This window comes from Cibotium barometz, chromosome 1 (genome assembly GCF_041138505.1).
Source record: "Cibotium barometz isolate CiBa-2024 chromosome 1, ASM4113850v1, whole genome shotgun sequence".
NCBI classification, from domain to species: domain Eukaryota; kingdom Viridiplantae; phylum Streptophyta; class Polypodiopsida; order Cyatheales; family Cibotiaceae; genus Cibotium; species Cibotium barometz.
The window spans coordinates 41,898,371-41,970,459 of NC_141046.1; the positions used below are offsets into that span (position 1 = coordinate 41,898,371).

Sequence of the window (72,089 nt, forward strand, 5' to 3'; positions counted from 1 at the left end):
AATTGTTTTAGCCTAGAGAGAGAAAATTATTCTAGAGAGAGAATATTCAGATTATGAATATTTTTGGATAGAAAAATAACTCATCTTATTAAAATAAGTTCCCCTGAAACAGAAATTCAAAAAGAATTTTCCAATGTGCAATTGGAATTAATTGGAAATAGGTATAAAGAACCTTAGTCTAAGGGCCTAGATTTTCAGAAATCTTTAGACTATGGTCCAATTAAGGTTTCTATGGGCCAATAGCATCAATCCATGTGTAGGAAGGAGATAAATCCAAATTGTAAAAGAAGATACCCAAAATTGAGTAAATGTTCACATAAGATGAAGAGTTGAAAATGTACAAGTTTTATTAGTAAATAAACACATATGTAAGGAAGGGAAGTTCTTTAAAGGAGGTGCATATTTCACATAAGATGAAGAGTTGAAAATGTACAAGGTTTATTAGTAAATAAACACATATGTAAGGAAGGGAAGTTCTTTAAAGGAGGTGCATATTTCACATAAGATGAAGAGTTGAAAATGTACAAGGTTTATTAGTAAAAAAAACTATGAGCAATATTAAAAATATGAGATATTTTGGGAATAATGATTTTATTATGACACATATGTAAGGAAGGGGAGTCCCTTAAATGCTCACATAAGATGAAGAGTTGAAAATGTACAAGGTTTATTAGTAAAAAACTATGAGCAATATTAAAATGATTCCATTATGACACATATGTAAGGAAGGGGAGTTTTTTTAAAGGAGGTGCATATTTCACATAAGATGAAGAGTTGAAAATGTACAAGGTTTATTAATAAAAAACTATGAGCAATATTAAAATGATTCCATTATGACACATATGTAAGGAAGGGGAGTTCTTTAAAGGAGGTGCATATTTCACATGCTTGAATGAGTTTAAAACTCATAAAAATTGAGATATTTTATCTCTCCTCTCTCCTAATTCAAGTCTAGTTCCAAAAAGTTAGCTTAAGTGACCTAAAAATGGTCAAAAAGTGACCAAACTGACTTGGAAAATTCTAGAATCAGTTTGTTTGGTTAGGAGCTCAAATTTTCCTATAAATAGAAGCCTCCCCTTGTTGAAAAAAATATAGTCTCTTATGCTTTGTTACTCTACTCCACCTAAGCCAAAACATATAGTGTCTTATGCCTTGTTACTCTACTCCACCTAAGCCAAAATATAGAGTGTCTTATGCATTGTTACTCTACTCTACCTAAGCCAAGAACTGTGAATTCTTTAATAATTCACTAGTTTTTGATACTTCTCTCTTTCTTCAATCCCCATTGGTGGCTCCATCAACACACTAAACCAATTGATTGGTTGGGGGCCTCTACCGTGAATAAAGAATCAAGCAAATTATAAGGTAAGTATATTGAATTTTGATCTTTCTATAATTACTCAATGATTCTCTCTTCTCAACCCCTCTCAAGCTTGAGAAGTTTAATTGGTATGGTTTTTTAAATGCTATTGAAGTTAATTGGTGAATAGTAGTGAAGAGTTACATAATTTAATAAATGCTATAGAAGTTAATTTCCATTTATGCTTAAATTCTAATGGTTTTTATGTAACTTCTCTCTCTCACTCAAGAAATGGTCATACTCATGACCCATTCTCAATCCAAATGAAGCTTTTCATAAAGCCTTTCCTTAATCCAAGATTAAGCTATGCTTGAGGCCAAATTAATGGCTTTTTGCTATGCTTTTAGTTTATGCACATTGATGATTCAATCCATTATGGATTGATGACCCAATTAGAGACCATTCTAATTGTTTTCTTAATGATCCAATTAGAGACCATTATGGATTGATGATCCAATTAGAGACCATTCTAATTATTTCTTTAATAATGAGCTTTATCCCTTAGAAAAAAAAATTGAGATTTATTAGTCATAGTAGCGGAGCTATGGCAAAATTTTTATAGAAATCACGCATAAAATAAATTCATTCAAAGCATAAAAAGAGGACTTCCTACCATATCCTAGGAACTATCATCCTAGATTAATTAAAAGAATATTATTATGCATGGAGATATGGATGTTTGCATGTAGATGTAGAGGTATGGATGTGAGTGTGAATGTGGAGGTGGATGTATGCATGTAGATGTAGATGTATAGATGTAGATGTAGATGTGGAGGTGGGTGGATGCATGTAGATGTAGATGTATAGGTGTAGGTGAGAATGGAGATGTGGATGTATACATGTAGATGTAGATGTATAGGTGTAGGTGAGAATGGAGATGTGGATGTATACATGTAGATGTAGATGTATAGATGTAGATGTGAATAGAGATGTGGATGTATACATGTAGATGTAGATGTATAGATGTAGATGTGGATGTGGAGGTGGGTGGATGCATGAAGATGTAGATGTATAGATGTAGATGAGAATGGAGATGTGGATGTATATATGTAGATGTAGATGTATAGATGTAGATGTGAATAGAGATGTGGATGTATACATGTAGATGTAGATGTATAGATGTAGATGGGAATGGAGATGTGGATGTATACGTAGATGTAGATGTGAATGGAGATGTGGATGTATGCATGTAGATGTAGGTGTATAGACGTAGATGTGGATGTAGAGGTGGATGTATGCATGTAGATGTAGATGTATAGATGTGAATGGGAATGTGGAGTGGATGTATGCATGTAGATGTAGATGTATGGAGGTGAATGTGAATGTGGATGTGGATGTATGCATAGGGATGTAGATGTATGCATGTAGATGTGAATGTACGCATATAGTTGTGGATGTATGGATGTGAATATACGATTGTGATGTGAGAGAATCTGAAGTGATGAGATGGAAATGAGGTGATGGGATGAGTATACATATAAATGGAATATGGAGTAAGTAATGTAGATTGAGGAGGGATAATGTGGAAAAATGAAAGTTAAAATAGAAATTGTATTGTAAACTGTTTGTAAATGCTGTTTGTAAATGCTGTTTGTAAATGATTGTTTTATGTCAAGAATGCTGGGGGGAGCATTTTGACCGTCTTGTGATTAAGGTCGTGATGAGAAAGTTGCAACTGCTGACGGGGAGTCAATGAAGGACGTCTCGCGTAGCAAGGTCGGCCGAGGTCTTGACCAGCCTCGGTGCGATTAAAATGGTGAGCTTCCGGTACGGTGGATGAGGGGCCAAGGAAGCGGCCTATGCGTGAAGCGCTAGGTTACCTGCGAAGGATCCTAGAGGGTGCTGACCATACGGTGCTCGGGCTCTGGGTCGCCTAGGATACCCACGCGTGCGTCGAGGAAGATATTGGAACAGAGTTGGAGTTGTTTTCTGAAATCGAGCATGGATCTGGTTGATTGACCTTGCTGGTCTTCAATGGATGAGTCCATGGCTCCTTATATGGATCTGTTGGTTGATCTTGCTAATCTTCAATGAGAGTCCATCTTGTTAAGTGATTATATTGCCAAGTATTATGGGATAGGAACTATCGAAACGGCTCCTGAGCGTTCTAGTTGCCAATGATGCCATAGATACTCTGATGAAGGAATGATGGGAATTAAGAATCAATTGGATAAATTGGAAGATGGTGATCAATGGTACTATGGTTTTATTAAAGGATTGTTTTAAACTGGTTGAATCTGGTTGAAAAAGGCAATTTCATATTGGGTGTGTGAGTGGTGTGACTAGTTTTATTTTGCATGAACATCCGGCTAGGGGGCCTTGGAACTCTTTTCCTTGGTACCCGGGACAAAACCTAACCAAATTTTTAATTGGATCCCATCACTACAGTGGTTGGGCGGTTGGCTAACCCATGGGATTGGATGGGGTTAGGCTGGACTGATGGATCCGTAAATCGAGACTCAAACTTTTGTTTTTACGATAGAAAAAAATAAATAAATCCCGGACAGAAACTGTTCTATGGATAGGAATCAACGGCTGTGCCTCTTGAATGGGGAAAAAAGCGTTGATCCCAATGATCCAAGTGCAAGTTTCTTCCTTGAACTGACTAAGTATCTTATAGATGTAATCGGATCATCTCGATCAGAAATGATCTTGACTACGTTAGAGTAAAAAGTTATCTTGGTGGAATCGCCCGTGCTTTCCGGTAAAGGAAGTTTTTCCGGGTTCGGTTTTGGAACAACCGACGGATTAGTCTCTTATCCGGATATCCGTAGGCGAGGCCCCAAGTGTGGGACCCCTGTCCCGCGCGAGAAGCGCTACTTCCGCTGCCAGTACCCCGAATCCGTTGCTCGGTGGGAACAGGGATCTTACAATTGTCGAGGAATTTGAGCAAGATAAGAGGATTTAGGCATTGAAGTGCTAGAACCTATGCTCAAAGGAGACTCATGTGAAGTTGTCTTAGGTACACAAGTTGATGGTGGAATTGTGTAACAAGGAGAATTTGGGACAAGTGGTGTTTCAACACATGTTTTGGGAAGATCAACACAAGAAGATTTGTAGGTGCTATCACAACCACCTATCCTATCTTGAAGTGGTTGTGTTGATTTCCTTTGCACCCACTGATATGGAAAACCAAGGGTGGCTTTTGGAATCTTTCTGATACACTCTTTTACCCCTAGCAAACCATGGCATTTGGGAAGCCAAAGTGCTGTTGCACCCTGATAATAGCCTTGTGCTCTAAGAACATGCTTTGGGACCCAACGAGTAACAATCTGAGGTTTAGGCTTGGAAAAGATGTGCTTTTTAGGAGGCTTAGCAACTAGGCTAGATGGTACAAGTTTGTATGAATCTTTTGGTAGCCAAATTGATAATTCCTTCTTGCCTGGCCTTCTTTGAGCAGTGACTAGAGTAGTTGGAACATGCCAGCCATGGCCCCCACTTGAGGACTCATCGATTATCCACATCATTTGTGTTGGAGCTTCAAGAGCAGATTTTGAAAGTGGGTTGTGTAGGGTAGAAACACCACCCTTTTGACATGATAAAGCTCGTGGAGTAGCAGATCCCAAGAGGCAGTTAGAACCAATTTGCAATTTGTATTGTCTATTCTTCCAATCTAATGAACAATTGGTAGCACTTAACCATGATCGACCGAGAACTGCCTCTACCACTGCCTTGGACTTACTTGCCACATAAAAGGGAACTGACATCTGGTGATCCTGAATGGACATCATAATGACACATTTTTCCTCTATAGGGTTATCTTCACCTGAGAAGCTTCGTAAGTCAATAGGAATGTGCACAAGTGTTGGTTGTCCCAAGGCTATCCATGTGTCAAACGAGAGAACATTATAGTCTGCACCAGAGTCAATTAAGGCAGAGACAAAGTAGGTAGTCTCATAAAGATGAAGACACACTTGAATATTGAATGGATCGACATATGGTTCATCAGTAGCCAACTGTAAGGCCAACATAGAAGCTTTGCGACGCTCTTTGGCTTTTGCAACTCTAGCTTTAGCCTCTTCTTGAGCCTGACGTTTAAGTAGGTCATGTGCTTCTTTCCGTGTTTGTGTAGCATGCATTTGTTGAAGCATGGCTTCAATTAATGGTTCATTGTATTTCTTGAGACGACTTCCATTAATGAAATTAGGCATTTGCTCACCTTCTAGTGTCTCTAAACGCACTGCACCACTTGGAGTAAGCTCATTAATCACAAACGGTCCTAGGCCACGTTTCTTGAGCTTTTGCTTATGCTTCCTAAGTGTGTACAAGAGCATAAGGTCCCCTTTTTTGAATCGGCCAGTTGTTACATTTCTATCATACCATTGCTTTTGTCTCCTCTTCTCGGCATACATCCCCATTACCGCCAATAAGCGGGTTTCATCAAGCTTTTCCAATTCATCAACGCGTTGTGAAAGCTCATGACCAGTCCAGTCCAATTGTTTAGCAACTCGTAGAGTAGGTACAAGAAATTCAATGGGAAGAATTGCATCTAGCCCAAAAGCAAGCTCAAATCGGGTTGTGCCCATAGATGTTTTATAGGCTGTCCTATATGCCCAAAGAACTGAGTGCAACTTTTGCTCCCAATCAGTCCTATGTCCCTCAACAATCTTTGTGAGTGGTGCTGTGCAGAGAATCTTGTTAGTACTCTCAGCTTGTCCATCGCGGTCTGGGGATGATAGGGTGCAGAACGCTTGTGAATTACCATAAATTCTTGAAGCAAAAACTCTATGACCTCATTCACAAAGTGCACACCTTGATCACTAACGATTTCAATGGGTAAGCCATAGCGTGTAAACACGTACTCATACAAGAACTTGGCTGTGGTTCTGGCATCATTTTTAACTGTAGTCTTTGCCTCTACCCATTTGGCCAAATAGTCAGTAGCGATTATAATATATTCGGCATGCGTGTGACGAGATGGAGGTTTAATGGGGCCGACAAAATCAATACCCCATTTTGCAAAAGCACGTGTGCTTAACATAGGCCGCAATGGCATATTGTCCCCGGAAAGCCAAAAGGTTTCGGGAAAACGGAAAGCCAAAGGTTTTCCGAAAGATGAAAAGCCAAAAATTTTCAGAGAAGTTTTCCCTCAAATCCCAAATTTTTCAGTAATTTCCAGGCTTTTTCCAAGCTTTTTTTTGAAATAAATTCAAAAAGCTTTTTTTTAAATAAAAAACTCATTTTTTAAAAAAATGAAAAAAAAAGCTTTATTGGGTTATTACCCATTTGATTTTTTTAAGGGGGGGGCGATTTTTTTCGCCCGGCTGCAGCGCAGCCCCCCCCCCGGTCGCCTGCGCGTGGAAAGCCTGAGAGATCTGAGATTCTCTCTTCTCCCCTCTCTCCTCCCTTTCCTCTCCATTTCCATCTCTCCTCCAATCTCTTCTCTCTCTCTCTCTCTTAATCAGAGAGATTAGCTTGAGATTAACTTAATCTTTGATTAAGATTTTTAATTAAACTCATAATCATAATTAGACATTAATTATGATTAATGTTTAATTTAAAAATTCCTTTTTAAGAGAAATTTCACGGAAAAATGAAGGAAATATCAGATTTGAGAGGTGGAGAGGACCCCACGCACACGGGAGAGCAATTTATGCATCAACACGCTGTCCCCTACTGAATTTCAGTAGCAAATTGACAGAAATTTGATCGCATTCCCGCGGAAAAAACCCGCAAAAAAATGTATAAAAATACATTTTAAATCATAAAAATGCTCAAAAAATTCCTAAAAAATTAGGAAAAATTTTCAAAAAATTCTAGAAATTCAGGGAATCCATTCTACAAAAATATCCACCATAAACTTTATGGCATTTTTGTAAAAAATTCCATTAATGCTCGATTTTAACCATAAAAAAAATAAGAAAAAATAGCATTAACTCACGGTATTCCCCCGCAACGTCGATTCGTCCATTGAATTGTAGTTACACACGTTCCAATCACCATATCGATGATCCACGTGCAATTTATCAACACAAATCAATGACATAATATTTTTATTAGTAAATATTAAAATTTACTAAAAAAAATCAACAATTAAATAGAGATTGCTCTGATACCACTGTTAAAACCCTAAGATCTCTCTAGATAATTGTTATGCATAAACATGCATAAATCAAGCATAAACTCAACCACCCAACCACCCCCGAGCCCAAGGGATGCACACATGAATCATAAATGAAATACATCATACCTCTACCTTGATGTCCCATACCATCAAGAGGTATAACACAATCCAATAGCATATAGCTATAGTGTGAAATGGTAGGTGAGTAGATATGGACCTCTACACAAGAGACCATAGCATAAGCCTCCAAGCCTCCAAGCTTCCAAGCCCCCAAGCCCCCTTGAGTGTGCCCCATGTCCCTATTATATAAGAGGGCCCTCAAGTGACTCTTGACTTTCCATTTCTCATGTGTGACCCTTGGATGCCTGACCCTAACCTTAACCCTTAAGGTTAGTCCTAACCCATGCTCCACTAGAGCTTGTTCCCATGCTCCCATGCTCACAAGCCTAATGTGGGTTAGCCTCCTAGTATATGCACACATAATGTACATATAACACTATGCCTATGTAATAGGGCATAGGAAACTCTTTCCTATGAATTTACCTCTTCCAATTTCTCCATGTATATTGAGAGAGAGTGTTGGGTTTCTGTCTTATGCTTGTGTTTCACTACAACACATTTGGAGCACAACAAGATTTTTTAGCAGCGTTTTTGTAGCGTTTTTGGAAGGAAAATATCGGGGTTCTCACGATGCTGAGCAACAATTTGTCGTTGCTCCACAATGCTTTTAGCAACAAAAAAGCGTTACCTAGCTGTGAAAAATCACTGCTCAGCAGCGTCTATAGTAGTGAAAAAATACTGCTATACTGTAAAAATATCCCACTTTTTGTCGCTTCATTTGCCGCCATGTAGTTTTATCTTTTGAATATAATAAACTTGTACTACAACTTTTTTTACAGTTTTATGCCTTATCTATTACTTCTACCTCTCCTACCCTATCCTCCTCAAGCTCAAGCAAGGTATGTCTACTCTTTTCCTTTATCTCCTATGCAAACAAGCTTTCCATGAAAGCTTAAGCTTTCTTGTGAGTATTTTCTTTCTCTTTCCTTTATTTTAAGTTTTTCTTTCTTCTTCTTCCCTTCTTATTGAAGCTTAACCATTACGAGTATTTTCCCTTCTTCTTTTTCCCTAATTAAGAGCTCTCCATTAAAGCTTCATATGGTAAGAGATCTTGATTTTTCTTAATACTTTATTTCTTAACTTGGTTTTCAACACATACAAGCCTCACAAGAGATCTCTTTCTTGTATGTTTCTTCTTGCATGCTTTTACATGTTTATAGGGTTTGTAAGTTTTAGGGATTTGTAGGTTTTCAACACATACAAGCCTCACAAGAGATCTCTTTCTTGTATGTTTCTTCTTGCATGCTTTTACATGTTTATAGGGTTTGTAAGTTTTAGGAATTTTAAGATTAGGGTTTGTAATTAATACTTTTTTTCCTTAATTTGGTTTGATTTAGTAGGTTTTCAACACATATAAGTCTCACAAGGTAAGATATCTCTTTCTTGTATGTTTCTTCTCTTATGCTTTTACATGTTATAGGGTTTGTTATTTTTTCCATGCTCTATGGATAGCGTTTAGAGAGATATGATTCTCTCAAGAGATGGGCATGAGACTTATGCATTAGCCATATGCATAAGACCGTATACATAAGCTTTATGCCGGTAGCTTCCAATTTATTCCGATAGCTACCAATGCATGATGGTATCTTCCAATGCGTGCCGGTAGCTATATAGGCATGCCGGTAGCTACCTATACATGCCAGTAGCTTCCTAGGCATGCCGGTAGCTACCTAGGCATGCCGACAGCTTCCAATGCATGGTGGTAGCTACCTAGGCATGTCGATAGCCTTAGGCTATATGCATAAGGCCATATGCATAAGACTAATGCATTGGAGTATGCATAAGAGTTTTAAGTATTTATGTTTTTTCTTGGATAGATGGCAAATAACTTGCGGTGCAATGTTACACGTGAAGGAGGAGTCGATATCCCAGTAATATTTGTAAATACATAGTAGACTCAAATTGTATCTTGTCTTTTAATTAAAGAAGGTTATCTTAAATAACAACATAATCATAATTTTCATTTATTTGTATGTCTATAGCTCGAAGCAGTGGACCACTCCCCTATGCAAGATGAATATGATTTTGCATTACAAAATGGGGTTTGGAAGCTTTATTTGAAAGGGTGCAAGATGAAGGATATATTGTTATTACTGGAGGACATGCTTGGCAAGCATGATAAGTAAGTACATTCCTAAACCCTAAACCTCTTTGTTTTTGCAAAACTGATTTTCACTTATGTTAGTTTTATTGTGTTTTTGGATCATGTTACTAGAAACGGTGGTGCAAATGTCCAAGAAAGAAGCAATGGAAATGTGAGAAGTGAAGGGGGTGAAGCTACAAGGAACAATAATAATCGCAATGCATGAGATGTAGACCCTCTCAATGTAGTCCCTAGCTCCATAGATTTTCATTACCCTTTGTCTTGTATATGAGCTTTTTGGAATCATACACTTATGTAATTCTGCCAAGTATTATAATTGAATTTTGACATTCCTAAAACCATGAATTGCGATTTTTGTCCTTTTTTTTGTAGTTATCAAGTTTTACATTACACTTGTCCATGCCGATGAGTAGGACATGAAGTTGTGTTAGTTTTATTGTATCTACATTAGAAAAAAAGAGCTAGGGCATGGGGAGTCCTGTGCAGACTCCCCAATCTGCCCCAAAATTTTTTTACTATGCAGTACATTCGTTGCTCACAGCAGTGTGAATAGCAATGATATTTTGCTGCTGCATAACAAAATATAATTTGCTGAGCAACGAACCCGTTCAGCAAAAATTGTAGCTTTTTTAGCAGCGAAAAGGGCCCCACATCTCCATACCCTTCTAGTTATAAAAACGCTGCTATTTATGTTGCTAAACTCTCATTCTGTTGTAGTGTTTAGTTTCATTTATTTTAAGGCTTATCTTCTATAGAATAATTGAATTAAGTGATATTAACTAGGAAGAATAAGCTAGGTATTTCATTCTTCTCTCTAAATCATGCTAGGACATAGATTTTGTTCAGATAAGCTTATGTAAATTGTTAATAGGATGTTTATATAATCTTTTCTACCTCCCCAATCAGGGTTTATGTTACTTTCTTAAAATTGTAATAGGACATGGGATGTGCATATATTCTCATGATTTCCTTGCTTTCCAAATAATTGCATAATATAAAAGAGAGAGCGAGAATGATGTCATTTTCTTGTTTCTTGTTTAAAGGTAGATATTTTTTTTAAGTACATGTATATGCAATTTTATTCCCATATTACATAGAACTAAGTGTAAGTGTAGGATTATCAAGGAAGGGGTAAGCAATTACATGAAAGGAAAACATAATCATTAAGGTTACGACAGAGTCTACATAAATTGTAAAAGAAACTAAAAAAAATTTAGACTAAGGAAATGGTTAGTAAAAATTATATTATTAATATATGAGAAGCTCTAATGAGGTACTAGTAGGGATCTTTGTATACTCTCTTAGTTAAGGTTAAAATACCTTCTTATATATAATTATATAATGACTATAGACCAATCATTATGATGTCTTAAGTTGTTTCCTTTTATTGTCATGTGATTAGAATAAAGTAGCTCCTTTAATGACCACCTTGGGTATTTTAAGTGATAAAATAAGAATTCTCTATGCTATATAATGTTGATTATCTTCATGTATAAGTGATCTTCTATCTTACTTTTAGTGTGTATAAGAACCCCAATGCATTCATTGATTAAAGTAACTTTTAAAGCAAGAATTATAGTAAATGGATTGTGATGAAAGTAAGTCCAATCGGATATTGGGATGAGGGTTGTGATAGTGCTCACAATTGTAATGGTTTTAGTTGTATAATTAGAGGGAGACTGACCAACCCTAACTCGGGTCCTCTCACTAGGGCATGGGTGAGGCCAGGGGAAGCAGCCTAAGTGATGCATCAAGCTCTTTAGTGAGAGGCCCTTAGGTAAAGTGACCTTTAGTGTCATGCTCCGTGGCTAGGTCGACCCCTAACCCCAAGTGCCATGGAGTAAAAAGGGATCAAGAGGGAAGTGTGGTGTCCGAAGCTTTCCTTGGCTTTAAATGATCTATTGTTTAGATTTATTTGTAGATGTTGGCATAGGCATGATGTACCGATTATAGCATGTAAAACTACATTGCAAATCCATTAAGTTGTATCTAATTTACCTTATATTACATTTTTTGTTTGTTGGAAATAGAAAGAAAGTTCTTTTTAACTACAACAAAAATTCCAAAGTTTAAGAGCTTTGACCCCCGTTAGGCTCAGAAATGAAATTTTGAGACCCAAGGAGGAGGCCACCCAAGTATGCCAAGTGGCCCCACAGGACTATGGGCAAGTTGGTTGGGGCCTTATAGCCTGAGGTTGCTATGTAATTGTGCATGGATTCATCATTAGTTAGCTTCCTAGAGTGATCAAAATGGGTATATCCTTGGTAAACATTTAATCGCCAATGATATTGAAAGGAGTTATTCATCATCACCTAAGTTGTTGATCGGATGAATTGGAACAATAGTAACTATGATGGCAAGGATCTATATGAGATTAGGAGATAATTAACATGGGATTAAGGCTTTTTTAATAGGCTAAAAACTTGTTCAAAAAGAGACCTCAAAATTAGTGCGAGTAAAAAGAAGACTCTTTCTATTATAAAAATTGAAAAGATGCAGGGGAGAAGAGACCTTGAGCTATTGCAAGCACACACAAACTCACACAAACCTTAGAAGAGAACACACAAGGTGAGAAGCTGAAAATTCTTCTTCTTATTTCACACAACAAAAGAGGTCTACAAAGAAGATAAAGATACTAACACACATAATAGAGTATATATAGGTGGTCCATTATGTGAACATGCTGAGTGGAGTTGGTAGGTGTGGACTAGTTACTGTAGTCCAGTTGTAAAATCTTTGGCGAAGATACGTCGGTGCCAGCTACCAAACCCGCTAGTGATGTAAATGTTAAACGGTCATGCCTCGTGAGTGTAAGCTCATGTTGATCTTGACATCTCAACACTCCCCCTCAAGCTCAACTCCAGCTCATGAACTCCAAGCATATCTCAAAATCTGCGTAGCTTCTCAGCTCCCAAGGCCTTCGTGAAGATATCAACAAGACCTGATCCTATATGCCGACGTAGGCCAAGTCGATGTCACTTGCCAAGGCTCTCTCCCTGATGAGGTGGTAATGTACCCCAACGTGTTTCTTCTGCGCATGGAAATTTGGGTTCCTGGCTAACTGTATACTGCCAAGACTCTCTCCCTCATGAGGTGGTAATGTACCTCAACGTGTTTCTTATGCGCATGGAAATTTGGGTTCCTGGCTAACTGTATACTGCTAAGATTGTCATAATATATGATAACCTTTCTCTCCACATGCAACCCCAAATCAGTAGAGTAGCTTGTGTAACCAAGCTAGCTCACACGCTGCCATCGTAGCTCCTCTGTACTCTACAAGGCAATTGTGGGCTGCTTCTTGCTGCTCCATGTCACAGCAGCAGCACTTCCCAATGAAAACATAAATCCACTAGTAGATCTATTGTCTGAGATGCTACCTGCCCAATCTGTATCTGTCTGCCCATATAGCTCCAATGTTATACTTTCTACATAAAACAATGCATAATCAACAGCGGCCTTCAAATACCAAAGTGTGCGTTGCACACTATCAAGATGTGGTTTGTGTAGAACCTACATAAACTAGCTCTCTAAGCCAACAGTGTAACTCAAATCTAGCCTCTTGAATGTGACATAGATCAAACTCCCCATAATCTTCCTATACATAGTGGGATCCTCCAACTCATAACCTGTATCCACACTATTTTGATCTAATGGCACCGAGATTGACTTGCACAATCAAACATCCCATACTTGGACAACATGTCCAATACATACTGTCTCTATGATAGCCAAATACCATCAGGTATGTGAATGACCTCAATTCCCAAAAAGCAGTATAGATCTCCCAAATCCTTCATCTCAAACTTCCTTTTAAGAAGAATTTTCACATACTTGGACAACATGTCCAATACATACTGTCTCTGTGATAGCCAAATACCATCAGGTATGTGAATGACCTCAATTCCCAAAAAGCAGTATAGATCTCCCAAATCCTTCATCTCAAACTTCCTTTTAAGAAGAATTTTCACATGCTCAATCTCATCCAAGTTGAACCCCCAACAATAAGATCATCTACGTAGATGGTGATTCACAATACCCTTATCACTCTTGCGCACATACAAAGAGTGATTTGCATTTGCCATATGAAAATCAATAGTGACAAGATACTTAGCAATCTTGTCATGCCATGCTTGTGGAGCTTGCTTCAGCCCATACAAAGCCTTACGAAGCTTACATACATACTCCGGGTGACCTGATACACTTCTTGCAAGTCACCATGCAAGAACACATTTTTTACATCCATTTGATGTAAAAACCAGAGACGGGTACTCAGATCGAGACAAGAACTCAGATCGAGATTGGGGCTCAAACAAATGAAGTAGAGCAGCCTTTAGCTACTACAACCACTGCAATCACAACTCTCATAGTTGCCATCCCAACATCTAGTACATTCCTGCTCACATTTCTATCATATGAAAATACATGCTTTGTTTGCTTACCAAATTGACATGCTTCACAAACTTTTTGCATACCTTTAACAACCCTGTCACAATTTCTTTAGTCTGCATAGACTTCATTCTTTGCACATTTACATGCCCAATTCTCTTATGCCAAATGTCCGTATCTGCAACAACTCTTGAACCATTTGCAAACATTGTAGCACTCACTTCAGGCATATTTACATTCAATGTAAACATTCTACCCACTCTATTGCCTTTTGCAACCAACCTACACTTATCTTTAAAGTCTTCTACATAACAGCCCCCATCAGGGTTAAACCGGACCTACAAACCTTGCTTAATCACCTCGCCAATTGAAACAAGATTCTTTATAATGTTCGAAACATGAAGTATATCTGCAAGGTACGTCACCGTACCATCCTGCATAAACGATGGCACATCTCCAACATGGGCAATCGGATGAGCAGTGTCATCCCCTGTTTCAACAAAACTTAGTCTTTCAAGACTCTTCATTTCCTTTAACCACTCACCATGACTTGTCATGTGGTTTGAAGCACCTAAATTAACATACCACACATCATCCTTATATGCTACTACATCATTTCTAGACAAAGCATTAACTACATGTTGCATAACAAACCTCTTGTTATTGTCATTAGTTTTTTTAGAGGATACATAGTTATTTTGCTGCACTTTTCTATTTCTCATGTCACTGTACTTCTGTAAGGTTCCTCCTCGGCCATAAAAGATGTATAAGCTCTCCTCTCAATCCCTTGTAATCATCCCCTATTCCCCAGAATGCAAGAAAATAGTATTTTCCTTTGTTGTTTTGGTCTAGAGAGAAAATATTCTAGAGAGAGATAATACAGTTTTGAGTTATTTTTTGATATAAAGTTATCTCTTTTATTTAAGATGAATTCCTTTGAAATAGAAGTTCAAAAAGAATTTTACAATGTGCATTAGAAATTAATTGAATATGTGTATAAGAGACCTTAGCCTAAGGGTCCACATTTTTAGAAATTTTTGATTAAGGTCCAAATAAGTTGGAAGTCCAAATAAGTTGGAAGTCTCTAGAACCCAGTTGGACTTGGTAAGTGGCCACCCTCACCTTTAAATAGACCCTCATTCCTTTGTATTTTCATCTTTGTGTATTTACATGCCAGTATTATCTTCATTTTAGTGTAATTTTATTATCCCTCTATTTTGCCTCTACCTTGGGAAGCTTTGGAGCTTCACAAGTCTCCATCCTCCCTTGGAGATTACCCTCCCCATCTTGGTGGCCAAGTTTCCTTGTGGCCTTCACTTGTTTTTAAAAGAATCAAGCCAAAAACCAAGGGTAAGCCTTAATCCATGGTGTTTTTTCTATCTTTCTCACAATGGTTATCTTCTTCCCAACCTCTCTAATGTTTGGGAAGCTTCTTAATCAATGGTTTTTTCTTGAAATCAAGCCTTTTAGTGGTTCATAATGTTTGATTGGATTAATGCTAATCTTTTATGCTTAAATTTAATATTTTTGATTAATAAATCTCTCTTTTTGAAAGATTAATCATCTTTTTGAAAGATCATCTTTTTGAATGGGTCCTTGTTAGAAGGATGGATCTTAGTGCTAATCTCATTATCTTAATCAAAACTCTAGGCTTTTGACAAGCTAGAGAAGAAGATTAACAATTTTTATGATTTTAATTTAGATAAAAATGATAAACTTGTTTATGATTAAGAAAAATCATATTAATTCATTTTAAGATTGAAAAAGAGTTATGCTAACATTTTTGTAAGTACTTTCATATAGGAATGATAAATGGACATTTTTAAGATTAATAAAGAGATTTAATTATAATGATGCTTAAATAATTATGTTTATAGTTATGCTATGTATGCATACTAAATTTTTATGTTTAAAAGAGGAATTCCCACCACATTTCATACCTATGAGTATTTATTTAAAAGTAGAATTTTGAGAATTCTCAGAAAATGTAGCGAAGCAATTGTGAGACCCTCGCCCCCTCCGAGGGCGCTGGCGGGGCGGAAGCAGCATCAGCCTCTTGTGCAGGGCAGGGATCCACACTCGGGGTCTCGCCCACAGATGTCCTGACAAGAGACTAGCCTGGCGGTTCCTCTGAAATCGAGCCCGGAAAAACTTCCCTCGCCTGGAAGGCACGGGCGATTCCGCCAAGAAAATCATCTAACGGGAGAATTGATCTAACGAGTCAAAGTCTTACTATCCAAAGTGATTCGACCGAACCCGAAGTCACATGGTCAGATCAAAGAAGAGACTTGCACTTGGTCCATAGAATCATTGCTTTTTTCCTCCTTGAACGAGGCACAGCCCGCCGCTGATTTCCTCCCATAGAACAAGGGTCTTCCTAGGACTTAATCTAACTAACGTAACTAATCGTAACTTATTTGTATCGCAGGAATCCCCCGATCCAGCCTAACCCCAACCGGCCCATGGGTTATTATAACAGATTCGACTATCTTTAAAACAATCTTTCAATGAAAATCATAATATTATTAATCATAATCCTCCAAAATATTAGTCCATTGGATTACAAAACATATCATCTGGACTCTTCGTAAGACTAGCTAGTCAACCAACGAGATCCAATGTCAAAATTCGATTCACAAAAGTCATTCTTTTCCGTCCATCCGAATCTTCCTTGACGTACGCATGGGTGTCCTAGAAACCGCGAGCCTATCCATTACCTGGTCAGAACCCTCTAGGATCCTACTTAGGTGTCCTAGCACTTCACTCAGGGATAGCCTCGTCGGTCCTCACCCATCGTACCGAAAGTGCACCATTTCAACCATACCGAGGCTGGTCAAGACCTCGGCCAGGCTACCCACGAGCGACGTCCCTCGACGACTCCCTGCTAGCTCTTTGCAACAATGAGCCTCTTCTTAGTTAAACACATACCAAATGCTTCCTCCAGCATTCTGGCGTAAAACAGTCCTTTAAAAGAAAATAGAGGTTCTATGCAAGGAAAATTCCCAGTTTGAGATTGGTTCCACAAAACCCTTTTTCCTTAATCCATATTTTCATAATAAGAATCATTGATCTCTCCATCAGGGTAATCCACCCATCATTTGACTGGATGTCCAACTAGATTCTTGGTGATTTTGGTCAAGGGAAAACTAGGTTAATTCAACGGTAGTCTATTCTTTGTATCAAGAACTGGAATTGGTCTCACAAAGTTTTTGCTTGATTTAGATCGAGAGATGGACAAGTGGTTTACTGGCTGTCCCTCTCAGAGTCGTGGTCTAACTAAAATTATTCGATTTCTAACTTTGATTCCAAGAATTTTCTTCAGATAAACATCTCCTGAACTTCTAACCACCATAAGAAAATTCCAACTTTATGAATTTCATTCCTTCTCAACCATAATAGAGTAAGAAATGGTTTAATATGAGAATATCAGATTTTTATGAAAATACTCTTCTTCCATTTACTCTAATTTTGGGTTAATATCAATTTGGTGAATTATCCACATAAAATATCTAAAGATATTCCTTCTACCAATTTAATTTATCATCCCTAATTCTCTAGGTGGAATTATGATGAAAATTCCTCTTTTTCTCATTTAATGATTGAATTCCAAATGTCATGGGAATTCCTCTTTTATCATTTAAAATTTCTCATGCATAAAATAAAATTATCTAAAATTCCTCTTTAAATTAAATAAAAATATCCATTAATTTAAATATGCCAAGAACTCCATTTTTACTATTTAAATGGTAGTTGACAGATTAACGAAGGTTTCCCACATCTGATTCCAGTAAAAGAAACCTACTTTGCAGTGGATGTTGCCAGAGTCTTCCTCAAGGAGATTTTCAGGCTGCATGGCTTACCGAAAAGAATAGTGAGCGACAGAGACTCTAAGTTCACATCAAGGTTCTGCACTGCATTCTTCGAAGTAGTGGGAACTTCCTTAGATCTCAATATAGCTTATCATCCAAAGACAGATGGCTTGACTGAAAGAGTAAACCAAGTAATTGAAGATATTCTTCGGTCATGCTATGGCAGAGAACCAAAGAAGTGGCTAAGCTACTTATATCTAGTGGAATTTTCTTACAATGTCTCTTATCACCGAAGTATCGAGATGAGCCCATTCAAAGCTCTGTATGGACAAGAGTACCTCACACCATTAACTTGCTCCGACCCATTGATCGGGGTTGAGATGTCTAGAGAGATGCTTGATGACATGGAGCAGCAAATGCAGGCAATCCGCAAAGATATTAAGGCTGCCCAGGGCACACAAAAGTAGTATGCTGACAAGAAAAGAACAGACAGAGAGTTTGAAGAAGCAGATATGGTCTTCATTCGTGTACGACCCAAGACAAGCTCTTTATCTCTAGGGAAGTACAAAAAGCTATCTCCAAGATACTGTGGGCCATACATCATTACTAAGAAAGTAGGAGATCTAGCTTATTAACGTCTTCTGCCTCCCCATCTCAAAGTACATAATGTATTCCATGTCAGTTTACTTAAAAAGTATGTACCCACCAGCCCGAGTCATGTGCTGGATGATGAACAATTGACTTCTTAGACTCAAGGCTAGATGGAACTCCAACCCAAAGAAATCCTTGATGTTTGGGAGAAGGCTCTTAGGAACAAAGTCCTTAGAGAGTTTCTGGTCAAGTGGTAGTTCTATCCTTTAGAGAATACCACTTCGGAGAAAGAAGAAGAACTCGTAAAGGACTACCCCCACTTTGCAAGATGAGGACATCTCACGTTTTTCAAATGGGAGAGGATATAAGGTTCCTCCTCAGCCCTACAAGATGTATAATCTCTCCTCTCAGTCCCGTGTAATCATCCCCTACTCCAAAATGCAAGAAAATAGTATTTTCCTTTGTTTTGGTCTAGAGAGAGGTAATACAGTTTTGAGATATTTTTAGATGTAAAGTTATCCCTTTTATTTAAAATGAATTCCCTTAAAATAGAAGTTCAAAAAGAATTTCCCAATGTGTATTAGAAATTAATTGAATATGTGTATAAGAGACCTTAGCCTAAGGGTCCACATTTTTAAATTTTTTTGATTAAGGTCCAAATAAGGTTCTAAATGCCCAATAAAATTAATCAAAGTGTTTCGATAAGAAAAACTCAAATAATAAAAGAAAATCCCCCCAAAAATGAGTTAATGCTCACATAAGATGAAGAGTTGACCAAGCACTGGGTTTATTAGTTAAAAAATGAGGTTTATTAGTAAAAAATAAAATTTTGCCACCTCAGTAAGGAGGGAGAGGGCTCATGAAGGAGGCACCTATTTCACATCATTATCTTGCATTTTTAATTCAAAAAAATTTGAGATATTTTCTCTCCTCTCTCCTCCTGCAAATTGGATCAAAAAGTGAGCCAAATGGGTACAAATCTTGTCCAAATTGGGTCAAACGAAAGCTAGAAGTCTCTAAAACCCAATTGGACTTGGTTAGTGGCCTCCCTCACCTTTAAATAGACCCTCATTCCTTTGTATTTTCATCTTTGTGTATTTGCATGCTAGTATTATCTTCATTTTAGTGTAATTTTATTATCCCTCTATTTTGCCTCTACTTTGGGAAGCTTTGGAGCTTCACAAATCTCCATCCTCCCTTGGAGATTACCCTCCCCATCATGGTGGCCAACTTTCCTTGTGGCCTTCACTTGTTTTTAAAAGAATCAAGCCAAAAACCAAGGGTAAGCCTTAATCCATAGTGTTTTTTCTATCTTTCTCAATGCTGATCTTCTTTCCAACCTCTCTAATGCTTGGGAAGCTTCTTAATCAATGGTTTTTTCTTGAAATCAAGCTTTTTAGTGATTCATAATGTTTGATTGGATTAATGCTAATCTTTTATGCTTAAATTTAATATTTTTGATTAGTAAATCTCTCTTTTTGAAAGGTTATTCATCTTTTTGGATGGATCCTTGTTAGAAGGATGGATCTTAGTGCTAATCTCATTATCTTAATCAAAACTCTAGGCTTGACAAGCTAGAGAAGAAGATTAATTATTTTTTTATGATTTTAATCTAGATAAAAATGATCATTAATTTTTTTAAACTTGTTTATGATTAAGAAAAATCATATTAATTCATCTTAAGATTGAAAAAGAGTTATGCTAACATTTTTGTAAGTATTTTCATATAGGAATGATAAATGGATATTTTTAAGATTAATCAAGAGGTTTAATTATAATGATGCTTATAATTATGTTATGTATGCATAGTAAATTTTTTTGTTTAAAAGAGGAATTCCCACCACATTTCATAACTATGAGTATTTATTTAAAAGTAGAATTTTGAGAATTCTCAAAAAAATGCAGCGAAGCTATGGCAAAATTTTAAAAAAATGAATTTAATTTTATGCATAATTTTGTTAATACAGAAAGAGGAATTCCCATCGTATTCTAGGCATAAACATTTTTATGCTAAAAGAATGATTTTTGTTACATTTATGAAAAATACTTCTATAGTATTTATGCATAATTGTTTAAATAGAGAAAAGAGGTATTTTTGTTATATTTATCTTTACATATGTACATGCACAAAAAATTTTAGATACAAAAAGAGGAATTTTCATGATATATTATGTACAAACATTTTAAATATAAAAAGAGCAATTTTGGTCATAATTCAAAATAGGTATATTCATATACATGGATAGTTTTTTAAGAGGAATTCTCATTGTACTTTAATTAGGAAAATGCCTAAAGTAATTTCGGTGTTAAATGAGAAGGTTTCACCATAATTCTACATAGAAATTTAGGGCATGTTGATGCCGAGTTTCAATTGGAGAAAAGAATAATTCTATGAGAATAATTCAATAAAATGATGTATGCATATTCACAAATGGATCATTCGAAAAAGAATTATCTTTATAAAATTCCATTATTCATGAATAGAGCTATTTATAATTCTATTATGTCCAAGAAAGAATGAATTCTCATAATTTTGGATTTTTCCTTATGAATGGAAATCACAGTTAATTTATCAAGAAAAAGCAAAGAATTATCTTTAGAGAATATCTTTAGGATTAAATTCGAATAATTTAGGGTTAGACTACGATCGCGTGAGAAAGGTGGGATAGTAAGATGCTTTGCTTACCCATCTCTCGAATCAAAAATTAAGCAAAACCTTGTGGCCATTTCCATTTCTTCAGTATGAAGAATGGATTACTGGTGATTTAGAGAAGTTTTCCTTAGACCCGAAATCATCAAGAAATAAGTCAAAAATTCTGAACTGTTTTTGTTTTGTGAAGTCTGTTGATCTTCACCCAAATTCTTCTCTTCAATGATTAGCATTGACACCAAATCTGTGAAGTTGGGAATGCTATCCCGAGTTTGAATAAACATCTTGAATGCCTTGTATTGTGTCCCAAGACCACATAGACACACTTCCACCTTATTATCATCATCATCAACAGAAATACCAATTGATGTAAGGGATTCCACAATGCCCTGTCACACATTCACTTCACTCCTGCACATCTCCAAATGCAGTAGATACCCATCCCTTCTCCACTTTCACCAAAACCTGGTTTACCAATTTTATCTCCCTTTGTTGATGCCTAAACTCTTCCTTCAACTCTCCCAGCTCCTTCCATCCCACCTGAGACTAGTCCCAGCAATCAGCCAACCTTCTCGATCCTCTATTATTCAATTTCTTGGCTATTCTAATATCCAGATGGGCCAGAGGAGGAGGAGTAAACTTGTGGGTCCACCATAGTCCAAGACTGAACAGAGAGTTCCAAGTGGTTTTGGTACAACCATCCCATTTCACCAGCCCCAAAACTTCCTTCCAATTAGCACATAAGAACTTACAGACAGGGGAACTTGCAATTTTCAAGGGAGCATAAGATAGAAGCTTATCTTTCCAGTCTATTACCATCCACCTGCCTTTGAGTTCCACATTAGAATCTTCAATAGATCTCTTACGAACCTGGTCCACGTCTCTTCTTCATGAAGGCACTTAGGTAGGCTCATGACTGTCCTTGCTTTAGCATGGGTGGGCAAATGTAGAATCCCAATGCCTCCCACTCTCTTAGTATTGAGAGATGTAATCGCGGTGTTGTGTGTATATGGGAAAGCACCCTATAGGTGCAAGATATTGTGGTAAGATAAGAATGCCACATGTGATATTGTATGGTGTGTGAGTGTTGACCAAAAAAGTGGAAAAGGGAGTGCCACATGGATGATGATGTGTAAAGTGGGATAAGGCTAGAAGGCCTATATCATTATATGGTTCATTGTGAATGCAATAGAGAACTTGTGTTGAGTGTGCAATCTCTCTCTCTCTCTCTCTAGTCACATGGAGTTTTAGTGTGGTATAATCCACCTTAATCTTATACTTAATCTTGTTTTTATCACCAAGATCAATCCCATATTAGGGATTTTAACATGGTATCAGAGCTTGGGTGGGTTCTTGGTTATGGTGGTGAAGATTTATGTATAGTTTTCTTGCTTATGAGGTTATTTGATTAAGCATTATTTTTATTTTATTTTGAAAAAAATAGCACACTCTTTGTCATTAGTATTGCATTTGGAGAGAGATTATATTTTGGTGACAGGAGAGAGTCTTGAAGCAGCCATGGAAGCTAAAAATGGAGATTTCAACAAGTATGGAGGCTAAGGAGTCTTCGGTGTCAACAAGGAAGCTGCTAAGGAGATTTGTGGAGGTAATTTGTGAAGTTTTGCCTTAATGTTTTTGGTTATTGAGCATGGGAGAATGCTCTAGTAGAGGCGCATGCTTGTCAAAATGATGGAAATTGAGATGGTGGACTCAATGGAGTTCACATCTGTGTGCATCAAGAATATGATGCACTTGTGGATGTTGCTCAAGGAGATGAGCAAAGTGATGATGGGTTGATTTTGCAGCTCATGTTGGAGCTTGACTCTTAGCAAAGGAGAACATCAAGAAGATTGAGCATATATGAATGCTTTCACTTGGTAGAAAGTATGATGGTTGATGAGTGCTTCAAGGAGGGAAGCACAACTATGAAGCCTCAAGGAAGGGTACATTTTGGGAATTGTAGTAGAGAGAAAGTCATTTGAAAGCTCAATGATGGAACTTCATCAAGAGGGTGCAATTAGGAACTTGATGTTGAAGTCTTACAGGAGGCTATTTGAACCTCAGATTGGAGGCTAGAGGAAAGGAAGGTGTTCAAAGTAGCAGTCATGAGAAGCTTAGGTACAAAGCCAATGAGCCAATAACAGTTGCACGGTAGCATGAAGAACTAGGAAGTAATTGGTTAATGCATAGGAGAGCAAGCCTGCCAAAATAACCATGAGAGCTGTGTAAATTTTTAAAAAGCAAGTTATACCCTCAGCGGTTCAGCAACCATGGAAGCGTAGCACCATCAAGGCTAAGTTATGGTTTAAAGAGACCACCATTGACTCTCCAGATCGGTAGCCAACAATCGATCGTGTCCGTAAAGCGAGCAACACACATCGCTTCAAATCATTAAGGAAGTGTAGCGAAAGTACTATAAAACAACTGAGACTCGAGATCTGTAGTGCATGGTGTTGAAAGTATGAGAGAACGATTGTAGAGCACAATGAGAACAGCAAGCAACGCGACGAACAAAAGGTAGAAAATCTTGTTTGTAGCAAAGAAGTTCAAGGAAAAGAATTACGTAGACGACAACAGAAGGGAGCAGAAGCACAACCAAAAGAAGAAGAGATCTAGTGGGTGGATAAGGGCCACCCACCATGGTCCATACACAGCAAGAGGTGACAAGTTCAACGCACTAAATGTTCTGTTCTGTGCAGCTACACACTCACGTAGGGAATCACCACTTTGTGTGTGTGGGGTCCCTAAGATGATAAGGCTTGATTCTAAGCATTGTGGTGTTACAAAAAATAAACAAGGGTTGTTCCTATGCAATTGGTTTTGAGGCCTTAAAAAGGGATGTTTTGGGCACCATGCATGATGTCCGTATGATGGGTGAAGGAAACTTAAGATTTGTGGTGCCCATGTGTAGGTATGAGATAGATCGAGTAGAGTCCATGGTTTTTGTCCATGGGGGACACAATTTGTTTACCAGAAGAGTCATATTTTATACATGTAATTTCTTTCTATCCCTACCGCCTTGTAAGAATAGGCAAATATCGCCTTTGCTAAAGTAGTGGTGAATTTTTGACCAGTTGGATTTTGCGGGTGCCCTACTCTTGCTTGCACGCATAAAAAGCATTGTATTTTCTCTCACCCATATCTATGCGGGTCCCCTGCCCGAGACCATGGGTGTTTGAAATCATTTGTAAATGTGGTGTGCGTTGAGTTATGCACGCATAGGTGTCGCACTTTATGGGTTGGTTCCCACCCGAACAAGCTTCTTTCATGAGCATTACTACTAAACACCCAGCCATTTGAAAATACAACCAGTCGTGAGTTGTAGTTTTGAGAGACCAAAAAAATCCTTTAAAAACAATCCAAATCTAGCACCAAAAGAATCTTTGACGTGCCCAATAAAGTAGAACTTTAAAAAGAAACTTTTTTGCTTAAGACATACTTGCAAGTGATTCATTCGCTAAATTAAAAATTTACCAAATTTTCCACTATTTGATGTCTAAGTACAAGCCTATCAACTACAAAATCTTAGAATATTTCAAATAAAAAAACATGACACAAAAGTTACATTAGAGACTCACAACAAAGAGCTTTACTTTGAATACAAAATTATTGCTATCGTTACTAGAAAGCAAAATATAACTACTTTTACCGCACAACTTCAATATCATGATTAAATTAATCTTCATTGATTAAAAAACAAGTCTAATTATGAGACAATTCCTATAAATGCTTCAATAGTGACAAAATTTGACCAATTTTTTGAACCAATCTCAAAACGCAAGCTCCTCAAAAAGATTTGTGATGCTAGTTTTGAATACAAACAAACGTTGTTCAAAACACTCTCAAAACCTAGAAATCCTTAAACACCCCCAATGAGGATTTAAATACCAAAAATTGTTTGAAACTACAAGTGTCTAAATCTATTCTAGCACAGGAAATTCCTCCTCTTCATGACTAACTTCTTCATCAGTATGCTCACGTCCTACAATGAGTGGTGTTGACTCCGTAAAGAGGAATATCAATATCCACAGTATGTGGATCTTCATAAGGCTCAAGATCTGCAAACTGCATTTCATCATCAGGTCCAAAGGGAGGCTGAGGTTCTCTAGACGCATCCACCACTCTTGGGTTTGTTGCCATGTTTTTCATTCCAACCTCTTGAAACTCCTCTGACAATTCTTTCATTGCAGTGACTTGTTGTTGAATAAAACGAACTTCAACTAGATCTAGCTCTCAACAGCAACAACATTCCTTCCTTTTTTAAGAGCACTAATAGTGGTTGTTCCTAAGAAAAAAAGAATCAACATGGTAAAGCTCACTTAAATGAGCAATATAAAATATGTAAAAAGTTAAGGTTGCATGATTACCTGTCCTCGCAAAAAGATCCATGATTCACTCTCCTTTTAAAGATCCCTAAGCTTTCGACACAGGCCTGGTCTATCAAAAATATTTGTTCGGTTAGGTTTCGAACCAAAATTAAAATTTTCTTTACTGTTCAAACCCGCAGGAGACCAGAAACCAATGGTAGGTAGCAAACTCGGTAGCAAAAGAAAGTTTGTCAAGCTTATAGCCTTTTAATATGTTAGGCTTTGTCCTATACAAAAGAAAAAGTTAGGCTTTAACTTAAGCTTTTATAACTTGCAAAAGAATCCTTGAAATTTAACATACCATATGCATAGCTGATGGACCATTTGATTATCAAACGAATGCTTTCTCTGCAGAGCAGAGATTTGATCATAAGCATGAAAAATTACCAGTGCCCATTATTCAGTCGTTTTGTGACCTTCTTGAAAGCGTCGATGACTCTTTTATATACACTTACACCGTACTTTACTTCGTCGTGTATTGAGTGTGGTGCCTTAAATCCATACGGAGCATCAGCAATGTTGTCTAAAGTAAAATGTTGTGGAGTCAAACAATTCCATGTTCTCTTTTTTGCCTTTATGAACAAAATATTGAACTGGTTCTGCAAACACAACATCATCAAAAATGAAAAGATTTGCCTCTTGAATGGTCTCCAAAGTTTGTGCCTCTTCTAATCTCTTCCGCTCTGCCCTTGCACGACTCAAATGTTGCTCAAACTCTTGAGGAATGCTCTTTATGGGAGCACGAGGTGCTCGAGACTTGTTAAAATGAAAATAAGTAAACATTAAATGTATTCTAGAATACACGTCATTGACTGGATTACAAAAATCAAAATCAAAATTTTAAAATATTTGATCTAAATTTTTACAAAACCTTCAAAAACACTCAAATTAAAAAAAATCTATTCAAATATGTAGTTTACTTACCGTATTTTTGAAAAGATAAATGAAATGCTCTAAGGAGCTTGGCTGACTAGTGATGGGATGAAACATTTAAACCTCGTTTCCAATCCTTGCAATTAAGTTTTTCAATCATGATTCTTTGCATGTACAAGAAAGTCTTTTGCCTATTTCAAAAAAACACAAAATGAAAAAACAACTTTAGATGAAATAAAATAAGTATATTTAAAAAGAAGAATTAGCAACGTACTGTTCTAATTCCTTTGCCATTTCATCGAGTGTCAAAGAACCTCCTTTCACTCGTGCCAAGATGGGTATGATAATATTTTTCTCGCATATTCCTTGCATTGCTCGCCAATTTGTGATACGCATTTCTTCAGGAATTGGCTTCAAAGTGTCCTCATTCCATGTTCCTTTCCCCTTTTGACTTCCAGGTGGGAGCTTTACTTTTTGCCCTTTGATTTTACCTTCCTCCCAAAGCTTGAAAATGTCTTCTTGTAGATCCCATATCTCTCCATCATGAAAGGCCAACTAAAAGAAATTGCCATGACTTCGAACATTTGTTTTTCTAGAGCGTCCAGCTTTGCTTGACTTCTTTGTGAGACAAGGCCAACTTGCTCACAAAGCTTGATTTTGAAAGCTTCATCAACTTTATGACCTTGCTGAATATGATTGATCCACTCGTGAAAAAATCTTATCTTTTGTAAAGACATGGATAGTCGCATCTCGGAATCAATGTTGTGATCAAGGGCAAGTAGCTTTGCATCATCATCACTTAACCCAGCATAGACCCATGCTAGGACTGTCTTATAGCTCTCTACATGAGGATACTCAGCAAATAACTATTTTTTAGCAATGAGAGAGTGAGTTCCCCCCAAGACAAAGTATTTGTATTGATTGATTTTTGATCTCTGAATAAGAAGGGGTAAAATATTTGTTGTTGGTTTCTCCTTCATCATCATTACTTTAAGATTACTCACATGTCTAGGGACAATGGTTCGAACTTCTAGTGGTCTCTTATTTGAAACAGGATCCAATGGAGGATGTTCTATGTTAGACACTAGTAAAATTAAGGGTCTCTCATCAACCATATGAAACCTTTTGGCTTTATTTCTTATGGCATCAAGACCAGAAGATTCTGAAGGATCAGACTTTGGAGCTCCAGGTCCAGAAAGCAAAGTATCACTCACATCTTGAGATTTTGACCCGTAAGTCTCTTCAAGAACTTCAACATCTTCCTCTGAGTCATCTATGTCTGTACCTTCATTCTCTTCATAATCAGAATCATCAGTGGAGTGGTTGGTATTGTACAAATTGTCATGATGCTCTTGAAATGCTTCAGAAAAAGACTACATTAAAAAAAAAAGAAAAAATCATTCTAAGTAGAAGAGGATTTGAAGACTTGATAGAGTGAACTTAAAAGTAAGAACCAAAGCGTGACTTATGCAAAAGTAAGAACACTATAACCATCTCTCTGTATACTAGAATACATGGTAAACTCATTAAACCAGACATAAAAAGTAAGCCAAACTTCCTTCTTGCTAAAATTCATTCGAACTAAATAATAAAAACTTCTTGTATACTAGAATGCATTCTAGCATATGCTAGAGTAGACAAACTTCTTGTATACTAGAATACATGCAAACTAGACTTGACTAGACCTCTAAGTGTTTCAAGACATGAGCTAGAAAGACAAGAATTAAATAGACTAAAAAACAAAGAATAGTTCTCAATGTATTCTAGAATACACAAAGACAAGAAGTTTTATGAACTACCCGTACACTAGAATACATACAAACTAGACTAGACAAACTTCATGTATATTAGAATACATGCAAATGAGAGTTGACTAGACCTCTACGTATTCCAATATATGAGCTGGAAAGACATGACTCAAACAAACTTGAAAAAGAATAACAGTTCTCTACATAGTCCAGAATACACAAAGATAAGAATTTTTTTTAACATTAATGAAAAAAAGGTCAAGAGAAAGACATCCATACCCGTTTGCGAGTAATCATTGCATCTTTAAACTCTTGCTAGGTAGAAACAGGATTCATCTCTTCAAGCTGAAAATCTGCAGAGAAAACTCTAACTGCAAGAAACTTCCCAGTGTTGTTGTCTACCAGATGATGAATGATCCCACGAGATATACTTTCTTTGACTTCAAAAATGCGACCATAAGTTAAATACTTTGTATTTTCAGAGTAGTCTCCTTTTTCTTCACAGCAATAGAAAAGAAAGGTGTGTTTGGCTTAACGATTGTCTTGTGCTTACCTACCATGCCAAAGTGAATTGTCCAAGCAAATCCTTCTCGTGCTTTACCTCTTGCACTACTCCAAAGAGTTGTAGCTTCGATGCTTGAAGACTTTTTCTACTGATGTTGAGTTAAACGTGTGCTTCCTTGAGATGATGGAGGAAGTCCATGAGTAGCTAAAATCATTATGCTTGATGGTGGTTGATCTTGTAACTCTGGAAACTAGTGAGCTGCTAAAAGTTGTCTTCTTGGCTCACTTGGACGCCTATCAGGGTTTGGAAGAGCCACAGTCACTCGAGGTGCCTGAAAGCGAGGACTAATTGGAGCAGGTTGAGATCGGGGAGGTGTCAAGACTCCTGAACGTGCTGAGCCACCCACAAGGACAGATGCAGTTGCTTGATTACTTTTCTTTTTCTTCTTAGAAGTTCGAGCATCACGTAATGGTGAGGCCATCTTAATCCTAAACAAGACAATAAAAAATTATTATCTCATTGCTAAGATAAACAAACAGAGACAAAATCATATTTCTCAAACAAATAGTTGACCAATTAGGCAATTGAAAGATCTTTAAAAAGGTGAAGAGTTGGGAGGATATTAGGGTTCCATTCCATGATAGGGTGGCTATCTGCAATGTGGTGTTAAATGTTTACATTATGTTTCTCTGCCCTGTACTGGATTTTAAAAAATGTCACTAGAAGAAGATTGTAGCCCCTGTTAGGGACTTCCTATGGAGAAATGGGGAGAATGATAGAAAAACTTCAACCTTGTTAGCTTGGGAAAAGAAGAGTCTACCTCCTAAGTGTTAAAATCCCTAATATGGGATTGATCATGGTGATAGACACAAGATTAAGCATAAGATTAAGGTGGATTATACTACACTAAATCTCCATGACGACTAAAGAGAGAGAGAGAGAGAGAGAGAAAGAGAGAGAGAGAGAGAGAGAGAGAGAGAGAGAGATTTCACACTCCACAAGTTCTCTATTACATTCACAATGAACCATACAATGATATAGACCTTCTAGTCTTATCCCACTTTACACATCATCATCCATGTGGCACTCCCTTTTGCACTCTTTTTGGTCAACACTCACACACCATACAATATCACATGTGGTATTCTTATCTTACCACAATATCTTGCACCTCTAGGGTTCTTTCCCACACACACACAACACCATGATTACATCTCTCAACACCCCCTCTTAATCGAGGTGTTCCACAACTCACCCATCACCCATATCAATGTATCATTGCACAACCACAATTGCTATCTCTTAACACTCCGCCCCCCCCTCAATGCAAAATTGGAGTGTTATCCAATGAACATGTGTGCGTGTGTCTACCATCTTAGACACCAAAGTCCATTTTGAGCCCACTTACTCGAACGAAACCACTAAGTCCGATTTGAAGCTTGAAAGCAAGCAATTGTTGTTTGCAAGCAATTGCTGCAAACAACATCTGGCTACACCAACCGACTCTGGCTACATTAAGTAATTGCTGATGAAAGAAATTTGTTAGCAAGCTATGCCATATGCTTAGCTCCACCGTGTTTTGCTTAGTTCTACCAAACTCAGCTCAACTCCACCGTGCCCTGCTCAGCTCTGCCCAGTTCAGCTCAGCTCCGTCGCACCCTGCTCAGCTCCACCCAACTCAGCCAGGTCTTCAAAAACATAACTTTAGGTTTGAAGCTCCATTGGAGGGCAAGTCTTTGAATACTCTTTGAATTAGTCTTTAAATTATTATTGGTATGACTAGCTCTTGTCAGATTTTAGAAGATTCTAAAGAAATTATACACATTTCATCTGACTTAAAAGCTTCAGTAAATCAGCCAGCTAAGTCACAGAAAATCAAAATTTATAAAAGAAAGCTTAAGCCTAGGAAAAGAGTTATTTCCCAAGAAAGAAAACTTTGGATTAAAGAATCAAAATCAAGGCTAGATGGAAAACCATAGTATTTTGCCTATACCAAATACATTGGTTTAGGTGATTTCCTTACAACAAACATTGTGCATTTGTATGGAACTGGAATGGATAACTAATCCTTTTTTTCATCCTCCTCTAACTCAATTTCTTTGTACAATGCATTAGATACTACTTGAAGAGAGTCTCTCAAGTAAGACCTTGCCACCATCATGTCTAAAACCTCACAGTTAGAGAAATTTACTAGGGAAAATTTTCATACTTGGCAGACTAGGCACAAGTTTATCCTTCAAAAGAAAGATTTATGGAAAGTAATTATTACATCTAAAAATGATAAACCTACCACAAGGAAAGAAAAAGCACAATGGGAAATCTGAGACACTAAGGCACTAGTAGCTATTTTAGCACTTGGGCTTGGTGATCAATATTTGCATCATATTTCAAACATAGACTCAGCTAACGTAGCATGGGAAACTCTTGATAGACTCTTTGGTGCTAGTGGAAAGAATTCTAAGAACTTACAAATCTTTAGGCTCACTATGAAGACTGGAGACTCATTTCCTAAACATCTTAATAAAATGAAAAGTCTCCTTGCACAACTAGCAGATATCAAGGAACCTGTCTCAATGATGAAGATACAATAGCTTTATTACTAAATGGTATGCCTGAAGAATATGATAATATTGTAACTACACTTCTTAATGTTCTGGATCTAAAAATTCAAGATGGGGAGTCCTCTCTTATGGGGGAATATAAAAAGAAACAACTCTGACATGATGCTTATGAAGAGAAGCTGGTGGATAATGCATATCTCTCCAAAGGCAGGTTTGAGTCATCAAAGCAAACTCCATGGACTTTCAAGGACAAGAAGAAAGGATACAGTTTTTTTGGAAATGAAAATCATCCTGAAGATAAATGCTTTTTTAAAAAGAAAGCACAAAATTCCTACTTTATCCGACAACAACCATGAAGAAGATGAAAGACTTGCTGAAGTAGAAGGAGCCTCACATGAGGCAAAATTTGTCGTTGAAGAGACAGTTGGGCATTTTAAATGCTCAAGTTTTACAAACCCCAACTCTCCCAAACATAATTTGTGAACCCTCAAGCTTGTAAACTTTTTAGAACTTACCTAGGACAACTAGCATTGTTCTTAGGCCTATAAGACCCACGGGGCATGGCCATGTAAACATAACTAGTCAAGCCATGTACAGGAAGTTTACTAAGAGTCATCAAAGCTAGGGGAGATCAATCATTGACATGGATATGTCTGAAGGGGAAATTGTTGGAGAAATATCATTGAAATCCAAAGTCGTATTTAAATGGTTCAGGAAATACTTTAGGTGAGAGTAACCTTAGACAAAAACCTTAGAAGGTAAGCCTAGAGGAAATTATGGAATAATCAAAGGAGATAGAATAAGCACTCCGAGAAAATAGAGGAGGTAGAGAGAATCTAGGAAGAGAGAATCATGGGGATGAAGTCTTCAACAAATTAAATTAGCAACAACTAATCACTTGTATTCAAAAGCCTATTTAAATGGCTCATAGATTAATGAAATCATGTCGTATTTTTTTTATTATGTGAAGATGAGCAGCGTGTTTAATCCCCCATAGTATTTATAGTATCTGCTTGTTTTTTTATTATGTGAAGATGAGCAGCGTGTTTAATCCCCCATAGTATTTATAGTATTTATAGTATCTGCTTGTTTTACACAACTATCAGTAAGGCTTGCCTTAGGGTGTCATTATCCGTCTTCAAAAAAAGCAGTGAGTCATCTGTAAAGCATTGTATAACCAGTTGCTCCCCACCCCTCAATTTTAACCCAGTTATCCCCCCCTTGTCAGATGCATCTTCCAAAGCCACAATAAGAGGATGGGAAGAGATAACAAATAATAGAGGAGCTAGGGGGCATCCTTGCCTCTCACAGATCTTCTAATTTCAAAACCCCCACCTAATCTCCCATTTAACAGCAACCTAGACTATCCAGCCACTATAAGAGTATATATACAAGTAGCCATCCCGTTTCCAAACCCTAGCTTTTTCCATGACCTTGGCCACAAAGGACCAACGAATCCTGTCATAGGCTTTCTCCAAATGAAGCTGAAGCATAATGCATTTTTGATCTGTCTTCTAGGCCACTTCTCTACCCAGCATGGCAACAAAGATGTTATCTTAGATAGATCTCCCTTTAATAAAACCACATTGTTTTTTGGAATTACCTCCTGTAGAATTGGAGTGATCCTCAAAGCAACAACTTTGGCCACCAGTAGCAATGACATTGCTACTTGATGCATTTAATTTGAAATGTGGTTGTGCATTCTCGTGTCACCCTTTTTTCTATTACTATAAAATACTGCATGCCCTTCCATGATGAAGAGGATGATGTATTTTATGTTTCTTTTAAGGGACATGTGACAAAGGACATTTGATGTCAGAAAAAGATGGGACTTTCAACTTTTTTATGATGCAAGTTTTGTATTAATGAAAGAGGAAAAAAAAAAGAGAGAAAAATGCAAGGGTTGCCAAAAGAGAAGAGAACATCAATGATTAAACCACCACCTGTACAATGTTTCTAGAGAGGATTACACCTAATGTAGGGTTACATTTCAAGGACTTTCAACTTTGATATATTTTTTTAAAAGGGTGGGGAGATAAGCTGGTGGATAACTCTGTCACATGTGCCAGTTTAATAGTGGCCCGTGCTTCCCACCCGGTAACTAAAGGATTACTATCAAATTGTAGCAATCAAAAACAAAATTTAGTGCGGCTTATGTTTCGTGTAAGGGCCATGTGACAAATGTCCTGTCATGTGTTATGTTTCTTGTAAGGGCCATGTGACAAATCACCTGTCATGTGGCAGAAATTTTATCGTGACTAGTAGTTACTGCAGGCCATAGAACGTAAAGGTGGCTCCTCGTCGTCACAAGGAACTTGGAAGGCGTGCAATTGGATCGCATTAAGGACAGGAAGGAGAGACAAGGAAGGCGTGCAATTTGACGCGGGTTATGTTTCTTGTAAGGGCCGTGTGACCAATGACCTGTCATGTCTCCAGAGTAGTACTACTGCATAATTTTGTTGAACTTCTCGTGAGTCGCGACTAGTACTGCAGGCCACAAAACGCACGTCGCAAAGGTGGCACGGAAGGCGTAGCAGGTCGCATTTAAGGAAGGAGAAGAGTATTTGGAGTCTGCTATAATATTACTATAAAAGGCGGGAGAGGAATCCGTTCTTGACAACAGTCTTGAGAGTAAAATGGCTTGGAATCCATCATCTCAGGTATTTTTTGGCCTGCCTCTGCCTGCTGCAAACTTCTAATACACAACATATTAAGATCTAAAATTAAGTTTTCTAGATTACATTCTATTGCGGTAGCCGTCGTAGCGTAGTTAGATAAATTAGTTTTTCCTTTCTTTCTGCCTATCATTAATATATATATATTTTTATTATGAAATTCCAAACTTGATTGATTTATTTTTCTTTTCTTTTGAGCATGGACAGTTGATGCTGCTGGCTCTCCCCATGATGATGCTGCTGCTGCTGCTCGCGTCCATCATCCCCGTCCAGGCCCAGGAGGACGAGGGCACTTGCAGATGCCTTGCCACCACGGTCGTGCCTATTTGCGCCAGCGTATTCAACCGCTGCACTGAAGGCTATGCTCCCCAGTGCATCACGCGCCCAGAACGGATTTTCCCCCCTAATTGTGGTTTGTGCCCTAGTATTCATTTACCTGCCCCAACCTTACTTAGTTATAATTTAACGTTTGGTCGATCGTATCAGTAGTAATATGACATGTGAGCTGTGTCTTTCTGCAGATTGCAGGTGCCAGCCAAGTGCAGAAGAGGCCACTCTCGGCGACGTCGGTCCTCGCAAATATATTCGTGAGGTTGGGATGTAATCAATCAATCAAAATGCATCTTTTGCATTGACTTTGCAACGTGTGCGATCGCCAGCATGGCCTCCTCCTGTGAGCTTATATAAGAACCTAGTGTTCTAAGGCTTTTTGGGCCATCAATAATAATAATAAGCAACTTTTAAGTAATATCTTGTTTTGATATTTCATTTGTTTGCTGCATCATGTGGCATGTATTTTTGCAACACATATCAATTTTTGCAACACATCACTTTCTGCCGTTTGAGCTCCAATATCAAAGAACCCTCCTCCTTCAGCAGCACCACTCGACTTCAGTTTATACAACGCTATGACTTCAACCTTAACACAACACAACACAAGGAAGCACACAATTAGCTCTAAACTACGCTCAAATACACTATTTTCTTCTAATTATCCTTAAAAATAAGACAAATCAACAATAATTTTCTTCTACTTATTCTCGAAATAAGTTAATTTAACACTTAACTCTAACTTATGCTTCCATTGCTATCACGTTAAAAAAAAAAGGACCTAAAAAGAGGAAGGCAGAGTGTACATACAAAGGTCTTCGTATAGATGTGGAATGTAATAAATGTTGTACACTAGCCCATCACACAACCAAGGGCTACAACCAAGGGCTAGCTCGTGTGGAGGTCCAGGGGGGTGAGGAGGACATGCAAGTAGAGATAAACACAACTAAACCGTTTCCCTTTGATTATCTTTCATTTTTGGCCTTTGTTATCTTCCATTTTTGCATGAAGTTATTTTCTTCTTTTGTCTTATGTGTCATTCAAACAACAGCTATACATTTTGGTATTTTATTCATGTGTTTGTTTTTGTATATGTCACAATGTGAGTGAATGGTATGATATATCACGATAGATTATTAAAATCACTACAAGCCATTGGGGGATCTAGCGAGGGGGTTTAAATTATCTAGCGTCGCTTATACGATGATGAATACGTCGCTTAAGCGATATATTATCGCTTAAGCGACGTCTAAAGTTTTTTTTTTTAAAAACTCGTCGCCTATACGACGTTTTGGGAGCTGTCGTTTAAGCGAACATCTAAAACGACTGTTTTAGCGAATACTGATATGCGTCGCTTAAGAGACGGCTAAAAATTTATATCCCCGGCCCAGCCGAGAGAGATTTGTTTATTCGACCTATGAAAATAGTTGTGGCCAGGCAACTTCAAAACCATCCAAGCTGCTGTGAATAGCATCCCCAAAACCAACAAAAAGCGTATCATCATCTACATCAAGGCAGGTATCTACAGGTGAGTGAATTATATACAATGCATTTTCCTTCTAGCCGACTGGTTTTTCCTTCTAGCCGATTGGTCCTCCTTTTTGCGCTTACTGCTGCCCATGTCCTCTGGTTCAGCCGACCACCTCAGTGAGCAGCTAACAACCTTGTGTGCAGCCAGCAACCCTTTTCCTGCAGCTGATAGCCATCTGACCTTCAGCTTGCTCTCCACGCCTGTCTCCACCAGTCTACACTGCCTAAAGTGCTCTGTGCCTGGACATGTGGACACACCATGTGTACCTATGTGATTATCATGTGATGACTGACATGTGGACAAGACTGGAAGTCTATATATGTAACAATTTGTTCATGGAATGATAACTAAATTTCCCATCTTCTTGTCAATACGCTTCTACCATTCCAACCTCCTTGAATCCCCACCATGTTTATAGTTCCTTCAGTCATTAGTAGTGAGTAACTCAATGCTAACACTACTAACTACTAATGCTTCTATCTAGTATCTACTAGTAAATACTACTTAATAATTCTACTATAACTACAACTGTTGTAACAAAATACTACTAACCACTAGTAATAAGATGCTAGATACTATTAGTTGCAAGTCCTACTAGATACTAGTACTATGAGACACTGTTAGTACTAGCAATAGTAATTGGATACTACTAACTAGTAGTACAAGTTTCTAGATATTGCTATCTAGATACTACTAGTATTGGTAATTAGATATTACTAGTTGGAAACAACAACAATGCTACTAACTAGATCTACATACTAAGTGGTAGACCTAGACACTAACTACTAAAACTAGAGACCAGATTCTAGCCAGTAGATCTATTGTTCTAATGATCCACTATTCTAACTGCTAGAACAATTAGATACTAACTATATACATACTTGTTTTTTTTTGGAAAAAATGTAGTGTTGACTATATTACTTTGAAGACGAGAATACAAGAAGGCAGCCGGCGGGCTGCTGTCACAAAATGGATGCAGCCCGAGAGAAACCCAAAAACAGATATACAAGCCTCTCAAGGTGTAATCAGCTATGTGTGGACAAACAGCCACAGCGGGGGCGAATATCGCCACTAAAGACTCTGAGCGGAGTGCTGGAAGAAGAGCTCCTGATGATCCAGTCATCGCGAAGGAAACGATGTCTCTTTTCCTTCCCTGCCCGATCCCACTGACCCTCGAGTGTGTGAATGATCGTGCTCCAGGTGTCAGCAAAGATCTGAGTCACAGATGGTGCATGGTCTCCTAGAATTTGTGAACATCGGGAGGTCCAAACGATCTCCCAAACTGGGTGTTGGGTCATCGCACCTCCATTTGTCTCTATCAGTTGCCACGGAAAGCTCTCCATGTATGCCCATGTACCCTGGGTAATGAGGAAAACTGGGTCTTGTGGTGGCGAAGACTCGTAGGCCAGGTGATGCCCCACCTCTGTGTTGCATCAACAGAAGGCCCCCTGGTGATCGGTCCTAGCTCAGGTGCAGCCCGCGCTAGGATCCCCATTGCACCCTTCCACACTGGCTAGGTGTGTGTACAACCCCAAAGGCAGTGCTTCAGGGACTCCTCATTCTTGCTGACCTATTTGGCACTGCCCGTCCTATCCCATCTGAAGCAGCCAACTCCCCACCGGTAGCCCCTTATGGGCCACCATCTAGAGGAAGTAGGATATCTTCCTTGGCTGCCAGCTAGCCCAAAGGGTCTTCCAAAAAGCGCAAAGAAAAACCTGTGAGACCCCCTGAGCATACCATCTGTGTGCCTGGGTGGGTGGCCGACACTTCAGAGCCCCAAGTACACGCCTGCCAATGCACGCACTAGGAAAAGAAAGGAACTGACCTCTCCGACAAGTTGAGTGGTGACCAATGCCACTCCCCTGGATCCCACTCCACCTCTACGACCCTCCCATATCCAAAGTCTCCAGTCCTAGGCCTACTCCACAAGGGGGTCTATATGCCATTCTTTCATGTGCAGCCCTACAACTCGAGTGCATTGCCAGGAGAGAAGGGGGTCAATCAAAGCACCATCCCTTTGAAGACGGCTACCATCTGTGTGAGGACTGAGAAGAAAAGTATTGAGAGTCGGAGACCTGACCAGCAACTACCAGTGGAATGCCTCTTGGAGTAAGCTGTCTCAACCACCTCTCGTCGCCCAAAAAATACTGACTGGTGACAGAGGCAATCATCCATCCTGTAGGGATGGTGGCATCTATCTCCGCTCTCCGAGCCTGGGTCCCCCGTGTCGTACCTGCTGTTGCTGCTAGCTCCATTGTGTCCAGCTGACTGAAGATGTCCCTCCAAACCCTGAGCGAGTGCGCTAGTCCACGTGCCCAGTTTGCCCATGGAATATGGGACCGCTCTCCAAGCTGTTGTCCTGTACCATCTGTCACCAAGCTACTCCAGATCAATGGCTGTCGGTTGATCTCCTCTTGGCAACTAGGGGGTATCTGTGAGAGGCTGTGCTGCAACCTCCTCTAGACTGTGAGGAGACTGCAGAGGAAAGGGGAGCGAGGCTAAGTCAGTGGGGCTACCGTGAAGATCCACCTGGTAGAGAGTTGCCAATCTCCTCCTCTTCGGGGGGTGCAGGTGACCTGCTGAAGCAAGAGTTTCCATGTCTGCCCTCCTAGGGTCAGTCCACAGATGACCAGCTTGCCTAGCAGAGCTTGACTCTAAAGCTCTGGGTCGATGATGCCAAGACCACCCTCTACCTGTGGGAGAATAACTATCTACCAGGCTACCTTGGCTCTGGTGGCATTGGAGCCATCTAAGCCAGACCAAACAAAGTTCCGCACAAGTCGCCTCAACTGTGCTACACATGAGCGAGAGAAGCACCAACATGAGGCTACATACCATGCGGTGGCAAGAAGGACCTGATTGACCACGAGGGCCGTGCCTACAAGAGATAGTCATGTCGTGCTCCAAAAGGCTAGCTTCCATCGAATGGAAGGTAGGACAAGTAGGAACTGCTATGCCGACGTGGTATCCAACCCTATCTGGAATCCTAGGTAGTGCGTCGTCTGGTCTTGAGGGATCCAATGGAACCCAAGGAAAATACCCCACTATGAGCTGGTTCCAGGATCTGTGAGAAAACCAACTGAATTATGCTAGTTGATTTTCACCCCTGCTGCTAGACAAAACACCTCTAGAGCTAGCCTCACTCTCTCTAGAGACTCTACATCATCCTGAACATAAAGGGTTGTGTCATCTGCATACTCTGAGTGTAGGAGCTTTGTATTGTCCCTGATAGGTAGGCGCATTCCTCGGAGTCCGGTGGTGCGGGCTCGGAGGAAGTGAGCCATGGCCTCCGCGAAGAAAAGGAAGAGATATGGTGCTAGCGGGCATCCTTGTCATCATACCGAGTGCTCGAAAGTGAACCTCTCTCCCATCTGGCCTCCGACGATGACCCGGCTGGAGGCTGACCTGTAGAGGGCTGCAATACCTCTAATCCATACCTCTGGGAAGCCTAGCCAAATTAACGTGCCCTCCAGGGATGTCCAGTCCACCCTATCATAAGCCTTCTCAAAATCGAGGAGGAGTACGGCTAGGTGTTGCCCACTGTGCTGAGCTCACTCTATCGCCTCTGAGAACGTGAAGATAGTGTCCAGAATGCTGCGATCCTGGACAAATTTGGTTTGTGTGTCGTGAATCAGATCAGGTAAGAGGGGGCGGATGCGGCCACTGATCATCTCGGCGAGGATTTTGTAGGTTGTGGGGAGGAGGGTGATCGGACGCCACTGTCGGCGGTCTCCCCCTTTGGGGAGGAGACAAATTAGTCCTGACGCGAGGCACTCTCACATCTGCCCGCTGGAAAAGATCTACTGAAAGGCTACAAGGAGGGGCTGGTAGACTTGCTCCCAGAATGTGGTGAAGAATGCTCTGGACAGCCTATCCTCACCTGGCATTTCTACCCATCTATGTCCCTCACTGCCTCCTACATCTCTATGACTGTGAACGGGACGAGATACGCTTCCTGCATAGATATGCTTTAGAGCTTCTTCTCGAAGATACTTCTCGTTGTTATTAGGAATATTGCTTGCACTATTATTTTGATACCAATCCTCAATAAAATCAGACATGCCATCGTCGTTATCAAAGATATCATCACGCCCATTAAAGTCTTGAGAATATTGTTTCTTTAGTCTTGCATATGCATTAGGATCACTCCTGCGTAGGATCCTCATGCACTCTATTGACATGTGAGATACGTCATGTGAATGTTGATTTGTGATATTGTCGATGTCATAATCCGGAATCTACATATTTGAAGCCAAAGAAGATTTTATCAATAGCATGCTTCTATATAAAAGAAAAGAGAGATGTGCATGGAATTCAATAATTTTCACAGATACAAAATAGTTAGAGACAATAAAAGACGATTATCAAATTAAATTAGAGACAGTAGAGAACGTGGTGCAAATTAAAGTGTAGAATTAGGGTACAAGAGGTCAAAATAACATTAGGAATTGTATACAATGAAGCTCTCAACCCTCATCTGTTAAGGGTGCTCGTGGAGGTCTACGCTGTCCATAATTGATCAGCAATTCATCTCACGAGCACGTAATGATCTAATAGCATTGACAACTATATATCTTTCTACATCCCTACTCATATGTCCTGGTTCATGACTATTCTCACACTCCACAAACGTGCAATTGGTTCTTGAACTCATCCCTTGACTACTATTGACTAAACCTGCTATGTTTCCTTGAGAGTAAGGTCTTCCGTCAACATAGAGTCTTTGTCCTTCTGCATGTGTAATCCCTCTATCAGAAAGAGAGGCTGCATTGAGACATAACCCATAAGTATTCATGCTTTGAATGTAGCAAGTAAGCTGATGCCATGGACCCCATCTATATATAGGTCCACAAAAAGACATAAGAGTGACCTCTAAACGAGGGGGTACATGCAAATCCTGTACAATAAAGAGGCCTCGTCCTGCTCCACTGATGGTAGACGGAGCAATCATGTAGCGATTGCCCCAAAAGCTAAAAACCACTCCATCTAAAGGAAGTGATCCTCTCTGCCATCCTCCGTATCGTCTTCGATCATACGTCTATACTAGAGAATGCAAACGAGTAGGCAACGGATGATCTCCACCCGTCTCAGCCTCCAAAGCACGAGGTAGAGGATGTCGAGAAACCTCGAGCTGCAAATGACCTATCCGTGTTGTGTGCGAGGGACATGTGCACCACTGATAGTGAAGTCATCCTCGTCATCAAGTGGATACACCTACACATATAATATGGCTACATTATATATGAGCCTTTGATTTATAAAATAACCAACAATAAAACTAAGGGAGAATAGTCACATACCATAGGTCGATGTCGCTCCTTAGGTGGTGGTGCTCGCTCAAAAGTACCATGAGTCATCTCATGTGAAAAGCACTCCCGTCGTGGCCTCCCCGATATGTGCCACGACAATGAGCGCACCAGCATATAATAGACTCATCGTAGTACAAATCATCGTAAACGAGTTCATGTGCAGTATTGGAACGCGTACCATGAGTCATCTCATGTGAAAAGCACTTCCGTCGTGGCCTCCGATATGTGCCACGACAACGAGCGCACTAGCATATAATAGACTCATCGTAGTACAAATCATCGTAAACGGGTTCATGTGCAGTATTGGAACTCTGTGCACCCCAACCACCACCAGTAGGAGGTGGTCGTGTACCCTCTGATTGGTCTGAATCTGATTTTCAAGTACCATAAAAACATGAGTCATTTATCAAATGATCGAAGTTAAAAAATCAATAAAAGAAACAAAACATTGAAATCTAACAACTTCTAACGCTTATTGTAATATGAAAAATAAACAGACGCTACTGTATGGTGGAGACAAATAAGAGGAGGGCTGATATGTGCATGGAGACATGGCAATACTTCCGCAAGGAGAGACGCCTACGCATGACTTTTCCTCAGTAGAATGTGTGTGCCTTTGCTAATGTATATTAGAATTAATATGAACTTTGCTAGATTGATTCTAACTATTCTGTAATCTATGTTATTTTGTTTAATCAAATTTACATAGACGGCAGCACGAAAGAGACTGCAAGAAGCTGGTCACACATCTAGACTAGGCCGGATGGGACGAGATGGATTTGTGGCCACATTTGTGAGTATAGACCATTCAAATTTTAACTTTCAAAGGTAATATTATTGAATGAAGAAATCAATAAGTCTTTGGTTCTGTATTGATGCAAACCAAAGACTATGGTCGTGCACCTACGGCGCAGGAGATGGAGTACGCCACATACTACGGCTACCGTGCTTTGCAAGCGACACTTGTTGACAGGCCAAATCCACTTGTGGGTATCACTGTTTAACTTTCAAAGGTAATATTATTGAATGAAGAAATCAATAAGTCTTTGGTTCTGTCTTGATGCAAACCAAAGACTATGGTCATGCACCTACGGCGCAGGAGATGGAGTACGCCACATACTACAACTACTGCGCTTTGCAAGCGACACTTACTGATAGGCCAAATCCACTTGTGGGTATCACTGTTTTGTTTTGTAGTTTATTTTCATGTTAACTGTAATATGTTCTTATTTGATCTCACTAACTAATGCAGGAGCAATATGGCGAGGACAACATGACAGAGGTGGCTCGACACGAGGCCAAGGGGCGACGCCGAGAGGCTGAGAGGAGCGGTGGCGTGATCACGGGTGGGGGCACGGGTGGTGGCACTGGTGATGGTGGTGTTGCGGGGGGTGGGTGCACGGGTGGTGGCAGTGGTGATGGTGATGGTGATCACGAGTCTGATACTAGCGACTCGTATAGTGATGGCTCATGTAGTGATCATACTTAGGGATCTGTTTTGTATATGTGAGGATTGATCACCACACACTCTAGACACATGTACATATATTTGTTGATGGTATATATTGACGTATGTTCGTTGCGTCACTGAATTTGTCTATTGTCAAACAATTAATTATTTGTCGATAAGTTAATTAGCCTAAGTATCTACGAGAATGTTATTTATTTATCTTTACGTTTTTTAAAAAAACAAACCCTAAACAAGGAAAGAGGCGAGGCCACGTTGTAACGCATCAAAAGAAGCAAAATTTGGCAAGCATCAAAAATTTCTCAAAAGCTCTTGGAAAGCTAGATAGAGACAAATCAGAATCTTTATCGCAGTTCCAGTGACTGTTTTTCTATGTTAGGCTCTAATATTAACAAGCTTTTGATTTTCATATTTTTTGCAGAGGTCCCAGATTCTACGCTACGTATCAACTCAAGCTAACTTTCAAGCTTAAAGATCCGAACTATGAAGTTTCAAAGCACGTGATTTCAAAGTATCAAGCTCAACATAAGCTATTACGATTACAATACCATGTACCATGTACCAATTTATGTACCATGTACCAATTGCAAGTACGAGGTTTTAACATGATACCAAATCAAGTACCAAGTACCAAGTACCAAGTACCAAATCTAACCATGTACCAATTTATGTACCATGTACCATGTATCATGTACCAATTGCAAGTACGAGGTTTCAACATGATACCAAATCAAGTACCAAGTACCAAAGCTAACCCTCTCTCCTTGTTGATACCCACGGGCTTCAAGCTCTACCTACCGGCTATCACCTGGTAGCTACAGCTATGGAGTTTAATGGCCCTCCTTATATACAGGAAAGCATGCATGTAGGCCGACCAGCCAGACAGTCGTGTGGAGAGGAAAAATGTGACAGGGAAATAGTGTGTGCATATGTGGTACAATGGGCAGTGCCCAGGACTGTAACTCTAACAAGAAATAGTACTGCTTGAGTCTAGAAGGGCTTCATGAGCACGCTATTTGAACAGGCAACAGACTCTGGAGCTCATGGTAGGCTACCTTCAAAATTTCCAAGAGGGTCTCTCCCCTCACGAGCTCCTAATAACGAAGAGAGAGAGTGTGCATTGTGCGTGTGTGTATGATATATATATATATATATATAATATATCTATATGTGTGTCGAGGAGAGAGAGTGTGAGTGACAGGTAAATAGAGTCTAATTTTTATTTAATTTAAAGTTTCAATTTCAAAAATTAACAATAAAAGAGAGCTAGATAGCGTTGTTTACCATAATTCATGTTCGTTTATGCACCGGTCTGACTAATCTCCGTAAAAACAATGACAGCACCGAGTACAATCAAATTGCAAGGAACCAAGTGGCAAAGAGAGAGAGAGAGAGCAATACTAGATAGAGCTAGAGAAAGAGAGAGAGAGAGGCACTAATAAGAACATATAATCTCGTTTTTTATCGGTATAAATTTTTCGACTAGCTGTTTTTCCCCGTTGCGTGGGCGTCACATAAGCGACGCGTCGCTTATACGATGAAATTGTCATTGCTTATACGACGGTTAAGTAAAATTTTAAAAATAAACGCTTATACGATGCCAAGCATCGCTACAATATTCGCTAATAGAGTCGTATAAAGGACGTACCACAGCGATGCCAGTAGCAACTCTAAATAGCGTCGCTTAAGCGATGAAAAAGAGTCGCTACAAGAGTCGTTGTACACCCAATGGCTAGTAGTGAATCGTATCATATTTTCTTGAAGTGCTATTTTGAATTGCAAATAACTTCAATTCTACCAACTTTAAATTGGAACACACGTGCCACTTCAAAAATTTAGAATATATGTATAAGATACCCTCTTAAATTAGCACTCCATTGGCAACCCTTGAGTCAAGGCATTCCAACATGTGTTGAGTAGACTAACTCATAATTGGGAAAAATTGGGCCATCATGGGTTTGGACGGGTAGAAGGTACATATCTTTTATTTTTTCAAGCCGAGGTCTAACATGGCTCTAGGATGTTTACCTTAGAATCAAACAAAGAAAATGCTTTTGTCATTAGCTTTGTTACTCCCATTAGACAAGAATGGTTTTGCTATCCATGGCACATTTCTACTATACGACAAATCTAGACACATCTGCACTTGATTTGTTCAAAATAGCCCTCCTTTTCGAGGTTGGGCATAGCACTTGATTACCCCACGACCTTCTCTTCTAAGTCTTAAACCATCTTCATCTTCTCCTTCTACAACATACTCCATGCTTTCACCTCTAGTCCTTTATTTTGAATCATGTTCTCCCTCCTTATAGATTTTTGCTAGCTCCTCTAATCTCTTAATACATGGATTTCCTTCCCTTCTGTCCTTAAGCCTCAACACTAACATCATTTTATAATTCTCATGATCCTTTCCTCCGCATTCATGTTTTGGGAAAAAATCTCTTGAGTCCCCAAGGTGTATCTTTCTCATCTGTATTAGGATGTTCTCATATCACAATGCTGACATTTGACTCACATGTAGATTGTGACTCTCACACATGGATTGTGACTATACACTCAATATGTAGACAACGTCTATTTTTTTCATCCTGACTCTGGTTATTATATTTTCTAGCCCCCTCTTTAAAAACCCTTTAAAGAATCTTGTAAAAATAACTTGTCTCCCTTTGCATCACACTGGCCACTCCTTCACTTCCTAGATTAACCTAACTTCCATGTTCTAGCTCAACCTTAACAAATGCTTTACTTTTCACCCCTCCTCTCATATTCTACCCAGGGAATTGAACTAATTGCAAGCACATGCAAACTATCCATATAATCACCACCTTCATCCACACCGCTCCATTCTTGAAGCAATACAAATAAGAAATCCTTAGAGAAATGCTCTTGGAGCTCCTCATCATACAAACTCATGAAGGTTTGATTCCCTCAAGTGAAAAGAGCACAATGCAATGGGGCTTGCCGATATCACCTCCCATCTTACCAACATAAGTGAAGAGGTCACCTACCCTGAAAGACATTTGGATGCCTAACATGGAGGATCTAATTAGACAACCTCAAGAATGGTCTATTCATTGGCTCCCAAATCATTCTAGGCTTGTAATGGAGTTAATCTAAGTGCCTCATGAAATTTTCTTTTAAACATTTTTTGAATCATGATGTGAACTTGGGTGTAGCTGATTTGGCATAACATTGTTAGCATATTATGTATAACATTGTTTGGCATAGCATTGCTAGCATACATGCTAGCATACAATGTAATAGTAGTGGAGTTTCTTTGTTATTCATGTATGGAATTCACTCAAAGGGAGGCAAAGAAATTTGACTATCTAACATGCAAACACATACAATTTATGTTTAATATAATTTTGGGGTTTAATGGTGGTGAAGTGCATGAGTTCATGCACATGCTGCATCACAAAGATTAAGTTCTCCTAGTTTTTGTGTGGGAGGAAAAATATGTAAGAAAACACAATAATGAAAGGGTAATCTTCACAACCCAAAGCACTTGATTGCAGAAAAAGAAGTGGAGAGAGAACAACATTACTGCTTGCAAACTTTGATTACAAACTGATAGTTATTCGCCCACCCATATGCTCTAGGTAAGAATCTTTGATAGTGATCTAGATAGACTCTAGATGGAGGATGTTGATAAAATTTATGGGTATCATGTGTACACTAAACTATGGATATGAAAGCTTACTACTCGTACACTAATCAACCATGATTAGATCTAATCTATGGTGGGTGATATTTAAGTGTGCTCATGATAAGAGTGTGTGTACGTGGATGGTGAACTCAAGCTAGGTGTGAGAACAAGTATTGAGTCGAACACAATAAGTGAAGAACTTGAGTTAGATGTTCATTACTTGAAATGACCTCCTTTTATAGAAGAAAGTACATGGGCTTAGGCTCCCCTTGAGGTAGATTTATGGGATAATTTGACTGGATGCTAGGCTTTAATACCTCTACTCACTCCCTATCTCCTTGGTGTGCACAAAGGCACCAACTTTCTCAACACACCCCTTGGTGCCATGATGTTTTAGACTACTACAAGAAGGTGGTTGAATGCAAGGATTGTAACAACATATGTTGCACTTCATAGGGTGTTTTTTTATTAGGAACTTCCAATCAAGAAATATAGGCAGTTACAAAATGCGTTTTTCTTGGTTTGTGAGTGATCTTGAAATAAAACTCTTACAAAAACATCATCCACCTCATCAATCAACCTTATATCATTATCTTGTTTATTGAGTATAACAATGTGATTATCCATATAGAAATGAAAAAAATTCTCAAATAGATAGTGTCTAAATTTCCAAATAGTAAAACATTATTGCCAATGCATCTTGCTCGATTGTGGTATAAGCCTTCCCTATTTGTGAAAATTCAAAGCTTGCAAAATACATTGGTAAATCCATTGCATCATTTAGTTATTCCAAGATGCTCTTGATGGCTATGCTTGATTGTTATGCCTAATGCATCAACATATGCATGGAAAATGACATTTCACTAAGGTTTCCATATGATCTAGGTGTTGATAACCTTTGCCTTTAGGATTTGGAATGATTCTTATTCCTTAAAGCCCTTAGCTTCCATCTTTTTGAGCTTCTATAATGGTGTAGAAATCTAACCAAACTCATGGATAAACCTTTTATAGAAGTTGATATATCACGCAAAAGATCTTACTTTTTATATATACACATATATCTACCTAAATTCATACACCTCGTACATATACATATACATACATACATACAAGAGCTACCTACGCAGCACTAACATATATACATACATTACATACATACAAGAGCTACCTACGCAGCACTAACATATACATACATACATACATACATACATACAAGAGCTACCTACACAACACTAACATATATACATACATTACATACATACTTTCTTACTTACTTAAATATATAACACAATCTTTTAAAGATCAAAAATGTATATATCAATCTTTAAACTTCCAAACCATGACAATCTCGATTACAAAGTCTTTTGATCCACAAATTATAGCATTCTTCAACGTGTCATCCCGACCTATCCTCTAATGAGAAATCTCCTAAACATGCTTTGGCTACCTCCATGTCATTCTCTATCCCCATATAGTGCCTTTTTAACTCTTGGCATGCACGTCCCAAGCCACCACATCCCGCAAAAACGTCCAAGACACCATCTCCTTCACTTGAGAAGGTCTCCACTAGCCACCTACAATGAAATGTAATCATAAACGTGCATCTAAGTATTTTGAAAAAGTAGCTATGAAAATGAACAGAATGAAAATTATCTCACCTAAAGAACATAGGAGAACTTTCTGTACCACCTCGAATGTAGCGCTCCAAGACCATCGTGCATTGGAATGGATGCTTCTTATTCTTCTCAAAAATGAAATTTCGTTGAGCGTTGAATAACTTCTTTGAAACATTTTGCCCAGCCTCACGATCAATAATAGGGACATGGCAATTTACTCGATAGAATATACTAAGCGCCAATGTATCCACCTACCATAATGAGAAAACATTATGTTTGGATATCCATACCACATAACATGTATACATAAAGGGAAATATTTGAGAGATTATGACTTACCCGTTCTCCATTCTCATACAAATAACTTGATTCCACAACATGAAAAGACATTGTTCGATGCATGACCAATCCAACTTTCTTTCCCATGGAATATATTTTAGGAAGTTGATCCATTAGACTCAAACACACAAACTAACCCTCATCAGCCACAAACAAACCAACAAAACTGAGTGTGGCACGTATCAATGATGAAGAAACTTGATTCCATGAGGGACACCCATCTATATCTACATCAACAACCTGTAAACTTGTAGGAAAGTCAGCCCATACGAGGCGAGCCACTGTATCTGAGGGAGCACCTCTATGAGAGAGCCTTGGGAATCTTCATCAAGAATTCTTCCACACTACATAAAAGATTTATGATGTTTGGTTTTGGTAAGTATAACTTGGAAAACTAATTATATGGTGAAATTATTCTTTTTACCTATCTGAGCCCTCCGAAAGAGTGTGGACGTCTACCAGCAATATGTGTGAAGAACATCTCTCACCTACAAGTAAACAAGACAAAAAATGAGATACATTTCGAAAGCACACACTTCTCAAAATAAATTTGCGATGGAAAGTACTCTTACTAGTCATGTCCATGATGTCACGTTTTCCTGACACCTCCCCCTCTTGAAGATGCTGTGGAGGGTCTCTCCCTTGATCTTCCTTTGTGGGGTCTCCCTCTTGAACATCATGCATAATGTCAAGATGTCTCTTTGTTCGCCTCTCACGTTGCACTTGAGACGATGTAGATGTATGCTCTTGGTGTGATTGTGGCACTCGTGATAGTGGTGTGGATGGTTTTGGGGCCACGCGCGAGGATCCAACTACTGGAGACTGGGTCAAGTTTGTTGGCTACGGGGAAGGTATTCTAGAGTCTTCTTGAGTTGGGGGCTCTCTTTCAAGCTCAGATTGGCAATTCTTAAATTCTTCAAGAAATAGATCAAGATAATCTAGTAAAAAGGTAGAAATCCCCAGACCTTTTTGTATATGTATATGTATGTAGATGTATATGTATCTATGTATATGTATATGTACATGTATATGTATGTGTATATGCATATGTATATGTATATGTATGTAGGTATGTATCTATGTATATGTATGTGTATGTATATGTATGTAGGTATATGTATATATTTATATGTATATGTATGTAGGTATGTATCTATGTATATGTATGTGTATGTATATGTATGTAGGTATATGTATCTATTTATATGTATATGTATGTAGGTATGTATGTATCAAAACAACAACGTTTCTTTAAAATCTGATATGCCAAACCTTAAATGTAACATGAACTATGTATGTACGTACGTATGTATGTATGTACAAATTTGCAAAAAATTTGGACAGCATCTCCTTTGCATTTTCTAAAAAATCCCAAAATAAACTTCAAAACTTAACAATGTTTCTTTAAAATCTAACATGCTAAATCTTAAATGTAACATGAACTTTGTATGTATGTATGAATTTAGTATATAATTTAGTGTATGTATGTAGGTATATATTTATGTATGCATATGTATATATACATATATGTTTACATATATATTTGTATATGTATATATCTGTATGTATATGTATCTAATGTGTATATGCTCATAATTGCAAACCCATCCAATGGTGATGCATTCTTTCAACGCGTATATAACTATGATTAGTCTAAGAAGGGATTGGTTGCTCTGACCAAAGAAAAGCTCTACACAGTCGCCATATCTCGGATTTCAACTCAAAGGTATGTCACATGTCAATAAACCTTCCTTAACATAAACTAACCTTAACATCTAATCTCTTATGGCTTTGGTATGATGCTAAAATAGGTAGACGGAATTGCTTCAAATGCTTATGTGACCGGGAGGACAAAGGACAAGGTAATTCTGGAGATGTTTGGAGATAACAAAAAGACGTTGCTGCATATGAAGAAAGAGTTGTATTGGGAAGAGCTAATAGGGGAGGCGGACTCTATTTTGGAGGGTTTATTGGTATATGATGATGTTATCTACGTCCCACCATTTATGCAATGGGTGCAAGAGGAGCGATCGAAACACATACCATGGGCCTTCCATGAGGTGTGGGAAAAGATTGGAAAAGTGAAGGAAGGCCAAAAGCAACCTAAGGTGGAGAATGCCGCAAAGAGGGTTGTCTACAGGTATATATCTTCTAATTCCATTCTATTTTTGCAAAAAATACATATACGCATTAAAAAAATATTTTAGTACTGTTTGTTTTATTTTGGATATGTAGGTGGGTGCAGCTACTCATTGGCCAAGGTCTAATGGATGAAGAGACGGAAGCAATCAAAGAATGGGTAGATCCAAATTCCTCGAAAACAGTGTACCCGAAGGAATGGGTTGAGAGAGGGGTTTCTGAGGGAATATAAGAGATGGCCTTGGTGGTTGGACTATCCTCTAAATCATGTGCCTCCAAGTGAGGAGCTCCTAGACAAAGGTACTTTTTTGCTTTCTACTGAATTATATGCATGTAAATGTATATGTATATGTATATGTAAACCTTCCTACCTATACAAATACATACCTATACATACATATAAATATATATAATCTTGTACGCTCTATCTCGAAATGTTTTCTCTACACCACGTCTGGCTTTCTCACATGTTGTCTCATATTCTTGCAACCCCATGGCATGTCTATCAATGCATGATATAGCTTGCTTCATCGCATTTTCAAACGATGTCTACGTATAACAAAAAGGACTCATTATCACTCACACGATTAAAAAACATTGATAATCCGTTTATTAATAAAAGATGGGAAATGCAAACACTACCTTCCACACAAGTTGTGCCAAGATTGTAGCTAGAGCATTGTACCATTGCTCTCCACTTCGTCGCTCCAAACTAAGCTCCATTAAAGCCCACCTCCTTACATCTTCACCAAGGTAGTCCAATATGGATGATTTGTCCCGCCATTCCAAATCGTTGAAACATGAAGATCTCATGTGACAATGTGGGTGTAACACTAGTGCACACCAATCTGTTGTAAAGAGTCACAATGAGCCAAGAACTTAACAATGACTTCACAATGTCCGTAATTAAGTAGAGAGAGATCACTTACTCATTTTGAGATCGCAAAGCCAATAGCAAATCTCCTTCTTGCTTCTTATCCACAACTAGAAATTGACATTTGACCCAGACATGGCGTGAGGGGCTATGAGACCAAGCTAGAGAAAACAAAATAAAGGTATTACAATATATTACTTTTAATGTTGCATAAAATCACTCTATGGCATTCAAAAGAACATACCTTCGCGCACTCGAGACATCCATGCCTTCACACAATGATTGCCATCCCAAATAAGAAACTTCTTACCGCTGAGATCCTCCCACTCAGTTCCTCTGATTTCATCCTCAAATCTGTCATGTTGTACCACCCAGTATGGTCCCCATTCTTGCAAGTCTATTTGTGTGACTGTGAAATACATAGAGCTGCCGGGACGTGTAAGTGAAACTAAAAAAGGAGGAGATGCTTCGACATAGCCACGGCAGTCAAAGGAATCACGAAACACCTCAAGTTGGCTAGAAGCTGTACAGATGGCTTCATTTGGAATCAGCCTACATAAAGGGACCAATGGGGTAGAGGAATTACGTTGCACAGTGAATACATCACCAAGCAATCCCAATTCAATAGATTTTCCAAGAAGCCTTCTATGGGTCTCCCCTTGACCAGTACTAGATTCAGGCATCTCCGTGTGAGTTGGAGGAGGTGAGCTCATTTCGTTCTCCAGAACAAGCACTTCTTCCTCATGAACAAGAGAATTATGCACTTCTGTTTCCTCTCTAACAGGAGATACATGTGAGGACACAGGTGTCCGTGATTGAGCTTCCTCCCTAAGAACTATGGGAATATCAAGAACTTGTTTATAGTTTCTTTGCTTTAGAGAAATGCTTGCATGAGGACTATGGGAATATCAAGAACTCCAATGTATTCTATTGTATGCAGATGTTTTCCCTTCAACATATGTGGAATGGTAGCCTCTAGAATGTTTTACAGGGATCTTCGAAGCATGTCATGTTGATCTAGGTAGGCTTATGTATGCTGGGGAAACAAGTTCTGAACTTGCAAATAGAGGAGTATTTTTCTTTGCTGCAACATATGTTGTGCCACAAAGGGGAAGGTTTGAAGCACTTGAGCCAATTTCTCCTCCTGCACTAAATAGCCCGGAATGGCCCATTCCAGACCCCACCACAATGGAGAGCTTTCAGCGTAGGATTTTCCATGATATTCAGTCAAGCCTAAAGGCTGCATATGGATCCCACAGGATAAGTGTATCTCTTTTCATGCCTTTACATGTGTTTATTGCTATTTTCAAAGTAGGCAAGTTCCATCGCACCCCAACAATGTGGATAAGCAAAGATGGGGCCGTTGAAGCTCTAGATACATTTCTAAAAGGCGATTGGACCACCAAGGTGGCAGAACATCAGGGGGATGTAATAAAGTGCTCAGTGGTGGTAATGTCAATGGTAAGATGCAGGTATCAGATAGGCAAGTAAAATCTAACTATGGTGTACCCAATTAGGTGGAAATGCTCGCATGGTGAATGGGAAGCTTTGGACTCTGATCTCTATGCTAGGGAGGAGGTAGAACTTCATATTGAACCCAGGAGAGGAGCATACAGTGGTGGTTAATGATGATTGGAATTTGGCTCAATTGAGAGATCGTATTATCATGTCCTTTAATGTAAGGAACCAATTCAAGTTTGTTGTTTCTAATCGACCTATGCATCATAGGTCAGAGAAACATACACTCTATGTGTCATTGGAGCCCCCTAGGGTCCTTAGCTTGAAAGACTATTAAGTTGCAGACTTAGGTAACATTTTGAGTGAATTTTGGCGATAATTTGTAGTGGTGTACTTTTGAATACAAAAATTTTGATTGCACCATAGCCGTAATGTCCTCTATATTTCACTCTAATTTGGATTTTAATTTTGTTAATTTTAAAAATTTTAAGTATGTTTTAAAAATTTATTAAATGTTTAAATGGAATGCTTTATAAGAAAAGGTTTTGGTTTCTAAAGCTCATTTCATTCTTAAGATCTCACAATTTCTATTTCCCTTCAATATCCCGCCATGGCTTCAAGCTCTAACTTGCTACGCGCAAAGCTTGAGAAAATTGGGCTCTCAGCATGTGCGGGTCAGAACGTCCCCATTTTTGAGGGGGTGATTGATATGCAGAGAACTATAGACCTTCATGCAGAGGCTTTTCAAGAGCAGGTCTAGTACATGAATGATGTAGTGGCACAATATGTCGTGCAATTGCTTGAGTCCACCACTAAATGGGTTCCAGTGGACTTAATCAGGCATCTGTACCATGGTGACAAGTCGTTCCGATTCAGGCTCAACCAATTTTTGAAAGGGCTTACATCTAGCAATTACAGGGTCGAAGATGATGACACCGTTTATGAATTGCAGGTTGGTAATGTAGGCACCACTGTTCCTTTCATGGGATATGACATTAGCACTGTTTCTGCAAGAAGCCAGGGATACAAAAAAAAAGAAGGGAAAGGCAATGAGTAAAGAAGTAGCTCTTGTGAAGGAATCAAAAGGCGAGGTGGAAGAGGTTTTCTGAGATGAAGCTGCATCCATGGCCTTGGTGCTTCTCCAAAAAGGGTCAACTAAGGATGAAGAGCCTCATCGTGACCTCAAGGGGGATGAAATTGTGGAAGAGATCCCTGAGTTGGATGTAACCACTTGGAATCCCATCATCATGGATAACAAGGAATTTCTTTTCCTTGATGACATTTGTAAATCCTTGGGGTTAAGGAAGGATGAGGCCCTAAGCATATTAGCAATTGGGTCTGGTTTCTGCAAAGAAGACACACCTGAGCAACAGACTGCAGGTGTACAGATAGATTTTGATAACCGTGATCTTACCAAAGCGCTAGCATTCCAAGGTTATGATACAGAATGTACAATTGAGGAAACTGTTTCCAATGCTCTTGTTGCTATAGAAAATGTAGCAGCAGAGTATGAAAGTGTCCCTCAAGAAGCATTTCAACCACATAAGCGCTTGCATGTAGATACATTAGTTGAGCAGCATGGAAGCAGTATAGACATATGCAACCCATGCACAAGCCAATGTGATGATGACATTGAGGTGGGGTTAAATCAAAGTTCTAAGAAGCCGTGCCTTCATATTTATAAGTGAGTTGTTACTAACACCTAAACTTTTTCTCTTGTAGAAAGCTTATATTTTTGACAAGTTTGCTGCACGTGGAGGTGGAGTTCGTGTGCAAAATCCGATGGACGAGACACCTCCCTGATTCATACCTTCCTAGCCTCTCTCCATCATTTATTCGAGTAATCCATTTAGAGAACTCCGAGGAGGCACAAGCAGAGCTCATCAAGTGTAAAGCTCTAAGTGGGGTTCTTACCGAAGATGGGCTAGCAAATAATGCAAACAAATGTATACTTATTAGCAGGGAGGCAGCTATGTATACATTTGCAGGCAACTACACCGGCCATGTCCTAAGCCATTGAGCTACATCAATCTCCAAAGGTGTAACCAATCCTAGTATTATAGCTAATAGCCTAGGTGAGAAAGCCATGCAGAGTGACCAAGATAATGAAGCTCTAAGAAATCTTATCAAGAACTTGTAATTTTCTTTCTACAAATTCAATACAAAATGTATACTTTTTTAATTGTAATGTTTTTAAGAATTCTCAACCATTTCTCTTGTTTATTTGTTGTGTCAGCACTGTGCCCTATAAACTATTGGCAGCCATGTGAATGTGTAGGAAATTTTATTGATAATGATCAAATATTTATTCAAATATTATCAATTAACATCCAGCTGAAATCTGGCAGTACAAAATCTGAACAATTTAAAAAAAATCAAATTTTTTACATTTTTGGATGTTTGTAGGCAGATTAATCATAAAAAACGTGTACACAATGTAGAATGAGTAGAAAAATGAAAAAAAAAGGCCTGTGCACTACGGCACGAATTTAAGCATTTCAAATCTGAAGAAAGGCTTAATTTTGCGCCGTAGTGCACAGGTCTTTTTTTAAAATTTTTCTACTCATTCATGCATTGTATACACTTTTTTGATGATTAATCTGCCTACAAACATCACAAAAAAAGAAAAAAAATTTGATTTTAAAAAAAATGTTGTATCTACTGCCAGACTTCACCAGGTGATTTTGATCCCCAAATGGCTTTTTTTTGTCCCTGAGCTTTTCTGAGGCCTAACAACAATACCACGTATAACAAGATAATAATCAAATTTCATATTTGTTTTCACAATCACCTTATCAATAATACAAATTTTGTTCCTGTTTGACTAAAGCACTTAATACATGATCAACAGTTTTACCCATTCAAACCACAGTACATGAAATGAAATGTCTGCTTTTATAACACAGTTGAAACAAATAAAAACGTTGGTTAACAAGTCATTTACAATATCTTATAGATTCAAAAAAATATATTACAACGTTGGAGATTACAAAAGGCACAAAGGCCGCATAAAAGCTTAATACTATCCAATAAAGCCTTCCCTATGGAGTGCTTTATCTTGACGTAGACGTAGTGCAAGTGCCATGTCAACAGGCTTTAGGGTCACCCTTTTGGCGTGAGCATGGCACATCACCGAATCTTGAAATAGAGAGACCAAAATTGTTTTTGACGCCTATTGGAGGGCCTCGAGTGCCGTACTCTGGACCCGAGTCACCCTGTCACTGTACTTGTCGGTGACTTCTTTTACAACTCTTGCAAAAGGGACCTTTGCCATGGTGGGGTCTGTGCTTTTTTGGTACTTCTTGCTTTCTAGCAGAGCCATGGTCCCCGGTTTCCATCTTCTCTTCTTTTTGGCTACAGGGGGTGGTGGTGGATGCGACCTCTCTTCCCATGGTTGTCTATCATTTCTAAATTTTTTTCGCCTTTCTTGTTCAGCTGGATCTAGAGTTAGTCTTCTTTTACTTGCTTCTGCCTTCTTCTTTTCTTGTTCTTGTTTTAATCTGCGTGCTTCTTGAATTCTTTGTTGCTCCTCCTGCTCCCGTCTTTCCCTCTCCCTTTGCTCCTCATGCTCCCGTCCTTCCCTCTCCCTTTGCTCCTCTTCTTGTCGTCATTCCTCCTCTTCCATCTCCACCTCTGGTTGCCTGTTTGCATGTTCCTTCTTTCTCTTGACACAAATATTTATTCTTTGTTTTTTAGGTGGAGGCTGGGGCTGTGCCTCTCAAGTTCCTCATGTAGTGTTTGTGCTAAGAGCCTATCCTGCTCCTCACAACGACGGCTTATTTCCTCTGCTTCATAGAAGTCAGTAGCGTGTTGATACTACTCTTGCTTCAGTACAGAGAAGTGCTTCCTGGTCTTCCTCAAATGCGACCCTTAGCTCCTCTTCTTACTGCTGAGGGGGTAGGGCTTGCTCTTGCTCTCTTCTTCTATGTGCCTCCTCATCAATTTGGCATTGTTGCTCTTCTAGCACACGCTGCTGCTGCTCAGCCTCTGAGAGAGGTCGGGGGAATGGTGTACGCGTGGCTCTAAATGAGTCGGTGTCTCTAGGCTGCTTGGAGACATCCTCAATATTGTCCAGTCCTAAAAACACATCCTGCTATACACCTTCATGTTGAGTCTCTACCTCTCTATCCATGCTTGTATGCTTCTTTTTTATGCATTTTTGCACTTGTTGAAATGCCTGTGCCGCGACGGCTGCCTATATCAAATTGTGTGCACTAGATGGTACGTTTAGGTTCTCAGTCTTGCGTGCAGTGTGCTTAGTTCTAGCCATCCATTGACTTACACGAGTGAATGAATGTGAAAATGTACTTTTAAAACTGACTTTTACAGGTTTATATAGTTTTTGAAAAAACTTATTGATAAAAAAAATATCTCTAGAAATTAAAAAAAGCTTTGACTTAAAAAAGGGTACAATTTTTTAATATGGAACCCATTTTCAACCGATACACCTACGTGCACCGAACCACTCATGCATCCCATGCATGTCACTTGATGCTCGCCATGCAATTACTCGCCATGCAATTACTCGTTGCATATTGATATTTTTTACAACCTTTCGTAGTAATGACACCTGCCCTTTTGGTTTCTGTCGGCGTCGACCTCCCAAACTGCGATAAAACCAATTAAACATCTCATGTAAGGCATTGCTTTTTTCCTTACCATCTCCACCATGTTGCGTGTTCTTAAAGTATGCTACCTTAGCTTGATAATGAGACGCTCCATTCCTTGGGTGCTCCAAATTGCCATTGGACCATGTTGGTCAAGAAAAAACTGTGCGTGGGCAAATATAATGTGCTGCAACAAAGATCATATCAGAATTTTACTATTTGGCGATTAATATTAGTAAATAGATAGAAAGGTAAATACCATATAGTGGGTGATATGTGTTTCTCCCCATGCATCAACCATTTGCTGAGTAAATGTATGTATTGCAGTCTATAAGTTTGTAATCTCCTCAGCAAGTGGATCCTTTTCTAGCAATTAAATCATTTTATCAAGTGACTCGCACAGCCTTGCACGCTTGAGACCAAGCTCTGCAGTATTCCCATGATAAGTGGTGCATTCACAAATGGCCATCCATATCTCATATTTTGTGTGACTATTGTACCCCTCGTAATTTGAGAGAAGGTGTCTAGCTTTGGACCCACCCATGCATATTTTGTTTTGATTATCCTGACCCGGCCCTGACTTTTTAGTATCCTTAGTTAACTTTACAACACCACTATGAAGCCCCATGCTTGAAAGGACATCTTCCAGCTTACTAATGCATTCATGTTGCGAAGATGTTCAGGTTCCATATTCCATGCATAATTGATATGTAACTTAAGTAATTTGTCCATTATGCGTGACCTAGCATGAAGCGTGCAAATATGAACACGAGAAAGTGGAATCTCTAATATAGGGCTCCATGAGATATCTTCTTGATCACGATTAGGCGGACAATTGGTATTACAACTCATAATGCCATTAACCCACTGCATAGGTTTCTTTGAATCTTTGTTTTGCGTTGTACTCATTGAAGGTGGTTGTACATTTTTCTTGCCCTTTGCATGAGATTTGGTTGTCTTGGTGGCTGCAACCTTGCCTGAAGCTTTGCCGCGTTCAATATACTCTGATTTTGAATGGCATCTACATGGAAAAAAAGTATTTGCTCCTAGCTTGCATCCTAGCATACACTTCAATGTCTTTAAATCCCCTGCCATGTGCCATTCAACTGTAAATGTTCCTACATCTTCCACATGCAAAGTCTCTCCTTTTGATTGCAATGATATGACGTTTGGGATGCCTGTTCGGGTAAGGTACCATCGCAATGTATCATTCGTCTCCTGTGGAAGCTCAAATGCTGACAACCACCATATATTCTTTTCTGATTGCACTCCATAGTAATCTTTTCCCTGAGATTGCCTTCCCATGTTGGAATTTGAGGCTTGTGCACTACAGTCAAGAAGATTATCATCATGTTCTTGATTTCCTTTGATAGCCCTATTCATAAGCGTTAGGCTGACTCGTTCTAATTTTTATCTTTTTACAATTTGACACTCGTCAAGCTTTAACACAAACACAGCCTAACCTTGGCACTCCTCAATGCTTAGACCATAATAAGAAATCATAGCTCTTTGAAGGGTCCTTAAATCAATAAAGACATTGTTGTACTTGTTGTATTCAAATACCTTAGAAGTACATACAGGTAGAGCATCCTCCACATGACGGTAGCCACCTAACATGTTCGCAATGTCTGAGTTTGCACTTTTTCTTGCCATGGTTACACTGTATGGAGTTGGTAGCACGGGTCGTAGAAGTCCTTTAGCACGATTACCTAGTGTAAACACCCTGTAAATGGCTTCATATCCCTTCCTGACACCAGCACCATCACATGCATCCATAATCTGTATGGGGCGGCTTACCATATTTTGCAGCTCTCCATAAATTTTGTTTAGCTATTTTGCATGTGGGATCTTCTAGCAGCTTTGATATTTCTGATAACCTAACAACATGTTTCAATATGCCTGCTCTACATTCCTCAGCACCACCTTCATATCCCATCATATCCCCAGCAATATCTCTACATGGAACATAAATACAAAATAACATCAATATGTTTCACAAAACAGAATGGCCTGCAAAACAATGGCAAGAATAGAAGTTACCTTGTTGCTTGTACACGTTTTCTTGCTCCACTTAGGGTTGCCAAGGTTTCTAGGGACTGACGCTTTCTCTTTCGTTGTCGAAAGCCTACTGGAAGCTTCTTCAGGCTTACAAGGTGTCGTTGCTTATTTCGTGCATCTTGTTTGGTTGCATTCATCTTGTCCCGTTTAATATCAAAGGCCTGCTTAAGCAACAAGTTGTTCTTCTAGAGCTCCGAATTCTGAGTTTTCAAGTTGTTCACCACTTCTTCAAGCCTATCAATGTCCTTCTTGTGTTGCTGCTGCAACTCATGCCATAAGCCTTGAAAATGCACTCTTGAATGCAATTCCTAAGCTGTAACAAAAGAAAGCCTCCTACAATAGCCAAATAGACCATTAGCTCCATCACCTACATACGTAAGAAATGTAGTGATATTAACAAAATGAGGTGGAGCATTAGTGAGTGGGTCAATAGGGTATATGAATCCATTCGTCCAGAGGTCAATACATTTTTGCCCTTGTGATCGAAGAGTACCCAATGGCACATTGGTCACACCACTTGTTTTTGAGCTACGGATGGTAGCATACTCAGCAACCAAATCTACATGTAACCTGCAATTTGGTGCTCTGTTAGATATATCTTCAAGTGGCATTTTCTTTAGGGTTAGGCAATGCTAAAAAGTGCTTCTTATAGAACACAATGCGAGAGTGAGGATAGGCTATTCTGAGGAGAGTGCAGTGAAGTTTTGCTGTAATAAAAAATATTAGAAGATCATAGATGGATAGTGATTAGGTAATAATGCCTCAATTTATCGAGTATACATCCAAGCATCTAATCCCACTGATTTAACGAAAGTAGGGGATATATATGCTAAACAATGTAAGAATGGAAAGTGGTAAGCTCTGAAGCTATGGAGGTTGACAAAGGGATTTTCTGCACTTCAATGTGGGAAAGACATGAAAGAGAGAGAGAGAGAGAGTAGAAAATGATAAAAAGATGAGGCATGGAGGATGAGAGAGTGTGAGATATCAGTATTTGGAAGTGCAGAGGTTATGGAAGCTTACTAATCAGAGCTGCTTGGCCATGGCACGCCCAAATGTGAGAAAGGGGAAGAGAAAGAGAGTTTTAGTGAGATGAGGGCATCTTAGAGAGAGAATGTAGAGAAAGAAAGTGGTGGGGGTCCTAAAAGTGGAGGGAAGAGAGGAGGGAAGGCTTTTTAGCCATTTTGAATTTGGTGAAACCAAAAAGTTACCCCCAATTTAGCTCAAGCAAATATATATTTGAAAAAATAGAAATTCAAATAATGATTGCATAAAGATCAACTTTTCAGGCAAAGTTTGCTTAGAGTCCTTAAGCAAAAGTACTTAAAAACATAATATGGCAGCTTAAAGGTCCCCCATAGACCTCAACCTTCCCCTAATGATTCACCCATCAACTAACTGGGCCCCACTGTGCTGGATCCACCAAGCCCAAACTAGCCCCAATAGTGCCAGGCCCATCTAGTTTTTTGGAAACCATAGAATTGGACTTGATGTAGGGAGTATTAGATTACTTGAATAAATATATGACAAATGTTCCCAAATAAATGTCCAAACTACAAACAATCATAAGGAAAAAAAGATGTGGCATGTTCTTAGAGGACAAAGTCCCAGAAGAATTGAGGAGCTAGCAAGAACCAATATAGGAAGAACTGCACAATCTTGAGGAGAGCATAAGCCAATCAAGTGGAAAACCTACAAAGGTAGCTAACAGAGATCCTAGAGGTCAAGAAAGGGCTAGGACAAGAGGCACATACATACATACATGTATGTACACACACACACTACATGTATGTGTGTATGTATATACACACACACACACATATACATGTATATAGATATACATATAATTAATTAATTAATTATATACATGTATATAGACATACATGTATGTGTGTGTGTGTGTGTGTGTGTGTGTGGGTAATTCCAACACTACTTACACCAAGATTTTGAAGAAGAAAGAGGCAAGATTCATGTAGCCATTGAGCGCATTAGGATTAAAGTCAATAATTTTTCATGTTTCAGAAACCCCAACCAATGACCAAGGTAAGACACTAATGGCTCTCATGTTCATGATGGATACTCCTTTTAGTATGTTGCACATGTAAAGCCTATCTTTACTTATAATTACACCTCATCTCTCTCTCTCTCTCTCTCTCTCTCTCTCTCTCTCTCTCTCTCTCTCTCTTTGTCTCTCTCTCTCTCTCTCTCTCTACCTCCACCCTCCATCATAGCCGCCTCCAACATAGCCGCCGGCTCCGCCTCCAGTGCTGCCGCGCGGGCTCTCAAAGTGCCACCTCCATGCCTCCCTTGCCCCCGTTGCTCCGGCCTCCCGGAGCAACGGGGGCAAGGCATGGATGACCGGGGCGATCTTCTCCACCGCCCGCCGCCACCTCCAACATAGCCACCGGCTCCGCGTCCAGCGCCACCTCCTCCACCTCCACCTTCATAAGCACACTCCCTCACCATCTTCTCCACCGCCGCCCTCCACCTCCGTGTCTGTCGGCACCCAGGCCATCTTCTCCACCGCCACCACCTCCAACATAGCCGCCGGCTCTGCCTCCAGCGCCACCTCCTCCACCTCCACCTTCATAAGCACACTCCCTCACCATCTTCTCCACCGCCGCCCTCCACCTCCGTGTCTGTTGCCCGGGCCATCTTCTCCACCACCGCCACCTCCAACATAGCCACCGGCTCTGCCAGCGCCGCCGCCTCTGCCTCCAGCGCTGCCGCGGGATCTCAAAGTGCCAACTCCATGCCTCCCTTGCCCCTGTTACTCCGGCCTCTCCAGGCCCCCGGCAGAGCCGGGGGATGGTTGGTCTACGCTAGACCATCCCCCGGCTCTGCCAGGGGCCTGGAGAGGCCAGAGCAACGGGGGCAAGGGAGGCGTGGATGACCGGGGCCATCTTCTCCACCGCCGCCACCTCCAACATAGCCGCCGGCTCCGCCTCCAGTGCCACCTCCTCCACCTCCACCTTCATAAGCACAGTCTCTCACCATCTTCTCCACCACCGCCCTCCACCTCCTCTGTGTCTCTTGTCGATACCCAGGCCATCTTCGCCACCGCCGCCACCTCCAACATAGCCGCCGCCGGCTCTAAATTTAACAAAAAAGAACAATAGAGAGAAATGAAATGAAAAAGAACATACCTCTTTTCACAGATGCGTTCGCCTGCTGAGTTGAGAGTATCCACACCCTCCTAACCTCTTTTCCTTCACAGCAAAATACAAAAATGAAATGAAATACATGTACCCTAAAATATGTGTACCATATATGTGTGTGTGTGGCCTAAAATATATATAGCCTAAAGATAGATACATACACACACACACATATATATGGCTAAAAATGTATTAAGCTATATGTATTTTATTACACACACACACACACACACACACACACACAATTTCAATAACATAAATAATAGAAAAGTTTTAAAAAGTATGCCACACATATTGAACCATTGAAAAACAATTTCAATAACATAAATAATAGAAAAGTTTTAAAAAAGTATGCCACATATTGAACCATTGAAAAATGTGTGTGTGTGTGTGTGTGAGAGAGAGAGAGAGAGAGAGAGAGAGAGAGAGAGAGAGAATATGTGATGTATAACAAAGAGAAAACTCATGCTCTTTTAAAACTTTTTTAAACATTTAGGCTCAAAAGAGAGAGAATATAGTTTAGGCTATGTATATATGTACATATATATATATATCAATATAGTTTAGGCTATGTATATATATATATATTGATATATATATATATCAATATAGTTTAGGCTATGTATATATGTACATATATATATATTGATATATATATATATTTTAGTCTAGGTATTTATTAGGTTACACACACACACACACATTAAGCTATATGTATTTTAATAAACGTGTGTGTGTGTGTGTGTGTGTGTAGCCTAATAGATATATAGTCTAATATATCTATATATCCTAAAATAGATAAAAGGCTAGTCTCTTTGTAAATACACACACACACACACACACTAAAATACATATATCCTAATAGATTCTTAGCCTAAAATATATACAACATAAAATATAAATATAGACATGTGTGTGTGTGTGTATTTACAAAGAGACTAGCCTTTTATAAAAATAATACTTACAACCAATAAATGTATATATTTGTATATTTTTTTATATATTTGTAGATACATATATATTTGTATATTTTTTATTAAAAAAAATTTATCTCGTGATGACCATTCTCAATCGTGATTGCTCCACCTTGTTTTTGAAAAGATGCAGGGGGGAAGAGAGCTTGAGCTCTTGCAAGCACACACACATACACAAAACCCTAATAGAGATCACACAAGATGAGAGGCTGAAAATCTTCTTCTTCTTCACTCAACACTCAACACACATATACAAGATAAGAGTACTCATAATATGAAAGGTACTCAACATACACAGGTTCTCTATAGTGTGAACCCAACTAAATGAGCTGGCGCTATAACTATGCCAGTCTCTAGAATGGCTGTCACACAGCCTGTCATCCCACTGGCCACATATCACCCAAGATCTCACCAACCATGCCAGTGGTGTAAGTGTGGGGCCTATCCCCCAGGCGGGTCACAGTGTCCACCGCCTCACTGGATGAGCTCGATATCTCAACACTCCCCCTTGAGCTCAACTCCATCTCATGTACACCAAGCAAAGCCCTGAATCTGTGGAGCTTCTCTGTACCCAATTCTTTGGTGAAGATGTCAGCTACCTGATCCTCTATGCTGACATAAACAAGGTCGAGGTCTCCTGCTAAGACCTTCTCTTTGCCAAGTGGTAGTGGACCTCTATATGCTTCGTACGAGCATGAAAAACTGGGTTCCTGGCCAACTGTATACTGCTAATGTTGTCACAGAAAATGACAACTTGTCTATCCACTGATAGACCCAAATCTGCAAGTAGCTTTCTCAACCAAGCTACCTCACATGCTGCCATAGCAGCTCCTCTGTACTCAGCCTCTGTACTGGATAGAGCAACCGTAGGCTGCTTCTTGCTGCTCCAAGTCACAGCAGCTCTCCCCAAAGAAAACGTGAATCCACTGGTAGATCTTCTATCGGAGATACTACCAGCCCGATTAGCATCTGCGTACCCATGTACACATATCTCTGTCCTAGTCTCATAGAATAGTCCACAATGCAAAGTAGACCTCACATACCTCAGTATGCGTCTCAATGCATCCAAATGCAGTTTCCGTGGAACCTGCATAAACTGACTCACCAACCCAATAGCATAGCTCAAATTTGGTCTCGTGATCATCATGTAGATCAAGCTTCCTACTATGCGCCTATACATAGTAGGATCCTCGAAAATCTCTCCTGAGTCTGCACTCAACTTGCCATTCTGATCCAATGGCACTGAGATAGGCTTACAGCCCGTCATACCATACTTGGACAACATGTCCAAGCCATACTGTCTCTGGAGTAATCCAATACCATGTGGTGACCTAATCACCTCAATGCCCAAGAAATATCTGAGCTCCCCCAGATCCTTCATCTCAAACTTCTGTCTAAGCAAGATCTTTACATCAAAGATCTCTGCATCATGGTCCCCCTCGTAATGATCAAGTCATCTACATAGATGACAACAAGCACAACCCCTCTATCACCATGTCTCACATACAGCGAGAAATCTGCATTGGCTACATGAAAGCCAATAGTGACAAGATATTCAGAAATCTTGTCAAACCATGCTCTTGGTGCTTGCTTTAAGCCATACAAGGCTTTCTTCAACCTGCAAACATGCTCGGGGTGACTCACATTCTCATAACCAGGTGGCTGCAACATATACACCTCTTCTTGCAAATCCCCATGCAAGAATGCATTCTTTACATCCATTTGATGTAAAGACCATTGCTTTGATGCAGCCACACTGCTATCACAACTCTCATTGTTGCCATCTTGGCAACTGGGCTGAAAGTTTCCTCATAATCAATGCCATATGTCTGCGCATATCCTTTGGCCACCAATCTAGCCTTGTACCTGTTTATGCTTCCATCACTGTTATGTTTTACTTTGTACACCCACTTGCATCCAATGGCTTTCTTGCCTTCAGGCAATTGCACTAAATCCCAAGTCTCATTTGCATATAGTGCATTCATCTCCTCATCCATAGCTTTCTCCCAACACACATCTCCAACAGCCTCATCAATGCATGTGGGCTCTACAACCTGCACAACCTTTGCCATATATGCATAGTGATGTGCCACATAACCATCATAGGTAAATCTCTGCACAAGATTTTTCACTCTCCCAGATCTTCGTAGCTTTTCATTCATGGCTTCCATAGCCTTCTTTACACGAGGTGTTCTCATAGCTGGGATTCCAAGCTCCTCATCAAGGCTCATATCTGAGCCACTAGACTCTCCATCAACATGAGAATGCCCTACAGAAATGTCAGGCATACCAAGGGGCTCAACCACTTTCTCTTTTCCTTTACGTGATGTACTAATCACATTTGCAGGACTGGTATTATGACGCAGCCTGCCACTCCATGGTCTATCAATAGACCCACTAGATGAGGACTCTCCTGGTCCACTCAAAGACTGTGATTGCTGACCTGCATTCTGTGCAACCACACTTCTACTCACATCAGTCCCAACAGCTTCTTTTTCAGTAGCATACCAGCTGCTCATCTCATCAAAGACAACATCCCTGCTTACCCTCAACTCACGTGTAGGAGGGTTATAACACCTGTATCCCTTTTGCTCAAGGGAATATCCAATAAACACACATTTTTCAGCTTTCAGATCCAGTTTAGTTCTCAGCTCATCTGGCACATGCACATATGCAATGCATCCAAAGACTTTCAGATGAGACAAATCTAGTTTTTTGCCAGTAAACCTCTCCTCTAGAGTTACATCATGTATGGCTACAGTTGGAGTCCTGCATGATGTATACTACTGTAGAAACAGCCTCAGCCCAATAGCTATGTGGCATATTTTTCTCTTCCATCAATGCTCGTGCAATCTCAGCAATGTGCCTGTTTTTTCGCTCAGCAACTCCATTTTGCTACGGAGTGTATCTACATGTAAACTGTCTCCGAATACCATTCTTCTTCAAAAATTCAGAGAACTCATTGGAGAAGTACTCTCCCCCTCCATCTGACCTTAGGCACTTTACATATTTTCCTATTTGCTTTTCAACCAAAGCTCTAAAATTCTGAAAGTGAGTGAACACCTCACTCTTCTCCTTCATGAAATATACCCACACTTTCCTTGTGTGGTCATCAATGAAAGTCACATAATACTTGTAGCCTCCCATAGACATGGTCTTCGTAGGACCCCATACATCTGAATGCACAACATCTAGTGCATTTTTGCTCACATATCTGTTACGTGGAAGCACATGCTTTGTTTGCTTCCCAAATTGCATTGCTTCACATATTCTCTGCATACCTTCCACTTTAAATTTTGGTAGCCCTGTCACAATTCCTTTAGTCTGCATAGACTTCATTCTCTGCACATTCACATGTCCAATTCTTTTATGCCAAATGTCTGTGTCTGCAACAATTCCTGAACCATTTGCAAACATCGCATCACTCATTTCAGGCATGTCTATATTCAACGTAAACATTCTGCCCACTCTGTTGCCTTTTGCAACCAACCTGCACTTGTCTTTAAAGTCTTCAACATAACAACCATCAGGGTTAAACTGAACCTGCAAACCCTGCTCAATCATCTGGCCAATTGAAACCAGATTCTTTGTTATGTTCAGAATGTGAAGTACATCTGCAAGGTACTTCACTTTGCCATCCTGCATAGACAATGGCACATCTCCAACATGGGCAGTTGGATGAGCAGTGTCATCCCCTGTTTCCACAAAACCTGCTCTTTCCAGGTTTTTCATCTCCTTGAACCACTCCCCATGACTTGTCATGTGGTTCGAAGCACCTGAATCCACATACCACAGATCATCTTTTTGTGCTGCTTCAACATTTTCAGACATGGCATTCACGACATGCTGCATAACAAACAACCTTTCATTATCCTCATTATTTCTGCTTGAGGATGCATAGCTGTTTTCCTGCACTTTCCCATTTTGCATGTCAGCCTGCTTCTTATAACATTCTGCCTGCACATGTCCAGGCTTACCACAATAATAGCATTCATGTGCATCATTATAACATTCTGCCTGCACATGTCCAGGCTTACCACAATAATAGCATTCATGTGCATCATTATACTGCCTTTGCCAATTTCCACGACCTCTTTGACTCCCCCTGCCTCTGAATTTGCCTCTTCCACCTGTGTGTTGTGTTGTTGTTTTGTGTATTCTAGGACTATTGTTGTTGTTGCTGCTGGCCATAATTCTGATTACCTATTCGGCCACCTCCTTGACCGCGTCCACGACCTCCTCTACCTCGTCCTCTTCCTGAACTTGTGTAGAAGGCCTATTGCTCTGAATCGTTTTTGTTTTGTGAAGACTGTTGGTCTTCACCCAGGCTCTTCTCTTCTATAATCAGCATAGACACCAAATCTATAAAGTTGGGAATGTTTTCTCGAGTCTGAATAGACGTCTTGAACGCCTTGTATTGTGGCCCGAGACCACGTAGACAGACTTCCACCTTATCATCATCATCTACTGACACACCAATAGATGTAAGGGATTCCACAATACCCTTTATCTTCAATGCATAGTCATTCATAGACATGCTCTTTTTCTCCACAGTATGAAGTTCGTTCTTCAACTATATCTTGCGTGCCTTGGTATTTGTTTCATAGAGTTTAACCAAGGTGTCCCATGCCTCCTTGGGGGACTTGGCATCCTGAATATACCCAATCATGGTGTCCTGTATACTAGCCAATAAATAACTTTCTTGGCTCCTTGGTTCCAGTCTTTAAACTCCTTCACATCTTCAACGGTCAAATTTATGTCCGCCAGTATCTCCGGTGCCTCTTCATGCTCACCTTCTATGTAGTCCCAAGAGCCCTTTCCCATCGGGAAACTCGTCAACCTGAACCTCCAAGCATGGAAGTTATTCTTATCAAGCTTCTCAGCCATAATCTGAGTTATCCCATCATTTGACATCTTGCCAAATACACAATTTTACCAGAAACAGCACTCTGGTTTGTCCTGCCAAACTGTTGTATTTTCTGCAGCGGTACTGTAGTACTCTCAAATCTCACAACCAGTGACTTCAATATGCATACATACACCCAATGGCAACTGTTGAACTCTTTGCAGCACCCACAGTGTCTGCACAGCCAATCTGTCTTCCTGCAGTTCTTAAAACAGTGTTCTGCAGAGAATCGATGACTTACCTACAGTGCTCGAAATCGCCTGCTTTCTGAAAACGGAGGTCCAGATGCGCTCGAAACGCATTTTCAGCCCAAAAATTTAGGTCCGATAGGACAGTATAGTTGCCCTATAGCTTTACTCCCGCCGCGAAGAAAGCTCCTCAATCAGAGATCATTTGCCGGTGCCTCCCGTAGAGCTCCCGACAAGGGTGTAGTCACCAACACAAATAGAGAAGAGTAGTTGAAGCTCTTATCCTCGTACCGCTTCCTGTGGTTCTCTTGCTTGTAGCTCAGCCCTTAGCACAAACCAGGCTCTAATACCATGAAAAGATGCAGGGGGGAAGAGAGCTTGAGCTCTTGCAAGCACACACACACACAAAACCCTACTAGAGAACACACAAGGTGAGAGGCTGAAAATCTTCTTCTTCTTCACTCAACACTCAACACACATATACAAGATAAGAGTACTCATAATATGAAAGGTACTCAACCAATACATACATGGGTTCTCTATAGTGTGAACCCAACTAAATGAGCTGGCGCTATAACTATGCCAGTCTCTAGAATGGCTGTCACACAGCCTATCATCCCACTGGCCGCATATCACCCAAGATCTCACCAACCATGCCAGTGGTGTAAGTGTGGGGCCTATTCCCCAGGCAGGTCATCTCAGTGTCCACCGCCTCACTGGATGAGCTCGATATCTCAACAGTTTTATCATTTCAACCGCCTTCATTCTCAATCATGATTGCTCCACCTGTTCCTTCGTTTTTATATTTTCATTTCACATTTTCGTCTCTCCTGTCCTTTCTGCATCTTTGTATTACCTTTCCTATGGAGCACACTGTCACCTTTGAGTGGGAGCTTGATGGCTGGAGCAAAAAATCTCAAACTTTAATACTTCTCTACCAGACCACGCTTGTCAGTCATGGATATCTACAAGGGTTTTTGCCTTCATCAATAGGCCGTGAAAGCTACTAGGACCAATGGAAGCCTATAGGAAATCATCGCTCATTATGATATGGAGGGAAATAAAAACTACCTCGTAGATATTACTCGAAGTAAAACATATATGCTACAATGTAGTCCTCTCTGTGCTGCTGATAGTCTTGATTCTAGTGCTAATGACATTGCCCAAGATGTCCGACATTTGGAGACTTCAGTGGAGAAAGAATTAGGGACACAAAACACCCATGTTCATATCTCGAGCTCCTCCTCTGAGAGTGATTTGAATGGCTCAGCAACTGTTTTGCAACCAGGTGAAGGCACAAGCAATCCAAAAGGTTCAAAGCACAATATCTCTGAAGATGAATGTATTGCTTTCAGAGAGTATACTTTCAGTTCTTCGTTAAGAAGGAGAAACCTTCTCTTCTACGTTCATTGTTGGAAAAAGTTACTCGAGTCATCCAAGTCCACGAGGTGCCAAGACATTATGACGGTGATTCCATCCTAGAGTTTCCACCAACATATGGCAAAATAGGAAATATGGATGGAATGGAGCAAAAATATGATGGTCACCTATGGACACGTCCAGTAACATCAAACATGTCTGTAAGTTGTACCGTGCATATTAGCTATTGTGTTGGTACTTTGGAGTGCCATAGGCTCAGCTGTCCTTTTTACTTAAACAATAAAAAGTACAACAACACCTTCTTTCATGGACATCTGACAAAAAAGATTGCAGTTGGACTTCTGATAGAGGATGAGAAAACTAAAATAGTTTATCACTTTTGTCGCAAAACTGCACACTGTGTGCAAGTCTGTAGATGTGTTGTGTATTACGTAATGCCTCGTGATACAACTATTACAAGAATGATGCTCCACACTAGGTTGCATGAACATCCAGTTCAGCCAGGAACTTCAAGGTCAATGTTGGAGCGTGTGAAAATGTTTGTTTCTCAAGTGTTGAAAGCCCAGAGAAGTGCAGGTCCTCAAAAAATACAGATGGATATTATGAAGGATATGCTGTTTTCCTCCATGATGAATCAAAATGATGAGCTACCTACAAGTATTGGGGATCATGAGCTCTGCAATTTTTTGGAGGAGTTGAGTCCTCTTGTGGTGGAAAACCAGAGGTGAGTATTCATTCTATAACTTAATTATATTTGGATTTATTTTTCTACATTCGGTCCTCTCTTTATTGTGAAATTATGTTTTTTAGGTTTAGACGCATTGTATCCCAGGAGAAAAGAAAATTGATGCTGGCGACAGGAGAGGGTTTTGATAGCATCCTTCTTATATACAGAAGATCTCGCTATTCATTTATACAAGGTAGCCATTTCCTAGGACAAGGTGGCCCTGATGACAAACGTTATGTCTTTAAGATGTCTTTACGAGGACCAGCATCAGGCGTGGTCTTGGTGAATCGCATGCGGTGTGATAGTGGAGGTGACTTGTCAAAGTCCTGGGTTTTGTTTGATCACACTCATCGAGTTTTTTGTTGGTCAACAATGGCTTGTCATGTTTACGACCCAAGGTGAGACTACGTACTTCAATTTTTTCCTTTCTTTCATTTACCTTGAATGATAGCTGATTGAAAAAAATTCTCTCCAAAATCCTATAGTGTTCAAGAGCTGTTGACAATTGCCACATGCAAAATGAAGGAGGAGGATACAAAAAACCAAGTACTATTTTGGGAAATGCTGAATAGCACAATGGAGCAATGCGGTTATGCACTCGCACACTTCTATGGGTTTATGTGGATGATGAAGCAGGGTCAAATTGGTGTGCAGTTAGGACCATTCTCAATGGGGGTCCGCACAACATTATGGAGGATAGGGAGCGAACGTGCTTATTCCATTGGAAACAAAGTTTGATGAAGCATGCTAAACAATGCGTGAAGGCAGAAAGTCAACACCATATTGACTTGTGTGAAGAATGGAGATTGGCAACCAATAAAGAGTCAGCTTTCTTAAAACACATCCTAACTCATCTCATATATATCTTATCACATCCTAACTCATCTTATCACATCCTAACTCATCTCATATACATCTTATCACATCCTAACTCATCTTATCACATCCTAACTCATCTCATATACATCTTATCACATCCTAACTCATCTTATCACATCCTAACTCATCTCATATACATCTTCTGAGTTTTCGAGATTCATAGGCCACTACATGACCTTCCTGCATGAGCGCACATCCCAAGGCAAAACCACTGGCATCAGTTACTACCTTAAAGGGTAGAGAGAAATTTGGTAACTTCAGAACGGGATTGGTTACCAAGGTGGTCTTCAGCTTATCAAAAGCGCTCTGACACCTGGCAGACCATTAGAACAGGGTGTTCTTCTTGAGAAGATTAGTGAAGGGGGAAGCTATGAGAGCATACTTAAGTATAAAAATTCTATACCAACTAGTTAATCCCAAGAATCCCCTGACTTCTTTCAGTGTCTTTGGTTCAGGCCAATCTATGATTGCTTGGACTTTTGCGAAATCTAGAGAAATCACGTCTTTGAATACCAGAAAGCCCAAGTATTCAACATGGTCAATAGAGAAAGTGCATTTGCTCTTTTTTGCAAGAGTTGGTGCTTCTTTAGAATATAAAATTTTTCTTGTAATCACAATCCAAGAATGCATTCTTTATATCCATCTGATGTAAAGACTATTGTTTTACTATAGCCACTATAATTATA

The 72,089-nt window shown here is 39.5% G+C and overlaps 1 protein-coding gene and 2 pseudogenes across 1 annotated transcript; 2 read left to right on the plus strand and 1 right to left on the minus strand.

Moving 5' to 3' along the window:
* The first annotated feature begins 33,753 nt into the window (after positions 1–33,753).
* LOC147642018 (uncharacterized) lies at positions 33,754–34,561 on the plus strand. Its single transcript, XM_086823466.1, has 3 exons — positions 33,754–33,798; positions 34,021–34,225; positions 34,335–34,561. Exons 1-3 carry the CDS (start codon positions 33,775–33,777, stop codon positions 34,415–34,417), a joined length of 312 nt encoding a protein of 103 aa, XP_086679592.1. The 5' UTR covers positions 33,754–33,774; the 3' UTR covers positions 34,418–34,561.
* A 5,579-nt stretch (positions 34,562–40,140) lies between these two features.
* Positions 40,141–41,110, minus strand: LOC147642019 (uncharacterized; annotated as a pseudogene).
* Positions 41,111–41,490: 380 nt separating this feature from the next.
* LOC147642020 (uncharacterized) lies at positions 41,491–42,472 on the plus strand (annotated as a pseudogene).
* The last annotated feature ends 29,617 nt before the right edge of the window (positions 42,473–72,089 follow it).

Excerpts from the sequence above, each read along its gene's own strand:
- LOC147642018 (XM_086823466.1), top strand. The coding sequence starts at position 33,775 with ATGGCTTGGAATCCATCATCTCAG. Across the intron at positions 33,799-34,020 it reads CTTGGAATCCATCATCTCAG|TTGATGCTGCTGGCTCTCCC; the intron begins GTATTTTTTGGC and ends GAGCATGGACAG. Across the intron at positions 34,226-34,334 it reads GATTTTCCCCCCTAATTGTG|ATTGCAGGTGCCAGCCAAGT; the intron begins GTTTGTGCCCTA and ends GTCTTTCTGCAG.